This window comes from Arachis stenosperma, chromosome 5 (assembly GCF_014773155.1).
Source record: "Arachis stenosperma cultivar V10309 chromosome 5, arast.V10309.gnm1.PFL2, whole genome shotgun sequence".
Taxonomy (NCBI): Eukaryota; Viridiplantae; Streptophyta; class Magnoliopsida; order Fabales; family Fabaceae; genus Arachis; species Arachis stenosperma.
The window spans coordinates 11,932,100-12,004,188 of record NC_080381.1 but is presented as its reverse complement, the minus strand read 5'-3'; the positions used below and the strand labels follow the sequence as shown (position 1 = coordinate 12,004,188).

Below are 72,089 nucleotides of genomic sequence, written 5' to 3'. Positions count from 1 at the left end.
CAATGGATTCTTAGCATAATGCTTGTAGATGGAAGGAATAGAAGGGGTAGAGTGTTTTCTTTTCTTGGAGGCAGTGGCTATGGCTTTGCCCTTATCTGACATCCTGAGAAATATGATAAAGTATATAAAACATTTAGCATGTATAAAGAAGGCATGTTCAGGATACAAATGGCAATAACAATCATGATGTTGCAAAGAATACGCAAATGTGAACAAGTAAACCAAGAATGCAAGTTTCATTAAAGTCAACAACTCATCTTCAAAAGGAAATAATATCATCATATTTTGGAAAGAATTGTTACAGGGGGTTAAAGGTGAGTGGAAGTTAAATGGTTAAAGAAATTAGTGAGTTAGAAAAGTGGATTAGTGATATGATGATATATAGGCTCAATTAAACGAGATGTTGCGGTTCATGTTCACAAAGATTGTGCAAATCCGGGAAGTCAAAAGGAAATGGAAATTTGCCCAAATTCGAAACAAAGACTAAAATGGGACTAATTTTCTTGAAAATTGGGCAGTATTCCGGCTTAAAATTGGACGTTCCCGGATAGCAAAATAGCGCAATTAGCATAGAAAACAATACCAATTAAGCACAGCAGCAGTCAGATCGCATTTGGCAACACAAATTGCAAACAAAGCAGCTCAGAAGTGGCACGTAACAGACAAATCATCAAATAGAAAGTATTCACAAACGGAGCACTTATCAGGCCTAGAATCCTCTATCCAATCCTAGCTACCTAACCGCAATTATTTCTATCTAACCTAATCATGCGAAATTTGAACTCAAACTAACTAACATGCAATTACAGTAACTAACATAAACGAATAGTAAAAAGGAAAAAACAGAAAAAGATATAACAGAAATGGAGCAGGAACCTGGGAGCTGGGAAGAACTGAGAATAGTAAGGGGGACTAGGATAGATCGGAAGTGATGGGTGAGGCAGAAATTTGCACCGCCGTGGACGGTGGCCGGAAAGACGGGTGACTGCGGTGATGGAGGTTCGGCCAAGAGAAAGAGGAGAGAGGGAGTGGATGAGAGAAAATGAGGTGAATGAATGAGAGAGAGAGAGTGAGGCGGTGAACAGTGGCGGCCACGGTGGACGGCGGCGTTGGCGGTTGCTGCTGCCGAAGGGGACGGGATGATTGAGAGAGAGACTGAGGCGGGGTGAGATAGTGGATGAGAAGGAGAGAGAACGAAGTGAGTGTAGGAGAGAGAGAGAGGGTCAGCCGGTGGTGGTTGCCGCTGCTGTGCGGCGGTTATGGCCGAGGAGGAGGAAGAAGAAGGTGAAATGGGGGTTGGGAGGGGGAATGTGCGCGACTGCGCAGCGTGTGTCGCGCATTAGGGTTATCCCTCTTTTCGAATCGACGCGCGTGCGCACCTTGCACGTCCGCGTCCATTGAGAAAACTTGGGACCTGCGCGTGCGCGTACAACGTGCTTAAGCGTGGATGAGCAAAATAGGAAAGGACGCGTGCGCGTACAGTGCGCGCACGCGTGCATGGAGTTGGGCTAGGGGCTTAGAGTTGGCCCAACTCAGGCCTAACTCTCTGGAGAATGGCCTGGGAGTCGCGCCACCAGACCTGCGCGCACGCGGCATGTACGCGTCCGCGCGCATTGGGGAAAATGGAGAATCATGCGCGAGCGTGCAGTGCGCTCTAGCGTGGGATGGCAGATTAGGCATGGGCGTGTGCGCGTACAGTGCGCGCACGCGTACATTAGATTGGGCCTGAGGCTTAGAATGGGCTTGAGGCACGCCCAACTCTCGGGTCAGAAGCCTAGAGTGGTGGCAGCACGCAGGGACGCGCGCGCGGCAAGTGCGCGTCCGCGTACATTAACGAATTGTGATATAGCGCGCTAGCGCGATGCGTGCGCCGCGTCTTGTCCATTATTGACATACGGGCGCGCACGCGGCAGGTGCGCGTCCGCGCAGATCGAGTTGGGCTAGGGGCCTAAAGTTGGCCCAGAGCCGGCTCAACTCTCTGGGGTTTGGCTCAAAAATTTTGCAGCAGCACATCGGCGCGGACGCGGCAAGTGCGCGTCAGCGCAAACATCCATGTCCTCGTAATCGGCGCGCACGCACGTAGTGCGCGTCCGCGTGGGTCAAGTTGGGCTCAGGGCATAATATTTGCCCAAGAGAGGCCCAACTCTCGGGTATGGGGGCGATGTTGCATCCGCACAGGGACGCGTGCGCGTACTTTGTGCGCGCGCGTCCACCCCCTTTTTTTTCAGAAAAATTATGCTGGGTGTTCCCCATAGTGTTCACAACTCTTTATTCAATCAAGCATCATACAATTCACAAAAAATGCAATTTGATATTATTCATCTACTACTAAACACAACATACATGTGACTAAGCTAACAATTAAGTTGTTCAAACGAATTTGTATGAAACATCTACCTATAGTGGCAACTCAATTCACTTATTAAGCAACTTTAAAAGAGAGTGGAAAGAGTTTACCATGGTGGGGTGTCTCCCACCTAGCACTTTTAGTTTAAGTCCTTAAGTTGGACATTTTGAGATGCTTGTTGTCATGGTGGCTTATGTTTGTACTCATCCTTGAATCTCCAAGGATCTTTGCTTCTCAATTGGTTGACAGAATTTTCAACCGTCTTCATCAAGCTTGGGCAAGGTTCTACCCAAGATATGAGTCCCCATAGTTGGTCTTCACATAGCGAACCGGGATCCCATACCTTATCTTCACATCCGTCCGTTGGTTGACATAAATGTGGTGGACACACAGAATTCTCTTTACTCCACCAATGCTTCCTTCTAGACCCATACAAAGTGATTCTTGTCCCAACATCATCCCTATACCTTGGGGCCTTGACCTTGATAAGCTCAACACCTACTTTCCAACCACTACACAACTCCTTTTTACTTGTAATTCCACAAAGAGTTCTAAGTTGACCATCATTTTCAATCAAACCATATTCAAGTGAGAAATTAAAGCTTAGAGATAGAGATTTTACCCACTTAAATGCTGTGTTGGATGGTAACTTGGGAAGGGAGGCTTCCCCACACTTAGACAATGCAAGGTCCACTTCCTTGTGCTCCTCTTTGATTGCTTCTACCTCTTCGCAAGCTGCTTCAATTTCAACCTTTTCCTTTTTTTCACTTGGCTTGGTGTTGTCTTCAAGAACTTCATCTTGCCCAATAGAAGGTGATTCAATTTTGGATAGGAATTCATTGACGAATGAATCCATCTCTTGATCAACCTCTTCATATTCTTCAATTTCAATATACACCATGCCATTTCCGTCTTCCTTGGGAGGTTGTACACACTCTTTCAAAATTTGAGCTTCATGTCCAATGGGAGGGGATTCCATTGTAGAGAGAAACTCATCTATGATGAAATCCATCCCTTGATAAGCTTCTTCCAAATCTCCAACGATGGTATGCCTTGGAGGTTGCGCACCCTCCTCAACATCGATATCAAGCTTCGTGGAAGAGTCCTCCATGATGCTACATTCCCATGGACTTTCAACATCTCCCAAATCTTCAACCACTTCTTCCTTTTCTTCAATGATCATAGGCTCCTCCAATTGTTCCAACACTAAATTCAATTCCTCCCTTTCCACCGAATTTTCCAATTTCTCCTTCATACTTTGTTCTTCTTTTGACCTTTCACATGTGGTCACGGAAGTACCTTGAGTATTCAAGCATTGGTAGGCTAAGGTAGACACTACCTTGGTCAAGTTGGTTACAAACTCAAGTGTATCCCGCTTCATGGCCTCTTGTCCTTGAAGTAACAAAGCGAGAGAATCGTCTATTGGGGCTTGTGGTGGGTAGGAAGGTTCATCATTTTGGAGAGAGGGTTCGTAATAGGAAGGTGGTTCTTCTTGGTAAGGTTGTGGAAATTGTGTGTATTGAGGTGGTTCTTGGGAGTAATCTTGATAGGGTTGGGTGGTTGACAAACCCCAATTTGACGGTTTATCTTGTATTGAATTTAGGGGATTTTATCACCTTTTACCCACATTTATTCAATGAAATAGCATGGTTTTATATATTCTCCTTTAATTGTGCTTAAGAGTGAAAACATGCTTTTTAGGTATTAAAATAGATAAATATAATTTACCTTGATTCCATTAGATGCCTTGATATGTTTGTTAAGTGATTTCAGATTTAGGAGGCAAAGATTGGATTAAAGGAATGAAGAAAAAGCATGTAAAGTTGGAAAACTCATGAAGAAATGAAAGAACCGGAAAGCTGTCAAGCCGACCTCTTTGCACTTAAACGACCATAACTTGAGCTACAGAGGTCCAAATGATGCGGTTCCAGTTGGGTTGGAAAGCTAACATCCGGGGCTTCGAAACGATATAAGATTTGCCATGGTTGCTACACGTATGGTGGCGCGCACGCGCAAAGTACGCGCACGCGCCGTTGCTGCCACCTAGTTCACTTAAAGCAACATGTGGCCAGCGATTTTAGAAGTCTTGTGGGCCCAATCCAACTCATTTCTGATGCTATTTAAGCCAAGGATTGAAGGGGAATCAATATACTTTCATACTTTTAGATACTTGAGATACTTTTGACCATTAGTTTAGTTTAGTAGTTAGAGTTAGTTTCTAGAGAGAGAAGCTCTCACTTCTCTCTAGAATTAGGATTAGGATTAGGTTTAGTTCTTAGATTTAGATTTAGATTCATCTTCTTCTACTTCTATATTCTCAATTCCTTGTTGTTACATTCATTCTTCTTCCATTCTTTTATTGTAATCTCTTTTATGTTGTTCTTATATATTGTTGTAGATCTAGTATTGTTCCTTCTACTTTCTTTCAATTCAATTCAAGGTAATTCATAATAAATGTGTTTCTTTTGATTGTTATTGTTAATTCCTTTCAATAAATGTTGTTAGATTCTATTCTTGTTGTCAATTTGCTTTGCTTTTCTTTTGTGCCTTCCAAGTGTTTGATGAAATGCTTGGTTGGATTTTAATGTAGGTTTTGTTTCTCTTGGCCTAGGTGGAGTAATTAGTGACTCTTGAGTTATCTAATTCCTTTGTTGGTTGATAATTAGAAGTTGCTAATTGATTTGAATGCCTCTAAAGCTAGTCTTTCCTTTAGGAGTTGATTAGGACTTGAGGAATCAAATTGATTCATCCACTTGACTTTCCTCCATGGTTAGAGGTTAACTAAGTGGGAGCAATACACAATTCTCATCACAATTGAGAAGGATGACTAGGATAGGACTTCTAGTTCTCATATCTTGCCAAGAGCTTTGTTAGTTGTTAGTTTATTTCCTTTGCCATTTATAATTCTTGTCTATAATCTCAAAAACCCCAAAATAACTCACAACCAATAACAAGACACTTTATTGTAAATCCTAGGGAGAACGACCCGAGGTTTAAATACTTCGGTTTATAGATTTTAGGGGTTTGTACTTGTGACAAACAAATTTTTGTATGAAAGGATTAGCGATTGGTTTAGAGACTATACTTTACAACGAGATTTTATTTGTGAAATTCTAAACCGTCAAGAATCCAATCGTCAGTGGTTCTAAGGGTTCTTGCTCATAATGGTCATAAAAATATGGCATGGATGATTGGTTATATGATGGATATGGATCATAGGAAGGTGCTTGGTATGGAGAGGCTAGTGAGAATGGTTGAGGTTCATGTTGAGGATGAGATTCATAGGCATATGGTGGTGGTGCTTGGAAGTCACAAGGTGATTCACCATAGCCATTAGATTGATATGCATCATAGAATGGCTCTTCTTCATAGTGCATTGGTGGAGGTTGTTGCCATGAGGATTGATCATATGCATATGGCTCCTTCCATCTTTGGTTGTCCCATCCTTGATACACATCCTCATTGAAGTTCTCATTTCCTACAACATAGTTGAAACCAAACTCATAGCCAAAGTGAGAATTCATGGTGGAAAAGCAAAAATAAAACTAACAAAAACTAGAAAACAAGCAAAAGACAAGCTATTTACAATATTCATATATGTACAATAACCAATAACATAACACCATTGCAAATCCCCGGCAACGGCGCCATTTTGATGAATGAATTTTTGACGGTTTAGAATTTCCCAAATGAAATCTCGTTGTAAAGTATAGTTTCTAAACCAAACAATAATCCTTTCATACAAAAAGTTGTTTGTCACTAGTACAAACCCCTAAAATTTATAAACCGAAGTATTCAAACCTCGGGTCGTTCTCCCTAGGATTTACAATAAAGTGTCTTGTTATTGGTTGTGAGTTATTTTGGGGTTTTGGATAAGAAGCATGAAAAGTAAATGGTAATGAAAGTAAACTAACAACTAACAAAGCTCTTGGCAAGATGTGAGAACTAGAAATCCTATCCTAGTTACCTTTCTCAATTGTGATGAGAGTTGTTCATTGCTCCCACTTAGTTAACCTCTAACCATGGAGGAAAGTCAAGTGGATGAATCAATTTGATTTTTCAAGTCCTAATCAACTCCTAAGGAATGACTAGCTTTAGAGGCATTCAAATCAATTAGCAACTTATAATTATCAATCAACAAAGGAATTAGATAACTCAAGAGTCACTAATTACTCTACCTAGGCCAAGAGGAACAAAATCTACACTAAAATCCAACCAAGCATTTCATCAAACACTTGGAAGGCATAAAAGGAAAACATAGTAAATCAACAACAAGAATGAAATCTAACAACAATTATTGAAAGGAATTAACAACAACAATCAAAAGAAACACATTTATCATGAATTACCTTTATTGAATTGAAAGAGAGTAAAAGGAACAATACTAGATCTATAACAAAATACAAGAACAACATAAAGGAAATTGCAACAAAAGAATGGAAGAAGGGTGAATGTAACAACAAAAAATTGAGATGTAGAAGTAGAAGGACATGAATCTAAATCTAGATCTAAGAACTAAACCTAATCCTAATTTTTAGAGAGAAGTGAGAGCTTCTCTCTCTAAAACTCTAAAACTAATCCTCTAACTAAAACTATGCTTCCCTAATTGATTATTGGTCAAAAGTAATGCCTTCCCTTTAATCCTTCATCCTTCTTTTCCTTTCCCTTAGCATTTGGCGCCAAAATGGGTTCAGAAACCCCCTCAAATCGCTAGGCACGTGTTGCATTAGTAAGGTCATGTGCCATCATCGACGCGTGCGCGCACGGTACGCGTGCGCGTCCTTGGCCTGTATCGCAATGTGCGCGCGAGCGCCTTGTGCGCGTATGCGTGCATGGCCTAGATCAATTCTTTGGCTTTTTTGTACTTTTCTCCACTAGCATGCTTCCCTCCTTGCTCCCTTGATCCATGCCTAGCCTATTTCAATCCTGGAATTACTAGCAAACACATCAAGGCATCTTATGGAATCAAAGAGAGACTAGAATTCATCAAAATAAGGCTTAAAAAGCATGTTTTTATACTTAAGCACAAATATGGGAGAGATAACAAAACCATGCTAATTCCTAGGTTAAATGCGAGAAAAAGTCATCAAAATACCCCAAATTCAATACAAAATAACCCGTCAAGTTGGGGTTTGTCATTGGCCCAACTCAGGGGCAGCATCAACGAATTGGCCTAAATCAATGGCGGCGTCCGCGAAATGAGGTTATCATGACTGGCCCTAAGGGTGTGTTTGGTAAACACGTTGTAAGCACAAGAAGCACTTTTAATCTTCTTGAACGCTATAATTTTTGTTTGGTTAATTTTTTTACGTCGAAACGCCAACTTTTTGTTTGGTTAACTTTTTTACGTTTAAACACCAACTTGATTCTGAGTTTTAACTCCCGTTCACGAGAAGCAACAAATTGTAACTTTTGCGTTCACTTGATAAATTAAAAAGTTAATTGTCATTCTACTAATTTTGCCATTCAATCTCATTTACAATAAATAAAAGATACAAAAAATAATCATAAGAGTTTTTGGATTTTTTCATGGCTATGCTTTACAAACAAATATTTTTTTAATATTATTATTATTACTCTTTGTTATTTTTTTATTTTTATCAATTTTTTATTTATTTTTCTTGTTAATAGTATGAATATCTTTTTTAGAGTTTTTTATGTTTACTTATGTATATTATTGTATTTTTTAATAGAATTTTTAGTATTTATTGTTCATATAAATTTTTTTAATCATTTTTATTAATACATATTTTTTTATAAAATTTTATTTTTTATTTGACTTTGTATATTTTTTATTATATGTTCTTAAATTAGTATATATTTTATTTATTATTGTTAATTTTATAATATAAATTTCATTAGAAAGATATAATTAAATATAAAAAGAGTATTAAAGAAGAGTACTAACAAATCTATCTATCTATCTATTTATTTAATATACTAAAACTGAGTTTTCTCTCGACTAATAAAGGTAAGGTGTCGATCTCTCATGATTTCGTTTTTCCTCCAAAATAAATGCAGTTTTCTCTATTCTAAATTATTTTATAAAAAATATTTTTATTATAATTATATTATAATTAATATTTAATGAATAATACATAATTATACTAATTTAGGTACATATCTTCATTATAATTATATCAAATCAATATTTAATGTATTATTAAACTACTTATCAATTATCAATTAAAAATACTTTTAATCATTTTAATAATAATAATAATAATAATAATAATAATAATAATAATAATAATAATAATAATAATAATAATAATGATAATGATATGATAATGGCACTGGTCTAATCATGATAAGCTAAGAATATTTGATTCTAATCATAAAATGATCAAATCTTATGATATTAATAGCGCACATTGATTTTAAATATTTTTTGTTATGTTAATTATGTTAATTTTAAAATATTGATATAATTCTAATTCTTATTTATTATCCAATAATAATAATAATAATAATAACAATAACTTGAAAAATTCATATATAAACTATTTCAATTATCCATGTATTATTATTAAAATTCTATATATTCTTAAATATAAGTCTTGAAAAACACGATATGACATGGGCTATTAGTGTAGAGGTTTTTAGGTTTGTTTAGGAAGATATAATAGAATTTATATTTCTAAATTTCAATACATATATTTCTATTTCAATCTGTGTATATCAGGTATAATATTCTTATTCATTATTCGGAATTTCTCTGATCATGAGAGAAGATAATAATTCTAATCATGATATGAAAAAATTATATAATTTTAACAAAATTAATATATGATGTGTAATTACTGTATATAATAAAAAAATTACTTTAATAATAAGTAATTTACATATTTATTTTTGTTTTACTAAAGTCTATATAATAAAAAAAATTACCTTAATAATAAGTAATTACCTTAATAACAAAATTATATAGTAATCACCTCAGTATTTACTTTTTAAATCGCTCAATTTTTATTAAGCGTAATAGAAACCATAAAAACCAATAAATCCTTACTTGAGTTTTTCGTTATTCTTATATATAGGCTTTATTTTTTTAATAATACAGTCTATATATATTAATATTTATTTTTTATATAGCAATAATATTATATATTTTTATATATCTTTTTTTTAATTCTTTCTTAAAAATATTGACATATAATTAATGTAGATATCATATATACTGAACAAATATCGCTATTGAATTAACTATAACTATTAATACAAGATAATAAGATAAGAATAACCTAATTATAGTAAGAATTCGCATTAAAATTATTGACTAATAATTTGAATATGATTGATATAGTTAAATTGATATAATCGATAACATTGAGAGTATATATAGCAATTATATCAATTATAATAATAATTCACGTGACTTAATATGCAATAATTTGAATTATAATTGTCACTTAATTATACTTGAATATTATTTAATTTTAGATGTTTTATAAGTAAAAGTTATTATCACGTGAATTATCATCATTATTCAATAATAATAATAATAATAATAATAATAATTTTGAATTAATATAATTGATATAGTTCTAATTCTCATTCATATGTAATAATTTTATCAGTACATATTCACAATTTTAATCAGTATATAATAATAATAATAATAATAATAATAATAATAAGATTAATTAGTTAACAAATTGATTTTTTATTATGGAGTTTTGTTTTCCACTCAAATTTTTAATCATTAGTGATTTTATTTTTTATATTTACAGTAAATTTTGAATATAAAAAAATAGTATTGATCGTTATCTATTTTATTTATTTACAGTCATAATTAAATTTGATATAATTATAGTAAGTTTCTATAATTATAGCAATTTAAACCTACTTCATATATAACAATAATATTATACATATTTATATATCTCCTTTTTTATCTCTTTCATACAAATTTTGGCATATAATTAATGTGAGTAACATACATACATACATACATACATATATATATATATATATATAATTTTTTTTTCTAATTGTAGTAAGTATCTCCATTATATGGGACACAGTCCAGTCCAATCACAAACAAAGCAAATACTCTCTAACCTAACTATTCAGTGATTCAACTTCCTCACCTACCCTCATAATTCTACCTTCCCCTCCTCCCTTGAAAAGTCATGTTATTGGCTAGCAAACTAGCAATTTCCCTCACTTACTATAAGAAACCTGGCGGCTATTCAATTACTTGAAGAAGAGCCCGTCGCGTGTGCTTGTTATCGCCGCCCCGTTCTAAAACCGCTGTCATTGCGTCTTACTGCTCTGTCTCCACGTGCGCCCTTTCGACATTCCGAAATAGCTATTCGTTCGGTTTTTCTTTTTTCGTCTTACACTTCTGTCCTCCTCTTCGTTATGTTTTTGTCTCTGTTGATGTACTGTTAGTTTTAGCTCATTTGAAAATAATTTGGTAAAATGGTCTTCATTTTGAAGGTCTAATGTTATTATTTTTTGTGTAATACATGCAAAAATGGGAGTCTCAAATACAACATATAATTCTGTGTTGATGATCAATGCTAATTTGAAAAAAGTTAAAAAATTCAGACAAAAGTTAGAATTTTTGTTGGTTTATTAAAATTACAGTTATATTGTAAGTATAACTGTGTATGGTTGCATCTTCAACATTCTAACGCAAATTTTATTTTGTGTGAATAAAGGATAATGGCTATTAAGACAGGGACACCAATACCAGTTGCACGCATTGAGAAAAGAGCTCCATATTTAGAGGAAGATTATTTTTTGAATAAGACTTCGTACAAACCAATTTTTGAGATTAGGGATCTTATAGAGGCTTTTATATAACTTGATTAGATTCTAAAATTTTCTTATGCCATATTTTTTTATGGAGTGTAATCATTTAGTGACATTGTTTTAATTGATTAAACTACTAAATTTCTGAAAACAGTTTGTGTGACCATTGGAGTAGTGAAGGATTTTTTTCTGGAAAAGTCTTGATGGTACAAGAGTTGCAATATTTATTCTTTGGCTAGGAGAGAAGAAGGAGATGGTTACAAGTGTTCTAGGTGCAAAGCTGAATCACAGAATTTTACTCCAATGTGTATATTATTTGTGAAATAAACCTTATTTTTTTTATTAAATGAGATTCACGATAATATATTTTTTTATTTATAGATATTCACTAAATTTGAAGGTTGCTGATGAAGAATTCTATGCATCATTTATCCTGTATGAAACTGTTGGTAGTGAGTATTTAAATATTTCTGCTGCAAAGTTGAGGACAAAACATATAATGAGGGTACTAAAAAATTTCGTATTTATATACTATTGTGAACATTATAACCGGTAACAAAGCATGAAGTATTGTTCTTATCCCAAGACTAAATCTATTCCAAATAATGAAATCTGGTCAAGTTTTAAAGAAGACAATTTCCAATTATCATGTCATTTGTAATGACAATAAATAAGTCGTAGGGACAAACTCTATCGAAAGTTGGAATTTACCTTCCAAACCCAGTTTTCACCCATAGTCAATTGTATGTTGCGTTATCAAGGGTGCGAGTGCTATTGCAAGATCATGGGCACTTTGAAGATAACTGCACGATTAATGTGGTATATAGAGAAGTTTTTGAGAGCTTATAATAAAATGGTAATAACAAAATGTCTTACTTAAATTTATTTATTTATTAAAATTTATTACTATCAATTAAAAAATTTTAGCAATTCTAGGAGCTAATGGATAATGCATTCTTATTGTACATTAATAGTCTGAGAATATTAAAATTATCATAAAAATTCATATTATTTTATTCTCCTGATAAATAATTTTATAATTATGTTAATCATATAATTTTATATACTAACATTGATACAGTGTTGTTTCAGGTATATTTTGCAGGCATCAAAGAATAACGTTGGATTGTTGTTTAGTATGTTTAAATTATTTATTGTTTATTGTAGAACTTTCTTAAGATTCTCTATTAATTTGTTCTTCATTTTGAGCTGATTTTGATATATTCTTACTTCACAGTAAATCAATATTTAAAACTTTGTTAGTGAATTTAAGTATTATTAAATTATTTATGGTCATATTGAGTATATATGTCTGATTTATTAAAAAAATAGATTAAATAACTATTTTATAGTCAATACAATTAACACTATATTAAGAAAAGAAAATAAATGCATACAAGTTATTTTTTATTAATTGAATTATTATAATTGAAATTAATTTTAACACAACAGCTTAAAATTATAATTTCAATCTTATCACGTGCATAGCACGGGTTATTATACTTGTTATAACAAAAAATACTAAATTTCAACACATAAATTTAAATTCTTTTTAAAGGAAATTATAGTCAAAAAATGTTAAAATAATATAGTTTTGAATGATATAAATTTATGTCTATTTTAGTAATTTTTGTTTAAACCTAATTTTGAATCATGTAATTCAAACAACATTCATTTTATTATAATCCATTTTGATACAAAATTATCAAACATAAATCACGTTAACACCAACTCACTTTTTATCAAAATCAAGTTTGTAAAATCAATTTCGTACAAATTCTCATTTGTAAACTCTAATCCAAACACACACTTGGTAATGAAAGCAGCTAAAGTTCAGATGGCACCAATACCACTGGGTTGGCAACAATTTCGTGGATGCTGCCCTGACGAGCTCAATTCGCCGGCGCTAGCCACTAGATAGACCCAATTTCGTGGACGTCACACTTGAAATGATTCCTGCTGTTGTCTGCTCTATATTGTAGTAGCTGAAGTTGAAATGAAGTACAAACTCACCTCGCAGACGTCATCCTTAAAATGCCCATGCGTATTCTTAGAATTATTTTATTTGGTACGTATTTTAATAAATAAAGATTTTTTTATATTTATTTATATAAAAAAGCCTTTTGACCTACAATAGAAAAAGACAAACATCTATTATTTATGAATTTTTAAAGGAAACAGAAAAACATCAAATTCAAATGACAAATGTGAAGAAAAAGAGTGTTAATGCCACTATAAAATGCTCACACGAAAGAGATTGTTGTTATCCTTAACAGTGGTATGTAATTTTTACATCTTCTAAATTTCAATTTTTACTTGAAAGATAAAGTATGATATTTTATTTTTAAATAATTTTTTCATATTTTTTATCTTATTTATAAAATAAATACTAAAGATCACATTTTATCTTTTAAAATAAAATTTAAAATTTAAAAAATTCAAATTTTAATTTTATATAAGACATTTATCTAACAGCAAATTTATCTTTTCATCATAAAATGTTAATGTTGACCATAACAAATCACAACAGTCTACATATTTATCTACTTTTATTATATAAAATTGATATAACTTTTAATATATTGAATTTAAGTCATATTTTTTATCTCATAATATTATATCATCAATTTTGATTATTTAGCAAAACTTAAAAATTAATCAATCAATTTTTAATAAAATATTTTTAAAAAAATAAAAATTAAAACCATAATTTTCATAATTAATTAATTTATAACATATTATTATTCAATGAAAATATAAAATATCAATTAAATGTCATAAATATCTATATTAATAGTATTATAATAATAATATTATTATAACAAATTTTAAGTTACAAAATATTTAAATTTCATAATATTTGACCTATTTATATATTACACATAAAACCCTTATTACTATTATTTTATTTCATAAATTTATGATTCATCTATAAAAAATATTTACACCAATAAATAAAAAAGATTATTTACTTAAAAATAATTCTATTAGATGATTAAATACAAAATAAAAATATTTATTTTATTTTTAAAATAAATTAAAAAATACTCTTATTACTTTTATTATTTATATTTTTTTGATTATTTATAATACTTTATATATAATTATATTTTAAAATTTTTATAATATATATTTATTTTAATATGTTATTGGTTGTTATTTTTGCAATAATTAAATAAATTAAATGTTAATAATTTTTGTTCATTAATTTTTAACTATGCTTTATTAATAGCATAGAGAACACCACTTCATATCATTATAAAAAAATATAATAAAAAAATTTTAATTATTCTGTTGATCTTTATAATTTTATTAAATTTATAATTTAGTCTCTATATTTTTTAATTAAATTTTTATAATATTTTAATTTTGTAATTAAATTTTTTTAATGTAAATTAACTGAATATTTTTTTACAATTTGAAGATATTTATAATTAAAAAATTAATAAAATATTTAATCACATGTATTTTAATAAAAATATTATATTAATTTTAATATTTTTAACATAAAAAAAACGTAATTATAAAATTAAAAATAATATAAAAACATAACTAAAAAATAAAAAATATAAAAATTTAATTAAAAATTTAATAAAATTATAAATCAGAATAATTAAACCTAACAAAAATTAAATGTTATTAGTCAATTGACCAACTTAAATGCATAAGCCAATTAGTCATGGACCAACAAAAGAAAAAAAAGTGCAAAACACCGCCATTGACAACGTCTATAAGAATGCAAATCTCTCTTCTCAACTTCACTTCCTAAGTTGGTTGTGATTTCTCAATAACCGGTTTTTGTTCTCCGTAACTTCAGTTTTCTGTGGCACTATTCTTTATTTTCCCTTCTTTCTCAATTGCTGGGTTCTTTCTTTTTCTGCTATTTCTTTGAATAATAGAAACGGAGTAATGGGATCAAGGCACCACTGTGGGTGAATTTCGGAGGCTCATTTCAACAAAATTTCAAGGATGAATACGAGGGAATTGGTTTTTGCAAAATCTGCTTGATTAGGGTTCTAAAGAATGTATGGATCAACAATGGTGGGAGAAGAAATTTTATTATCTGAACGTTTCGGTAATGGAGATGGATCCCCCTCTTTTCTTTTGTTGGTTCTCTTTATGAAGAAGTTTTTTATTTTCTTTCAAATCTTTGCATTTTGATGCTTAACGTCGGAGTTCATTATAAAGATGGCTTTTTTCCTGCAAATTATTGCTGTTATGGAATATATTCAAGTCCAAGAAAAGAAAAAGGGTTTGCTTGCATTTTTATTATGATGTTACTTCTTTTATTATCTTGGGGATGAATTGGTTTTGGAATAATTGGTTTTTTCTTTATTTTTTCAACTATTTTTCTGTTATTGAATTATGGACAATTGAGTTTTGTCATTTGATCTGGGATGCTCTGTTTTCTCCTATGTTTATGATTTGGATGTGACTCTGGAGTTTGAATTATTTCAATTTTACCCTGCACAATGTATGTTTGAGCCGTTTGGGAAAAGAAAATTGTTGCAGTATGATATATGATTGACTTTACACCATGACAAATTAGTTACAGAATTGTTTCAATTCTTTTGCAATGATTTTTTTACTAAGTGGATCAAATAAGATGTTGTCCCTTGGAAAAGTTGTGTAATGATGGTAAAATTGTGCCATAATTTTTATGATTCTTGTGACCCTAGAAAACTGAAATGTGTGGAAGGGTAATGTACTTGGCTTTTCCTGTCCAATGTTATTGATATGTAACAATATTTGTGAAACTATGAATTTTGATGAGGGGTTTTAGTCCCTATGATCCGACCCTATGAATTGTGGGAAAGTATCTTAGTCCCTATGACCCGATAATATCGGATAAGATGATATATATGTGGCCTTACAAAATTGAATTGTGGCAAAGTATCTTAGTCCCTATGACTCTAGAAAATCGGATACAATGATGTGTGGTCCTATGAAATTGAATTGTGATGAAGGATCATAGTCCCTATGACCCGAAAATCGGATATGACTCTAGAAAATCGGATACAATGATGTGTGGTCCTATGAAATTGAATGAAAAAATCGGATACAATGATGTGTGGCCTTATGAAATTGAATTGTGGTGAAGGATCTCAGTCCCTATGACCCGAAAATCGGATATGATATGCTTGACCCATATGTTGCAAAATGATGTTATTTGGCTTTTTTTGTCCCATGAATTTTGAAGCTTGATGGTATAGTTGACCCCTATGACAGGGTTTGTTGGCTCCAATGTGGTTGAAATGTGGTGAAGGATTTCTTTCTTGGCTCCAAAATAGTGTTTATCATGGTTGAAATGTGTTCTTGTTCATGCTTTGAAATTTATCAGAATAGTTAACAGTTAAATCTGGTTTTTCGTTTCATATATAAGCTGCTCAAGAGTTGAAAGATGTTAGATAATTATTTTGTTGAAAAATATTATAGATAAGCAGAAAATAATTGAGCTACTGAATTTATTGTCAATTTGTGTTTTACAAAATTTTTCGTTGCTCTTATGGAATATTTTCATGTCCACAAAATGAAAAAGGTTTGCTTTTAATTATTGGTGCTATTTTTTTATTATCTCGGGGATGAATTGGTTTTGGAAAGGTTGGTTTTTCTTTATTTCCCCATCTATTTTCGTTACTGAAGTACAGGCAATTGAGTTTTGCCATTTGAAATTTCTACGATGCACTGTTATCTCTTCCATCTTTATGATTTGGACGTGACTCTAGTTTGAATTTATTTCAATTCTACCTTGCACCTTGTATGCTTGAGCCATTTGGGAAAAGAATTTGTTGCAGAATGATATATGATTGGCTTTTATAGCATGACAAACTCAGTTGCAGAATTGTTTCAATTCTTTTGTGATGAATTTTTTTTGCTATGTGGATCAAATAAGATTTTGTCCCATGAAAAAGTTGTGTAATGATTTGTTGATGGTAAAATTGTTCGATAATGTTCATGATGCTTATGAGGAAACTGAAAAGTGTGGAAGGGTTATTTAGTTGGCTTTTTCTGTCCAATCATATTGAAATGTAATGACATATGTGGCCTTATGGATTGTGATGAAGGATCTTAGTCCCTGTGACCCAATAAAATCGGATAAAATGATGTGTGGCCCTGCGAAATTGAATTGTGCTATGACCCAAAAAAACCGGATATGATGATATGCTTGACCCTTATGTTGCAAAATGATGTTATTTGGCTTTTTTGACCCATGAATATTAAAGTTTGATGGTATAATTGACCTTGTGATGCTGAAATATGGTGAAGGATCTTTTGGCTCCAATGTGGTTGAAATGTGGTGAGTGATCTCTTCACTACAAAATAGAGTTTTCATTCTCTGATGTGTTATTGTTCATGTTTTGAGATTTATTAGAACATTAAACAGTGAAATCTGGCTTTTCTCACTACAAGTAACTTTGCATATATAAGCTGCTGCTCAAGAATTGAAAGATGTTATATATAAACAGAAAATAATTAAGTGATTGAGTTCATTATCAATTTGTGATGGACTTTTATAGCTTGACAACTTAGTTGCAGATTCATTTCAATTCTTTTGTAATGAAATTTTTTTTTTGTTCACTTACTATTGGATCGAATTAAAATTTTGTCCTTTGAAAAAAGCTGTGTAATGATTGGTTGATAGTAGAATTGTGGGATAATGTTCATTATTCTTGTGAGCCTAGAAGAATAAAATGTGTGGAAGAGTAATATGTTTGACTTATATTACTTTGCAAAATCAAATTGTGGTGATGTATGATATAGCTGAATTTTTCTATCCAACAAATTTGAAATGTAATGATATATGTGGCCTTATGAAATTGAATTGTGATGAAAGATCTTAGTCCCTATGACTCGATAAAATCCGGTATGTTTATTGGATAAGATGGTATGCTTGACGCTTATGTTGTGAATGGTGTCATCTGCTATTTTTTTTCTCTAAAATATTAAAGTTTGATGGTATATTTGGCTATATGAAGTTGAAATGGTGAAGGATCACTTGTTTCCGAAATAGAGTTTTCTTTTCTTTGATGTGTTCTGCTCATGCTTGAAATTTATTAGAACAGCCAAATCTGATTTTTCTCATGCAAGTAAATGTGCATATATAGGCTGCTAATTGTTTCGAGAATTGAAAGACGTGATAGATAAACAAAAAACAATTGAGTGATTGAATTCATTGTCAATTTGTTTATACAAAAAAAAAAAATAAAAAAAATAGTACACACATTGAATTTGTCATTCCTATTCTCTATACTAATCTATTATAACATGATGTATGCTAATCTATGTTAATTAGTATCAGAGAATGAGATTTTCATCAATCTCAACTCAAGGGAGATGTGAGTTGGTGGAATACATGTTCACTGCAAGGAATTATGAGACCTCCTATGGGATGATCATGTCCAAACTCTTCCTCAACTTCACTCAACAACTCTCGGAATAAATGTTGGTTCAAATATGAAATGGGGATCACAAAACATTTTTTATTCTCTCCGACATACACTACAAGATGGTTGGGACTTCTGTGGATTTTGAAATTGCTTGCTTAGCTGAAAAATGGAAACCCATTTTTCTTGAATGTATATCAGAGCTTAATTTAGGGAGCTCTGTGGATGGTATCTACAACATCTGTCCTTAAAGCCAAGAAAACCGGAATGGATGCGATAGAGAGACAGATTGCAGAACTCAGAGCAGAATTCAAGGCAAAACTAATTGAATCCAATCAGAAAATGATGAGGCAAATGCAAAAGATGTTCCACCAGCACATGCTGCCGATACACATAATAAGAATTGCCTTTCAACGTTAAACCAAGGGCCAATTGAGCATCAAAATCAGGAACAAAACACAACAATGAATGAACCTAGAGTGTACGACAAGTGAGCATAAAAGAGAACATGATTTCAACACCTCGTGGATATGAGGCAAACCGAAAAATTGATGTTCCAAAATTTTCAGCTAATGATGTGAGTGGGGTAGTTGATAAAAGATCGAGCGGTGTTTTCGTGTCATTCAAGTTGCCATTACGGAGAAGCTTAATATCGTCCTAATAGCACTAGAAGGAGAAGCCTTAACTTGGTTTGACAAAATGGAACTGTGTCTGAATACCGTCGGGAGTTCAAGTTAGCAGCAGGGAACCCAATGAAATTTGGGAATAGATACACTGATGTGTATCTTCATGAATGGGCTAAAGAAAGAGGCAAAAATGCTAGTTTCTAATTTTGAATGCTTGCAAGAAATGATGACTCGATCACTCTCAATCGAGAATAGGAACATGGCTTGGCGTGATAGTGGGGGGAGGAAGAAGGATAGATTTAAATTTTCGAAGGTCATCGTCATTCAATCGAGACTCAAACTAGGTTAGGCAAAGTTCGAGAGGATTTCAAGGAGGTGGATCAAGACTAAATTTTGAATTCTAAGTCAATAATGTTCAAACAACAAGTAATGGAGCCATAACAACCCACTAAACTGCAGAAACCAGCCATCACAGGTCAATGGGTAATGAGCCTATCGGAGTAAGAAAGCTTTCAAATGAATAATGAGCTGAGAGACAAAGGAAGGGGTTGTGTTTTCATTGCGTGTCAATTTCGAAACTTCTAAATCAATTTTATGGGAGACGAAGAGAAAGAGGAGGAGATCAAAGGTGACCTTGCGCCCGTATTAAAGGAAATAGAAGCCAAAGAAATGGAGCTACAGTTATCTTACAACTAACAAGGCTTAACTACTCAAGATAATAGAAAAATTGAAGCTACCAATTCAAAAGGTTCAGAAGTTCCATGTGGAAGTGAGAAATGGTGCCATTGAGGAAGGTGACAAAAATCTATGAGAAATAGGAGCTGGAAGTCCAAGAAATACACATTGTCCAGTACTTTGTTGTAATGGAATTGGGGAATTTGTAGTAGTGTCAGGTGTAGGATGGACTGCTAGTAATGAGTTAGGAAGCGGTTCAGGTGTTCCGCTGTACTTTAGCGGAACATTGATGTTCCATCCATTTTAACTATGAAGATATAATTTAAATTATTTAAACGGTCTGGATACATGGAATGCTTCTTTCAGTGGACTTGAAACACAGAAAGTTCATGAAGGATGTGCAACCGGTTAAGTAGTTGCTCAGTACATGTGCAACCGGTTAAGTAGTGGCTAAAGCTTGCCCTCTCCACCAATTCATCCCTTTTAACATTGGCTGCCTCGGTTCATCGGTTCATCTGCATATATTCCTTCTCCCATTGCCAATTTTATTTTCCTTGGAAAATGTTAATAAGACAATTAAAAAAAACATGCAAAAAATAATTAAAGGGGGAAAGAATCTGGTTTGTTCTAACTCCTAATAATTATAATTAATGGGCATTAAGTTTGGAAAAAAAAACTCTAATAAACAGTGACTCTAGAAATTAAATTTGTATTATCATAAAATTGCAAAGAAACCAAAAGAGTTGTAAAATAAATAGGTGGTTCTCGACAATTTTAAATAAGCTTAATGCTATTTTTAACTCCAACAAACTTTATCAAACCCTCCTTTTCAAACCAAAACCAATGCCTAAATCAAAGAAAAAGTGGAAAATTATGAAAAATGACCATAGCTTGATTAATTGTTGGATAAAATCAAGTTAGATATATATTAAAAAATAATAATTTACACTCAACTTTATTTACTATTCAAATTGTGCAAGTCAAATTATATATTTTTTACTATATTGAAATTGAAGGTTGAACGTGATTGATATAGAGAGTACAGAAAAAAAAATAGTAAGGTAAGATCATGCTCAATATTGCACGGTTATTAGCACAACATAGCTAAGACACTGTTCCCCTGTTAAAAATTTCATTGATTCACCAAAAACATGGCCACTATCAATGAAGAAGATGATAAAAACAACAGCACCAAGTCAATGAAATGATTAGCTTTTCCAAAGGAACTAATGTCTGTCATATCGAAACACCTCACTACCACCGCAACCTCTTCCACTTCCACAACACCTGCTGTAGCACTCCTCCATCCCTTTCTCTCCTACCACCACACCACCACCACCACCACCTTTCCTCTCTTTCCAAACACAGAGTGTTTGCTTCAGGCTCAATATTCTCCAATTTGGCACCACTGGACCACCAAAGATGTACCAAAAAATAAGCATCTCCTTAGTGGGATTGCAAGTACAGTTGAGCTCTGGCACCAACTTAAATACTAGCACTGAAAATTTTTCACCTCAAGCCAATATCTTTCTTTTTAAGCTTGTCATTTTTGGAAAAACACTTCTTTATCAAGGGTTAATATCGTCATTCACTTATTAACTAGAAGACAAAAAAATATGGGTTATCTATTCGTACAAAGAACATCAGTGTTCCGATAAAGGACAACGGAACATCTGATAATTTTCCAATGAGTTATTCTTAAGAGAAAGTACAGAGAGCCAATAGAATATTTGTACAATGTGTACAATGGAGGTTTAAGGAGTATTAGAGATATAATTATTAGTGTTATTTTTTTCCATCAGCTGAAACTTTTGGGATGAGTAGTATCATGACATAATATTAGAATTTTAGATTCAAAATATCAAGAGTTTGATTCTTGGTGAACCCAGAATCAATTTAAATTTTTGAGATGAATGATTTCATGATCTGAGATGTTTATTATCCCTACTACGGTTATTCTTGATAGTATTTATGATGTTCATTTTGTAACTCAATAGTCAATTGTACACTTAGACCATTGACTTCAAAATTTATAAGTGAATGAAATTTTAAAAATGACGGTCAGATTAAAATATTATGACAGAAAATATAAAGGTTTTGTTAGAAATAAAAATGAAAAATAAAAACTCACATGCTAAGAAAGAAAATTAAAAAGGAGATTTTATGGTACTTAAAGGTAAAATTTTTAACATCTACTGAATAATTGTGTCTTCATCTTATAGTGGATGTGTGTCTTGATTTCATTATTTTCTTTAAAATTTCATTACATGTGGTGACAGTATATACAAAAGCGAGATCCAAAATTTCAGAGTACTTATTTTGCAGTGAGTGACAATAATAAACTCTATTTATGTAGATCATTCAAATTTAGTCATTCTAATGCTAATGCTAATGCTAATGCTAATGCAAATGCAGTGAAAAAATTAATTTAATAATAGTCTTTTGTGTGTTTTTTTATTTTTTTTTGAATGGTGGTGGACTTTGATTTTGGTGTTACAGGCTCTTGATAAGATGTTTGAGCTTTCTTTTTAAATAATTCTAACTACATACTCATGTAATGGGAGAAGCATAACTTTTGAAAAAAGTAGTAGTAGAAAATTCAATAGTTTTAAGAAAAGAAAAATAAAATAAATCCTACATCCTTAATCACTAACCATACTCACATCAATTTATAAACAAAACATTTAATCATTAACCTAACTAATCGATCGTAATCTGTCGCTAATACTTAGACCATCTCCAGTAGGGAACTCATCTCAATTCTTATTTATGACTCACCTGTCATAAAAAGTAACTGCACATCAGCTTTTGCATCATAAACAGTAAATAGAAACTCAAAGCATCTCTCTCTTCTCCATTAGAAGGAACTAACTTTAGTCCCTGTTGTGGTCCCACTTAATTAATTAATTAAAATACTTAAAATTAATGTAATTAATTTTTTTAATAATATTATTTAAATTTATAAATTTAAAAATAATTTACTATTAAAATATATTAATATTAAATAAAAATTCATATATAACAATAATACACGATATATAATTCGAGATTACATTAATTTGTAAAATTACTTAATACAAAGAAAAATATAATTAAACTTTATAATTGATGACAAGCATTATGAAATTGTCATATGTATTTAATTAAATCTTCTTTCAATTGTCTATGTTATTGTCTATTTTGAAGTTGGGCATTTCTTTATTTATTTTTTAATGTAAGTAAATTTAATTAATTATAATTTAATATAATAATATAAATAATATTTAATATTAATTATGATATAAATAATTAATATAAATTATTAATTAAATAAAAATTTAATTATTTAATTTAAATAATTATTAAAATCATTAATAAATTAATTATAATTTAATTATTATTTAAATAATTAATTTAAATTATTAATTAAATAAAAATATAATTATTTAATATAATTAATTATTATAATTATTACTAAATTAAATATTATTTAATTATTTAATATAATTATTTATTATAATATAATTATTTAATATAATTAATTAAAATTTTATATAATTATTTATTTAAATAATAACTTGCCATTTGGCAAGTTATTATTGGCCACCCAAAGTTCCTTTTTATTGGGCCTCATCCCTCTTGAGAATCGTGTGGGACCTTCTTCACCTTTCCTCCAATGGTTAGAAACTCTCCCTGTCGAAAAAAGTAGTATTGGCACTCCACTGTTGGAGTTGCTCTTAATACCATTGTCTTAAATCATTACTCAAACACTCATTAATACATGAATCGTTGTTTCTTTAGCTCTCCTAACCAATAAACATGAACATACCATCAAATCCTAATGCGAAAAAAAATTTACTATTATTGTACACACTATATACTCTAACAACTACAACCAATTTTAAAGGGTTAATAGTCAAATTCATTTCTGAAAGATCACTCATTCTTTAAATTAGTTTTCAAATGATTTTTTTAGTCATATTAGTCCCTGAAAGATAAAACATAAGTCAAATTGGTCCTTCTGTCAGTTGAATGATGATGTGTCACATTAAGTACTACGTGACAAGTTAATGCCACATGTCACAAGATGATTGGATGACGTGTCAGGTCAGTGACACGTAGCACGCCACATGTCACTTGATATGTAAAAAAATTATTTATAATCAAAATAGTCCCTGAAAGTCTAGACGTAAGTCATTTTCATCTTAGAATTTTAAAAATTAATCAAATTAGTTCTTATATAATTTTTTTATTTTTTTCATAATATTAAATTTAAAATATTTTTTTGATACTACTAATTTTAATATTATTTTTTAAATCTTAATAAATAAAATTCTCTTTACATAAAATAATTAAATTTTTATAAAGTTATTTTCTCATTATTTTAAAATTTTACATTTTTAAATTGTAATCTTTTTACAGTGATTTTTTATTTAAATAAATTTATCAATTATTGTTGATTATATATTTAAAAATTTAATATTTTAAATTTCACTAAATAATATAGTAATTATTTTAAAATTTAAATCTTTTAAATATTTTAAAATTATAATTTTTATTATTGTTTAATTTATATGATAAAACTCAATAATTGAAAAACTGATTTGTTCAATCACTTTTGGAATCTTAATATTCTAATATAATTTTTTTTTAAAATAATTACTATATTTATTTAATAAAATCTAAAATATTTAAAATAATTACTATATTTATTTTAATATTCTAATATATTTTTTTAAATATTTCATTTAAAACAAAAGAAATTTTATTTTAATACGAAACATATCTATTTATATAATGTACTAGTGTAGAGTAGCCTGTGCTATGCATAGGTATAATATTTTCTATTTCATTTTATCTCATTGATTTGTGAAATTAAAAAATTTATATAATCTATCTCAAACATATAAAACACACAAAATTTTATTATGATCTTTATGCGTATTACATTTAAGAAGCAATTTGTTTACCATAATAATAATAATAATAATAATAATAATAATAATAATAATAATAATAATAATAATAATAATAATAATTAAGCAACAAATTTGTAATATTTTGTATTTGAAATTAAAGTAAAATCTGTGGATCTTCTTGAATTTTGACTCATCACTACATTGGCTCTTATATATAAGTAATACTGCAATGAAAAAAAAGAGATGTAGCAAAAAAAAATAGTAGTATAACTTTGTTTAGGTTAACATACATAAATTTTGATTTTGAGCATATACTTTTGTTTAGGTTAACAAAATATATATATTCTAGCAAAATATAATAATGTAAGAAAAATGTTTTAGAATAGAAAAAAATAAGAGGAATTTTGAGAAGAATTAAAGGAGAGAGATAGTTCTATTGAAAAAAAATTTAAGAAGAAAAGATACAATTACTAATTTTTGTTTGTCAATTACATTTCTATTAACATTAGTAGTATCAAAAAAATATTTTAAATTTAATATTATGAAAAAAATAAAAAAAATTATATAAGAACTAATTTGATTAATTTTTAAAATTTTAAGGATTAAAATGACTTACGTCTAGACTTTTAAAGACTATTTTGATTATAAATAACTTTTTTACATATCAAGTGAACATGGTGTGCTAGGTGTTACTAATCTGACATGTCATCCAATCATCTTTTGACACATGGCATTAACCTGCCATGTCATCATGCCACGTGGTACTTAATGTGACACGTCATCATCCAACTAACAGAAGGACCAATTTAACTTACGTTTTATCTTTCAAGGACTAATATGACTAAAATTATTTGAAGACTAATTTAAAGAATGAATGATCTTTTAGGGACGAATTTGACTATTAACCCTAATTTTAAATGATAATATTACATAGCCTACATTTTCCAGGGTATAATACCACCCAGACTAACACTATGATTGCCAAGTCTTTTGTGACTGCCTAATTAGTTTATATAGTTGCTATTTGAGCAAAATAGATAAAACATATTTTCACAACAAAATTCTAACTCATTAGCCATTTGAATAACAAAAATCTCACTATCATAAACATCTATCTCATTATTAATAAATACTACACATGAAAACTAATACACTGAACCTAAATTTCTCAATTACATGACAATGCTATATCTATTTATTTTCAAATAAATAGATTTTGACCAGTCCTAACAAAAATCACAACACAACTTCACGCAAAACAACACGACTTCGAAGAGCTAGAATTATGAGCATGTAAATCGGAAAGAGGAGGGCAGCAGACGCTGCAAGGAGCGTGAAATCAGGGCCATAATTTGTGCCTCAACTCTACGCCGGCGACAAAATTGCAGCATCTGCACTCTGATTAAGTTAGTAGTATGAAACTCACATGGTGTCTTGGCAGAGGAGATCATTCTCAACAGAGGCACATGGGATATGTAGGAAAGATGGGAGTAGAAATTAGGAGTTGTGTTTTTTTTGTCAGGAGGAGTTATATACTTTGAATATCTCTCTTTCTCTAAATTCCGTTTGTATTTGGTCTTAGTTCTACTTCTGCTTTGCCTGAACTTCAAGGCGAAAGCTAGTGCACTCCAGGTAAAGTAGGGAGTGCAATACTCTTTAAAAATTAACCTACTATCAAAAGTTATCAGGTAAATTAAATTTATTTATTATTGTTATTATTTTTTTTTGTCATGGGCTGAACAAACAAACCCACACTAACAAAAATATTAATTCTCTCATTTAACATACGAACAACCTTTACACCACAAAAGTACTCAGGAAAATTTGATTGAATTTTTCCATTACTCTGTTATTGTCGATGTGATGTCTTTAAGCATTTTCACTGTTTTATTTATTGGCAGGTGCTTCCATTATTGTTCTGACTAGTCACAGATTTTAACGCTCTTGAACCCACCACATTCCACCTCTACCATAAATGACCTTCAAAGTCCGAAAAATTGCTGCCATAAAAAAGGAAGACGCATGTTTGTCACTGCTGCTGGTTGGCTAACTCCAAAGGCAAAATCGATTCTGTAGAAGAATCCCGGTCTCCATGAAGGCGCCATGATTCTCAGATGACGACATAGTCAAAGCACAAAATAGATGGCAGTTACAACAAATTCATTATTTTTTATTTCAAATTATCCTCAAATTGTACGTAATAAAATAAAAAATTAAAATATAATTATATTTAAACAATTATTTGTATTATTTTTTTATTAATTTATTCAAAAAATAATTAAATTTTAAAGTTAATTGGTATAAAATATTACAGATATAAAATTAAAAAAAATTATTTGTATAAGAATGAGCCTAATAAATAATTATTCTATTTAATATATAATTAAGAATATTTCTTTCTTTATCAACGAGTTATAGTTCAAATGACATAGTTTTCGTCTAAGAGTTGGTAAAAAAAGAATACTTCTTTCTTTTATTAACTTTTTTTAAACATTAATTATTTATTTTACATGCAATATAGAAATAAATGAATATAATATTTATTGAGTAGACGTAAAAAATTTTTATTGTCATAGTGTTTGAACCAAATAAAAGAAAATATTATTTTAAGAAAAACTAATAATATATTTTTAATAATATTCTTAATACAAAATAATAAATTTTAAATATTTTTTAAATAATATATATTAAATAATATAATATAATTATCCAAAATAATATATTATAAATATAATAAAATAACATATTTCAATAAAAAAATTGTTAATAAAAAATTATATAAATATTTTTATATAAATTTTTGTTTCGCACAAAATAAAATTATTATATGTTTGTTTGCTTTTTATGTTGTATATATGTTCTTTTTAATTAAATTTATATAATACAAATTTTTTTATCATTTTATTCATATTTAATGTTTTAATTTTGTTTCACACAAAATAAAATTATATATATATATAACACAAAATTTTTTATTATTGTCTTTATATTTAATATTATAATTTTATTTCACATAAAACAAAATTTATTTAAATTTTAATATTATATATATAACACAAAATTTTTTTATCATTTTGTTTATATTTAATATTATAGTTTTATTTCACACAAAACAAAATTTATTTAAATTTTAATATTATATACATAATATATATTTAATATTATTTTTTTAAGATTCTAATATATCCTTTTTTTCTGAATTTAGTACATAAATTTTCAATTTATTTTTTATGTATTATTTATTTTAATTTTAAAGTCCAATAATTTTTCTTTTTTGTACAGATATGTTGTTTTTAATATTTATATACTATTTTTTTATTTTGAACTTCAGCTCAATATCTGAGATTTACAAAAAAAATCTAAAATTTGTAAAAAAATGATTAACCTGATTAACAGGTTGCCTTTTTAAATCTAGACCATTCAAATAAAATATAATAAATAAAGAGTTCAGATTTAATGAATTCACAAGGTGTGCAGCACTCCATACTTAGCAAGGAGCGTTTAAGGATGAGCCGAACTTCGACCACAAAAAAAAAACAGAGATACTATTATTAAATTTATTTTCACTTATCTCATTAACAAACTATAAGTCTAATGACCAGTATAACTTGGATTAATTTTCTTCACTTTCTAACAAGAAATTCTCATTGTGGGGGCACCGAAGACTCTAATTTCTATGTTGAGTGAAATTTGAGAATGTGAGTCTTGCGTACCCAACCCAATAGCTCATCTCAAAGAATGATGATGGTGATTTTGAGTTGGTCCTTATGAAAGGTTAGGAACAGGTTCATTTTTGATAATGTATCAACTAGTGTGAAAGAAATATGGCGTCGACTTTGAAACTGCAAAAAGAGCTTCAACAAATTCATAATTCCTAATTGATGAGTACTTTATTTTATTTTATTTCTCTTATTAGATTATTATATGATGTTACTTCTATAGTAAAGTGTTAAAAGTCTTCTATTTCTTTTACTTGTCCCATATATAAATATCTATTGTGGGCCCGCTTTTATTCATGCTGTCAGATCCTATAACTAGGTATATCAGTTAATTTGTATCTTAGACACACATCCAACTCAACATCGTGACGTATTAACAATTTTGTCTTTTAGCACCATAAAATCTTCCAAATTAAAAAAAGAAAAAATCATATGCTTTAAGCGAAAAGCACATAATAAATACCGAACATCTTTCTAGCATCTTTTTTTACTCAATGTGCAACACATAAAGCAAGAAAAAAAAAACAATTCATTAAAGAGAAAGAGAAATAACTTGAATTGTTAAGAGAGTAGTTAATAGAAGGTGAGAAGCTTAAAAACACTAACTTCTTACTGTTTCTAAGGTAGCGTTTGTTTCCAGGTACTGAGATAGAGACTGAGAGATTGAGACTCAGTATTGTGTTTGTTAGTTCAGAGACTGGTACTAAAATTTTTGTCTCTATCTCTAAAATTTCAGTATTTCAATACCTCCAAAAAGTAGGGACGCAGGGGACTGAAATTTTTAGAGATAGAGACTGAAACTTTAATAACATTTTATACCTAAAATACTTTCATTTCAATTAATTAATTCTAATTTTACCCTTTGTACAAATTAAATTAGAGTTTCATTCTTGTTTCAATTCCTATCTCTCATTTTGCACCAAACAGAATATTAAGATTTGTTTCAATCCCTGTCTCTTAGTCTCTGTCTCTCAGTCTCAGTCTTTCTGTCTCTGTCTCTCTACCAAACGCTACCTAACGGTTTATGTAATCCCCTAAAAAGCTTTAGTTTGCATTTTCACAAATATATAGCTAAATCAATTAAAAACAATGTAAATAATGTGAGCAAAAATATAAAGATTTTTCTCGAGGCTAATAGCGATTCAACATAGTGTGTATATCTCTCTATTCTATTGACCAAAATACATTTCTATATATATGAAACTCCTAAAATTTAGTGCAGAAATTAAATAATATACATAAAGGAAGGAGGACATTGAGATATATTATCATAGGATAATTTCTATTAAGAAATACATAGTATTGGAACATTGGAACGTGTTGGCTAGCCAATTAACTCATCTATATTAGTAGGTAGATAAATAAGAAAAAAATTAAGGAACACCAAATGATTATCATACCGGAACACCAAGTTATAGAATAAAGACATGATTAAGAAAAGAGAGAATAACATCCCTCTTAACTTTTGGAGAAGAGATTGGTTTATTAGAGATTGAATCTCTTGATCAAGCTTTTGTAGTGCTTTTCTGTCTTATCTGGTTCTACCTCGTATTGCTATGAATCCTCCTTCACTTGAATTAAGCCATGTCAATATTTACTAACCCAAAAATAAAGTAATTCTTCACGGCCGACATATAATGATGAATGTAATAACAGGAAAAGGGTGGTGAAATTATTGGAATAATAGAATGGTATTTGTTATTAATGGATACAATAGTTTAGAGAAGAAAGTTGAATTTAAGTTTTTTTTTTTTAATTTAGTTTGGTTATTCTTTAAAGCGAGTGTATTTTATAAATTTTGTTAAGTCATTTCGTGCAGAAAAAATAAGAGATACTTTTATTTTGTCTTGTATTAAAAGAAGAGACAAAATAAAATTGAATTCAAGGTATATAGCTATGAGGTTAATCTGAATAGAGCAAATAAGAGATAATTTTATTTTGTCTTCTAAAGTATAAAACTAAAAACAGAGAAGAGAAAGAGAAGTAACACAGCTATATCTTTTGGTTCAGCTACGTAGTGCAATGTAGTCTATATACAATCCATCACAACAATGATAAAATTTCACTATCTTTAACTAATATTATATTCACCAATTTTACTAGGATTCAATCTAATTATATTTGGGACAAACTTAGTTTCTACCCAAATCAAATTTGACTAGAAACTCACCCTAGCCTTCAATTGCGAAGTACTCACCCAACTTGTAAAGAAATCCCCTCAAGATTATGAAAACAAAACAGAAATGCATACAAAGAATTTTTGAAATAAACATGGACTTTTCTCCAAATCTAACTCTGTCTTTTTACTCTCAATAGCTTTTTTCTTACATTCTTTATCATAATGCCTTTTTTCATTAAAACAAAGAAAAATTAGACTGAGACAGAATATTCAATGAGAACCATGAAAGAGAAGAAGGTAATAGTTTTGTATGAGAACTCAAATTTTATGCTCTCACTCTTTGCTCCAACCTTTGACCATTTATCCCTTTAATAGAGGAGTAAAGTTTTTAAAACTTAAAATTCTTCTTCAGCACATTTGACTTCTTCTTCCCCAATATCAGCAGCAGCAACGACGTTCCAGAAGAGATATAGAGTAGAAACAGTGATTTAACCATACATGCATTCATACCTTCTATCTTCTCTTTCATTATTTTTTAAATTTCTTCCTGAATCTGAGTCCTTTTATTTGTACTTTGCTTTCTAGTAACTTTTTTTACTATTGATTTTTTGAAAAGATCCATAACCTCCAAATATTTGAGCTTTTCGATTCGGTGTATGCAAAGAGAAAATTTTCTTCCATAAGTTTCAATGTTGCACAAAAATAAAAAGATTTTTCTTATGAGCCTTCGGATGTGATCTTTACTTTTTACCCTAACTTTTTTAACTTTCTTCTTTTTTGATTGAAATTAGTAACCCACTTTTTGTACTTTTTAGCTTTAATAAAAACTTTTCTTTTTTCTTGCTTTACTTCCGTGATTTCAAGTGGGTAATAAAAAAGAGAGAAGAGAGAATTCGGTTCGGTGTGATTTGGTTATGATGAAATTTGAGTTCCATTGCTTAGTTAGCCACCAATTCAAGTAAATGGGCTTCGATCATCAATTGGGCTTATGAAAGTAGTGTGAATTATATTCAACCACTTATTCCTTGAATTTATAGGTATATATGGCCTGAGAGTGTGATTTGTATTCAGTCATTCATTTTCTTGGAGCTTATAAATTTGAACTATTGTTGGGCTTTGTTTGCTCGTTATTGGGCCAGTTTAGTTAGTTTAATTTTCAGAACATTTAACAAACTAATCATATAAATAATTAGACTTTTAACTTAATAATAATGTTTAGTCATCATCAATAATATATTGTTAGTTCTTCAAACTCAACAACTATGATGTTTAAAAATTATTGTTTAATTACTAAAAAAATTAAATAATTAATTTTAAATTAAAAAATATAAAGTTAAAAATTTTAAATATTTAAAAATTATTATAAAAAATAAGTTAGACAAAAATTAAGTACTAAATGAAAAACTATAAAATTAGCCATAATAGAAAATTGCCAATCATATATTTTTAGATATTAATAAAACTTTAGTGTAATACTTATTTATTGGATTTTATGGTGTTTTTCAAAATCTTGAGGACGAGACAACCTGCCCCTAAAATTTTAAAAAATACCATAAAATTCAATAAATGAATGTTACACTAAAATTTTATCCATATCAAAAAATTATTGCAAGTTGGTTAAAAACCTTTTTTCCAATTTTCGTTGTCTTTGTTTGCAACCACTTGTCAATTGTTGAAATTTAGCACTTGTCAGGAATGGATTTAAATTCTCTAAATTTTGAATTTTATTTTAGAAGGTAAAATATGATCTTTTACCTTTAAATAGTTTTTCTTTCATATTTATTTTTTGTCTCACCTATCAAACTAATGGTAAGAAATTACACTCTATCTTTTAAAGTGAAAATTCAAAATTTAAAGGATTCAAGTTCGTCAGAAATTTAGCCGCTCCACTTATCAAGAAGCTAATCATCTACGGCTCTTCTATTATATATAAAATAGAGATTCTTCCACCATAATACGCCAATGCTTGATTTTCTTTTATACCAAGAAATCAACTAACTGATAATTCATTTAAGTTTAAGCTAGACTACAGCTTTGGCAAAGCTTTAATTGGGCAATATTAGGACTTCTGTATTGAATCTAAATAACGGTTGCGCTAATATTCAGATATAGCATTACATTTTCCAGCCTTCTTTTCAAAGGACCGTGAAAAGAATATAAATAAATAAAATTTCCCAAAAAGCATACATTAATATGCCAATCAGATTACACTAATGGAAAACATAAGCTCTTCATACTTGTTGAGCTGCCGAGCTGTGGAGGACTTGTGGTTATAGTGACAAATATAAATATTATACACACCAATCTGCAACAACTCTTCTACCTACCAAAATTGTATTCTTGTGCTGCACACAACCGGTACTATATTCAACCACTTCCTCCACAATAATCAGTGATAATTTTATAATTGATCATATTAATGACCTCGAAAATTATCTCGTAATCATATTGACAACTGGAGGGAAAACAAAAATGGAATAAGGATTAGTTTGTGAGCTTTGGAGGCTTTAGAAAGCATATGCTCCTCACAAACCCTTTCCCAACTTGACCCACTGCTTTTAAAACCTTGGGTGGGTTGTGTGCTTCATTCACATCTGTCTCTTGCTTCCGCTTCTTTAAAAGAGAATGGAAAAAAGGAAAGAAAACGGTTACAAAAGAGAGAGAGATTTGTTTTTAATGTACTTTGCACTAAGTCCACAAATATAAAATTCTGAATGCAATTTTCATACCTTTGAAGAGTAAGATTCTACCCACGTTAGGCCAATTACATCACCTCCCAGAGAATCATGCCATACCTTGAATGTGTTGGAGAACTCTTTCTGCAAGTGATAGATGGAAGTATCAAAATTAGGCATAAGAAACACACCATGTTATGTTCACCGTCAAATTATTTTCACTGTACTTGCCTCTAAATCTCTGACAAAGAACCTTGATGGATCAAAGTCTATAAGCAACTTATTTTTAAGTGCTGCTGGTTTACCCTTCAAATCTTTAGGCAACAAGAAGGGTTGAAAAGACTTGCTAGCATGCCCTCTAGCAATGAGTTTTCCTGCCAACATTGCAAATATGAATATCATTTTATTAGTCAAGCACAAAATCTGAAATTGAAGCAGAGAAGCTAAAAACATAAAATATCCATCCTGTCAACTACTTATAGTCCTCGTTATCATATGAATCATATATCTTGAACATTTCTATATAACCATCAATGTTGATCAGATAAACCCGTTATAGCTAGCAAAATCACATAATTGCATTGTATCAGTAATAATCACACTTCCCATCACACTTAAACCATTCATGGACTGTACAATTGTATAAACTACCAGTTATTAGGAATTGTACCATTATCAGCTTCAGATGGAAAGAGAAGTCTTTGGGGATATGGGAGTTTGGCCTTGTGGAGAAGAATTATGGCATCATAATTGTTTAAAGGAGTTCGAAAAAGGCACTGCAGCAATAATTTAATAACTCATCAAGTTTGTGAAAAAGATATCTCATTTTTTATTAAAATTTGAAACAATTAAGGAACTGAAAAAGGTGCTCCACTTACCTCCCATCTATATGGACCAACCTCCTCCTGAAAAGTGAGTTTTGTCAACAAATTTGCACTGCTTCTGGCATATGCAACTAACCTTTTAAGTTCCTGTTAGAAACAAATAATGCAGAAATTAAATAAGCAGAAAGAATTACTTACATTTATTCTTACTTAAAACACAATCTGAATCCATGTATGACCATATATCATAGAGAATTACTCCAATATTTAAATGCATTACCAAAACGACAAGTCCAAAGACAATGAAATTATCAAACATATAAAGGTAATGCATTGTTATAGCTAGCAAAATCACATAATTGCATTGTATCAGTAATAATCACACTTCCCATCACACTCAAAATCAGGCCTTAATAACTGGGAAAAATGCTGTAAAATATCCAATCACAGGATGACAGGAAGAACTAACCAGAACACTTGGTGATACTCCAGTCCAAGACTCAGATGCCTTATCATAAACTGTAGCTAAGAACATTCCTGCTTCCGTACTTTTCCCATTCTCTCCTTGACCTTTCCTTCTTAGCAAAAAGTTATCCTGAAAATCCACAGTTGTCAAGAAGATATTACGTTTGACTGAAGACCAACATAATCAATCAGTCTTTACTGATGTGCTCAATCACACGACTTACATTTATTTCTTTCTCATCACTTGGGCTTAAGTCATTATTTATGTCAACAATCAATGGTGAATAAGTCCAATCATACTGTGAGAGTAATCTCAGGAACCTGTCAACAAATCGGACAAGTATATGAAAACTAGAAAAAGTGCTAGAAAACACCTAAGTGCTTAACAGCAATCTGATATATACTGAATCCTAAATCTAAGGAGAATTATCCGCGCAACTTCACACCCAATTTTGTGATATTTCAACATAGAACATAAGTTTCCAGTAATATAAGTTAAGAGAGTACGTGATGCAATGTTTAAGCAATCTCAAAATAAATAATTAAACATTCATCTCTAGTCAAAATTATGATTGCTGATTTGATTACCAGCAATGATTTAGAAATGCACCTTAAAAACCCATTGATTCTTGCGCAAGGAACACCAAGCGGAAAGGGATTCAGAAAGACATATGCAACCAATAGCTCAACAGCCTCCTCTAACAAGCAAGCTGAAAATAAATGTGAAGAAACCCATCGTTTTGCAAGTCTATCAACATGAAAATCCATGTATTAGTTCCACATTACAAATGCAATATAGCTTAACAAAGAAATTTTCAAACATTCACCTCACTACTGTCCCATATATTGGGTGACGACGTTGTAAACCATTGATCATGCTTGCATGCTGACTATGAATAAAAAGTTTCTTGTCAGTAGAATGAACACGCTTTGCTTGATCATTTCCTGCTGCATGTTAAATGGTTTGATAAGTAGGATTGAAGTAAGATTTCCATTAAGTCATCAAATTCATATAAGTAGTGGAAGCCCGTACCTTCCTTGTTTAACAGATTAAGTCCCCTTTCGTGCAAAATTTTAAGACGAAATGCATATCCAGCCATCAAAACATCTACATCATTCTCAGTGGCAGTACATGTCACCCCCCATGTCTTCTGAAGACTGCCAATAATAACCAAAAAAATAAATAATGAATGAAATACTGGTAAAGAATCCATCCTAAGGTAAAACAAAGATTCAAGGCCCCACCTCTCTCCGATTTGAATAAGAAAACTAGATTTTGTCTTTTCAATAGCAATTTCATCCATGGGCCAGTTTCCAGAACCCTCCAGCTGTGAAAAGCCCCAAAAATAGGAAGAAAGTTGTCATAAATTGCCTATATCAAGCTTACTTCATTTAACACTGCCGATGAATAAATCCATACCTGAATCATGACTTCCAGAGGTTGAATGCACGATGGAACATACTTATTAAGTCTCAGAGATTCAAATTTTTCATTAGCTAGAAGATGAGGTTCAGGAGGGAAGACTGATGTAAGCCTGAAAGCTGTAAATAAAAAATAAACATGCAACATTGATCTGGCTCAGGTTTCAATAATTACTTTTTCTTTTTTGGAAAAAAAATAATAATACTAGTTGTTAATTGTGAACTACAATGCAAACGCAAATAGAAGCACTGAAAATGACAAGTTTAAGGTAAAATACCAGAGTCTAAAGGTTGTACACTTGACACCTTCAAAGGGAGGTCTTCAATAAGACGCAAGCGCTTTGATAAAAGATCAAATGCCCCAAGCAAATTTCCAGAGTATGATACAGGATCTGCCAAGAGTTAATCATTTCAAAAACATGGCAGTTATTAATAAGAGGTAAGAGAAATCCAGTTGATCAACAGCACCTATAATATTTTCCATGGATAGAGAAAGATGTCGACCAATCACATGCTCAACTATTCTTTTCAAAACAAGATGCCTTGACCATTGGTCACTTTCCCATACTATGATTTTTCATACAATAAAAAATGCCATTATCATGTTAGTCATCAGGATATTTGACTTCAGCCACAAGGATAGAAAGGTATGATAGTCAAACAACTAAACGTTAAGTCAGAACACAAGAAGCCAAACCTGTGCTTTCAGCAATTCTACCATCTTTAAACCTTCTAAGCTCTGCTTTCTCTCCCCAAAACTTCCGGAACTCCAGAGCCTGCTTCAAATCATGAGTAATGGCTGTTTGCATGCAAGGAAACAAATTTGAAAACAAAATGAAAAAGAGATTATATTTGGACAAAAAAATATACCTCATCTTTACTTTCAGCATTTGGGCCAATATCAACTATCCTAAATGCTTTCTCCAAAGTACTCACTGAAATTCCTATGAACAATGGTTCTTTATCAAGTACAGACAATCCCTGGAGTTGTGAATTCAACTAGAGTTAAGAGAAAGAACAAAGTATCCAAAACATGATATTTAAATGAAATAGTGAAAAATCATGTTTAAAACCATACATCATTCACACTCCATTGGCATTGTGTGTTTCTCCATGTAACTTGGATCGACTTTGCTCTGTCATTCAACGCTTTGGCTAAAATACCATGTACTTTCTCCTCATACAATCTCCAGCACTCATCATCCAAACAAAATCCTGATACATATACCTCCTTCTTTCCCTTCAAATTTAATCTATAAGAGCAATCATGTAATAAAATAGATTTTTAGCTTACAAGTCAGTCTGTCAGTCATCAAGAAATTGATCCAAGGAGGGGAGCTCGGAACTTTTCTGTTCAAACTTCCTTTGATATAATCCGCTAAAATTTTAATGACACATAAACAAGAGCTGCTAAAAATCCAAATATGATAATTGAAATTCTTCATTTTCCTTTGTATCTATATTATATTTCCAACATATTACATTGATCAGATTCCAATTGTAGAATGTAATTAATCTACAAAGAACATTGAAAAGTATACAACAAAGTAAAACATGCAAAAAGTTTTGCACTAGAACATGGAGATCGCAAAGTAACACTCCTATGACTTATATTACCATCCAACAGGAAAAGCATTCAATCAGACTAACGGACACAAAAAAAATTAAACGGAATAAGTTACCTTATGCAATAGTCGTATTTAACCGCATAGTCTATCTTGGTCATAAAAACTTCCTCAAATCCGCCATCTCTACACTTTTCCATGCACTTAAGTGTCAAAGCAGCCTCATCTTGAAGCTGAATATAAAATATGTGGAACAAAAGCAAAGAAAATAAGGAGAACAGCAGCTATAGAAAAAGGAAAAGGAAACATTAAAATTGGTATTATGGCCTACATACCTGATTTAAACCATTTCTAGACATTCGGAAAGCCAAATTGAATCCTCCAGATGGATGGCATATGATAACAGGAAATGACTCTTTAAGCTGAATCTTTTCCTGAAAATGAAAATCATGGACACAATGATTGTATTAAGACAATGTAATGCACATAACATGTTGTAAATTGCAAATATATTATATATTATGCAAAATCATAGGTATGAGATAGTCAACAACTAAGCCTTGTTTCACTAGGTCGGGCTGGCTCCCTCTCTCAAGTATAAAAAAACAGACAATAGGGAAAAAAGAGAACCAAATCACTCAAGATGTTGATATCAGAACAGATAACAAATGGAAGGTGAATGCAACTAAATACCACATAATATGATAGCACAGTTAAAAGAAAAACAAAACCAAATAATGGAAAAATTAAAAAACAAGTAGAGATGTGGACCTCTTTTGTAATACTACTCAGGCCTGTCTTTGGAAAGTATAGCCCTCGGCTCCACGACTCCGAAGCTGCTACAAAAAAAAAAAACATTTGCAACAATGAATATATACTTATTACACAACATATGTGCATTGAATGTCAAAACCTAATCCCCACTCCCAAGTCCCAATCTGTGATGGTTCTTTGTCAATAGCAAATTGGCTACAAAATTAATTAAGAAACTACATGTGACACTGGATTGAAAGGATATGGCATAGGCTTCCATAACAAAACTATCAAATTGGATATACCAGTAAAGAGGAACAATGTTAAACAATTGCAAAATGCAAATACATAAAATACAGTAGACACCAAAACATTAGCCAAGTATAGCACAAAAGTTACAATAATTTTGTCCATAGCATTTACATGAAAGAAATGGATGTCTATCTTAAGCGCAAACAATCTGAACAGATACACTTTTGTAACTGACCAATCATGATGATGATACAAAGGAGAGTCTATGCACATACCAATGAAGTTCAAAGTAACCCGAACTATTTCGATTGCCTTCATTGAATTGCTGATTTGTTGCCTAGAAGCAAGATATGCCAGTATGACAGAAATCAAAAACCCATTCAGGCAATCATGAACATATATTGAACTTCTCTGTCGAGCCCAAACCTAGATCAATGGAAACAAGAACTCAATTCCGTGTTCCCTATTATATATATATCTTTAACATTATTAGATGTTATCATGTTATGCATGATGCAAAAGTAATATTCAAATATCAAACCTTAAGCAGGATCAAAGCCTCTCTTATTTCCTTCCAACCAAGAAATGTTTTGTTGACAAATTCTGTATCCTCTAGAAACATGTCTTCCAGAATGCTACAATTGTACTTTGGCGTAGCCTGAAGTGTGGTCCCTTGAGAATATTAACAATCAATGATTAATAGGTTGTAGAAAAGGGAAGAAGCCGTTATCTCAATGAAACAAAATATAGATAACTAGATATCGGGGGAAGTCGAGGAACAAACCATGATTCAAATTATGAATGTTATTACGCTTCATGTTCAGCTTTGATAAGGTAAATAGAGACGTAGCTGACGGAATGATTCTTACAAAAAGACCAGGAACTTCAGCAACCTTTGCAGCTGCAATTTTTCCCTTTTAATGTTAGCCATGCCACTATTGTTTTAAGGTAAAATGTGTGCAAGAACAAAAAGAAATTACCTGGATAAACAAGCAGCAGAGGCTTTCGGGCTTCATTCTGAAAGGTAGACCATTCAACCTTACCAATAGATGGAGAAGCCTCCAAGTACTTCTTGATCAAGCAGAGATAAAGGCACCTTTTGGCATGGTACCTATAATTTAAGTAATCTTTCTCGTGGAAACACCCCTAACATAATAATAGGAAAATAGCGTGACATTAATACCATGAACATTAACATGTATATAAGTTTGGTTATCCCTTCTTTTAGTTTAAATTTATATGAATATTAAAATAATATACCTTGGGTAACCTGATAATAAGATCAACATTGAGCTCAGGTCTAACGAGATTCTGAATAGAATAACTGCCTCCGATTTCGATGAGTGATGGCTTCTTAAACATGAAGTCAACCTTATCTGCACCAATGTCCCTCACGAATTTCGGTGCTACATCCGCAGTTACCTGAAAACTCATCAGCACTCAAAGAATCAGCGTTGAATCCTCCAAAAAGAACAAATTATAATAATATGAGCTTGAAAGAGCAGACCTTGAAGTCAACGGGGATTTCGTCGATGCATGACTTTATGGCGGAGACGGTTTTATCAACGATGCTGGAGAAGTGAGAGGAATGATAAAGGTGGACCTCTTTCAATAACTCACTAACCTTCAACTCCGTTGAGTCCATCATAGCATGGCTGCCTAAACCCTCCATGTTGGCACCAGCGGAGAAAGACGAAGGCAGACGGCGGCGTGTGCGAAGGTTGTGGTGTCGGCGAGCTCGCAGGACGGTTGTCTGGAATAGAGCGTGACTTGCTAGTGGCTTCAGGGAACAAGGAGCGTGGTTCCAGCGGTAGAGAAGAAAAGGGCGGTGGTCAGAGGCGGCGACGGAGGAGGATGAGGAGCTGGTGCGATTCTGAGCTGCTGGAAGCAGAGGAGGGAAAGAGTGTGTTATTGGCAGTGTTTGATATTAGGGTAGGGTCATTTCAGGAATTTTGTTCCTATGGGTTCGTTTCTTATGACTTCCTAACAGGGTAGTAGGGTTTATGGCGGATTCACTGCTTTTGGGTCAATTGGGTGTAGGGTTTATGGGAGAACCTCTACTGTCTAGACCATTATAGGAAAGAAGACACTAATAAATGTTAATTCATGTGTAATTATCAAGGTTCCGAATCGATCATGCAACGGCTCTAATTACTAGTTTAATAGTTTATAGACTCAACCGATTTGACCATAATTAAACCAAAAAACTATTTTATAATAAAATAATAAATAAAATATAAATAAATAACTTGTATAAAATGCAAGTAGAATATGAATACACATTAAAAATATATAAAATAAATAATATATGTATATACATAAATATATAACAACTTTATTAACTAACTTTTATTGTGCCCATTATTTTTAATTCCAAACAAGGCTCTCAAAGCCGGTAAATAAACTCTGTAACTAAGTATCGAACATGGGAAACTACTGGACAATTTGATTTAATAACCCAGAAAAGGAATCTTATATTGATTTTATTTTATGGCTTTGGTTTCTAAATTATTAACCAGTTTATTCAATTAAGTAAAATAATTGAACCCCTTCCATTCATTTTTGTGTTATAAATTTATTAATTTTTAATTATTAGCTGTGGCTGTATTTACAAGCTGAAAAATCGAAGTAGCAGAAAGAATAGAAGAGAGCGGTGATGTGAGGTTAGGGGGTGTGGCATTCCTAAAAGTTTGTTTTGAACAAGAAAGCTCAAAATTCATCAACCATTTTTTGCGGTCCTCATTCTTTAGTGTATTCCTAATTTTGTACTCCTAATTTTGTACTCATGAAAACATCTTCTTAATAACCAGCAATTATTCAATTACAATATCACAACATCTCACTACCCAATAATCTCAACAAACAACATCCAAAATTATCCAAAATTATTCAACAATTATTCAATTATTAATCATGCTTCAAGCATTCAGCTTCAACAATTAAACATTTAATCATGCTTTAAGCAATTAGCTTCAACAATTAATCATACTTCAAGCAATTAAAAACAAGGTTTAGAACAAACAATTAGTCAATTTTGATGTGAAGAACATTCCATACAGTGTGTGAAAAATATTCTAATAACCAGCAATCAGCTTCAACAATTATTCATGCTTCAAGGCTTCAAACAATCAACAGCACAGTTTAGAACCAACAATTAATCACTTTTGATGTGAAGAACATTCTGTCTGAAAAATATTCTAATAACCAGCAATAAGCTTCAAGCCTTCAACAATTAAATGAATTAATCATGCTTCAACAATTATTATTACAATCAACAGACTGGAAACCTGGAAAAATGCAGAGCTGGCGGGGACAGTGGCGCGACGGAAAGTGTCGAACAGAGCTGGCGGCGGTGGGGGGAAGACACTGCGCGACGGAAGCTGGCGATGCCAGTGGCTGCGATTTTCAAAGGCTGACTTCGCGACGGTCCGTGGCTGCGCGAACAGAGCTGGGTGATGTTGGCTCAACGGATGTTGCGACAGCGGCGGTGGCTGAACGGAAGTGGCGGTGGCTCAACGAAGAGTGAGAGTGGAGACTGGAGACGTGAGAGGTGAAAGTGGAGGCTCGAGAGAGTCAGAGAGGAGAGGGGTGAGGTGAGTCCGTGAGTGGGTCTGTGTGCCTCTGTGGGAGTGTGGGTGACTAGGGTTCCCTTTGGCCCTTCACCCCTTCCAGCATGCAAAACGCGGCATTTTGGGGAAATTTAAAAAACCGGACGGGTCACGGTTTGGTTCGACCGACCGATTCCCAGCCAATTCGGCAGATCAATTTTGGTTTTCAAATTTTGCAGTTTATCTTCTGTTCAAATCGTATTATTAACGGTTCACGGTTCGACCGATTAATTTGAAACGATTTTCAAAACATTAATAATTATATTATTATTATTAAAATTAATTTTGAAAATATGTAATATATAATTAAACAGAAAATATAGACTATTTCTTTTAGTTATGTTTAGTGTAATTTTTTCTTAATATTCACCATAATTATTCGATTGAGTGGAGATATCAAAGGGAGGAAGAAATTACTGAATTCTCCTAAATCACATTTTAAAACGTGAATATCCTGTTTCCACTATTATATAAATCGTCTAGGGAGTTGGAGGTTATATAATATGTTAGTCTTGACACCTTAGGATGATTTATGCATGCATAGACATTTCAAAAGAAGCATAAAATTGTGCCAGGGCTCAGGGGGTTAGGAGTGGACATAAATTGTCTTAGACCAGACTGAGTCATGTGTTGACAGGCTTAACCTCACCAGGGAGGCATGATTTACGTGCAAAAGAGGACACCATTCACCTTGGCGCGATTTACGATCATTTATGAGACCCCTCAACAACCTGCAACGATTAATGTATCAGGGAGCTAACCCTAAGGAGGTTGCAATGATTTAAGCTCGTTTGGTCGTAAACAAATTTCTCTCTGTCATTAAAAAATTTAACATCTAACATCCCGTGCACCAACCAAGAACCTACGAGATCACTAAACAACGCATCCTACAACATGCTGAGACCCAATGTTCTAACATCCATATTCAAACCATATTTAACTCATCAACATACCAATGTAACAAACAGAAGAACTATAACATCAACTAACTCAACTAAATATGGATTCCGATAACTAACCTCTTGGTCGATAAATTTGGCGACATGTGCAATGTCATTCAAGCGGTACATATCTCCTTGATTGGCGACCATCCTTACACACCTCGCCGCTCTGTGCCCTACTATGTCAGGCAGTGGCTGCTCTGCCTACCCACCGCCGCACCGTCACCAGAGAATGCCGCCCACCTCAACTCACTGCCACCCAAAAAAATGCTGGCTGTCTTCCTCACCCACCTTCTCTCCCAAAGCTTTCGGCAAGGAATCAATAGAGGCTGATGGTCCACTTCGTGAATCGCCACAAAGTCTACAGGGATCCAAACAAGCTTAAATCATTGCAACCTCCTTGGGGTTAGCTCCCTGATACATTAATCGTTGCAGGTTGTTGAGGGTCTCATAAATGATCGTAAATCGCGCCAAGGTGAATGGTGTCCTCTTTTGCACGTAAATCGTGCCTCCCTGGTGAGGTTAAGTCTGCCAACACGTGACTTACTCTAGCCTGGAACAATTTATGTCCACTCCTAAACCCCTAGGTCCTGGCACGATTTATGCTTCTTTCGAAATTCACATTCATGCATAAATTGTTATATGGTGGCAAGACTAACATATTATATAAACCTCAACCTCCTAGAACGATTTATATAATAGTAAAAACAGGATATTCATATTTCAAAATGTGATTTAGGAGAATTTAATAATTTCTTTCTCTTTTTATTTTATTTAAGTAAAAAACCCACATCAAAAGGTAATTTTTTTTAGTGACTGATCAAAAGGTAATTTGATAATCTTATTATTACCATAAGGTATTTATTGGACATTTGAAGTTGTATTTTCATTAATCAAATTAAAGCTATAAATTTAGGTGTTTGTTTTCCATAATAAATTTAGATATAGTGATATGATAAAAATATAAATAAATAAAAATACTAATGTGAATTATATTATTTAAGCCAATATTTAAGTTTTTTTTAAATATATCATATCATTGTATTTATTAAAATATCTTTATAATTTATTAAAAAAATAAAAATATGACATGTGAATTATACTTAAGGATTTTTTTGTCTTTTTTCTAATAAATTGTAAGAATGTTTTAATTAAGATAATAATATGATATATTTTTTTAAAAAAATATATATACTGACATGAATAATATAATCTATATATCATATTTTATTTGTTAAAATTTTTATTTTATTAATACATATAAATTTATTATCGTATAGAAATAAATATTATAATATTGTATAAAATGAGAATTATAAAAGATAATTTTTAATATATATAGGATAATTTTTTTTACAATATCTTTTAAGCTGGCAATGTAGATTTGAATTCCAAAACTAATTTAAACCAGCCAGTGAATAACAAAGTTACTTGATATATATTGTTTTATCAAAATTATTTATATTAGTCCTCTAGATTTAAGTTTGGGCACCAATATAGTCCTACGATTCTTTTTGGCGATGATTAGGCAAATGGAGTGTTGAGATGGTATATTTCCTACTACGTCGGATGATAAATAAATACCATCATTTCTTTTTGGCGCCCAACAAGTCAGAAATGAAGAATAGTGGAGGTAGAAAAGAAGAAAAATAATTTATTTTGGGTCTCCATCATTTTTTCTTCCTTCATATACAAAGCGACGACATTTTTTATTTGTTTGGGTGCCAAAGATAAACGATGTTGTTTATTCATCATCTTTACTCAGCATTTCATTTGTCTGGTCATCATCGGAAAGAGTCGAAAAACCACATTGGTGCTCAAACTTAAATCTAAAAGATTAGTATGGGTAATTTTAAATTTCAACGACCAAAATAAATAGGCATATGAATCTTAGCGACTAAAATGGAGATTTAGTACACATATCTCTCTAATCAACTTCTTTTATATTTATATTCATGTTATTATAAAGTTAATTAGTATATAACAATAATCAATGTGGATTTAGTGTAACCGTGTTAGTTTGGTAACCAATGTACTTTGAGTTCAATCATAGCTAGAAATCAACACTCGCACAAATAACAAGAAAACAGTAATGAATCACATTTGAAAATTCAACAAAATAAATCCCAAAAAGCTTCCTTACATTGCTCTGTTCTTATTAATTCACAATTAAAAGCCTTCTGCAAAATTTACCAGCGGAAGGCTAAGCAGACAAATAAAAGAACACAACAAAAACATTAGAAAAAACGTTCAATACAATCCAATCCTTGTTTTCCTATAATTTAGTGTAGACGGCTAGCATGTGGGAAGGTCCTTTGGTGGTGGCAAAACAGATTGATCTTTTTCTGGTCCATCTTCAACAAGAAAAGCCATTTTCAATCCCCAACCAGTGTGCAGCTCCAGATGACAATGCATGAACCAAACACCTATATATATATATATATATATATATATCACCATACACAGGGGAAAAATGTCACTACAGAAGAAGAATATGACTATTTAAGAGAAATATTTGTATGACTTGTATTTTTATATGCAAAAATGTTTAATAACAAAAAAAATTAGCCAAAAACAATTAGATATTATCTTATTTAGTATTTATTATTATTGCTAAATAAGTTAGGTTCTGATTTTTTTTTGTCTCCCTAATATTACTGTTTTATTTGTGTGTGGTGTTTAAACAGTGTTTTTACCTGGATTATCGGCCCTGAAACGAATAGCTACCCAACCACCGGTGGGAACTCCAACGGTGTTCCTTTCAATGGGGTCAACCAAGTTGTAGTTAGCAGGGTCTTTAGATGGATCAAAGTTACCAACACCAGTTCCAACAACAAAGAAATTATATCCATGAAGGTGGAATGGATGTGACTCAACTGAGAGGAGATTGGTATCTTGCAAAACCAGCTCCACCGAAGAATTGAAGGCAATCTTGCTAAGCCGTGTCCCCGTTAAGGTGGCAAGATTTGCCGTTAGCGGCGCACCGGTATAGTTGAAAGGTTTTGAAGGTCTATCAGGAAAATCAGTTCTGAAAACGCCCTTGAGGTTTAAATAGTGAGCTTGAAGAAGTGCAGTTTGTGGCATCACAAATGAGACATTGTTCAATGAAGCAACTAGTCTTGTTCCATTGACACACGTAGGGCAAGGATTCATGCCTAAACCAATAGTGTAGAAGAGGTTTCTATCAACTTTGAGAGGAACAAGAGCAGGGTATTGATCAGAGTTTAGGCTTCTGAGTTTCTTGTTGAGACTCAGAGCAAATGCTGAGTCATTTTTAGCAGGAAGTTGAGGCAGAGAAGGGATCACAGTGTTTGAGATGCCTTTGTATTGGAATATAGCTGTGGCGGTTTTGTTGTCAACTGAGATTGGAGCATCCATGAAGACCCTTGCGGCCATGAAGTACCTGCTTGGAACATTGTTGGCATGGACTAAAACGTTTGTGGTTTGTCCTGGTCCAATTAGTATGGAACTTGTGGTGAATGGTTTTGTGTAAACTGCATCAACCTCCACAACTGTCATGTTGTGACCCGCAATGGCGAAAAAGAGTTCATCATTGAGTGCAGCATTGATGATTCTCAGCAGGTAACACCTCCCTTGTTCCACCTCCATTACATAAGTGTCTGAATAAATTGAAACAAATACGCAGTTAAAACAAATATCTTGCATAGTATAAAAACATATGTTTAATTTCATGCACTAATGTTTATCAAAAATGCTATTTGTACCCTAAAATCAACAATTAAAATCAGCTATTAATATATTTGTATATAAATATATATGTGGTTTAATTTATTTTCAATGTATATTTATATTTTAACATGTATTTTATACCAATGACTGATTTTAGTATACACTACGTAGCATGACTGAATATTTAATTAATTTTCTTACGCTTGTCAGAACAAGGAAATAGAGGTCCTGGTTTGCCATTGATTGTATGTGCATCTGAGATATTTGGTGGCACTCCCATTTGGGTCCCTTGTTTCTCAATTTCTTCCACATCATTGTTCCACCATTCACCTAGGAGAATTTCGAACTCTCTAGCTGGCTGTGGGAAAGGAAATGGTGTTCCAAGTTTAGGCATAATGACAATTGCACCATACACAGTGGCCCTGAGCCAGAGAATGTGTGCATGCCACCACAGTGTTCCTCTTTGCCCAGTAACATTAAAGTCATAAGTGTAGCTGTTTCCGGTTTGAATAGGACACTGTGTGATATAAGCGGGTCCATCAGCCCACCCATTGCGATGTTGTTTGAGCCCATGCCTATGTATTAATTAACATTAACTAATAATTAAGCATAATTAAGTCATGAATAACATACATTTTAAAATGTTAATTTGGCTTACCAATGAATGGACAAGTTGTATTGTACATGGTTGGTGACAGTGACTTGTACTCTATCTCCTTCTCTAGCATAAACAGTTGGCCCTGGGTACCTTCCATTTACTGTTACAATGGGTTTTGCATGGCACAGCCTACTCACACTCTTCAATTGAATCTGTGTACGTAGAAAGCAGAAAAATGATATATAAATCAAGAGTTGTTTTGCATTTTTGCATGGATATCTAATATAAGCAGTAGATTATGATAATTGATATGGTCAAACAAATATAACTCACATCAAATTTGTATTTCTTTATGGCAGCTTCAGATGGTGAAGGCATTATTAAGCCAACAATCATCATACAGCAGAAGAGAAAGGTTAAGACACTGTTATGCATGAAACCACACAAGCTTGCCATTATTGCGTATATTGTTTGAAAATTTGATTCTTGTGAATGATTAATGCATCATGTAGTAGCACACATGAAGTATTTATATGAATAATAATGGGAAGGTAGGAAGAACTTTTCAGTTTGTTGCATGAAGAATTAAATAAATAAAAATACACCTTAGAGTAATTAGTTGGTAATTCAATGAGTTGTACACGTAAACTTGTAAGCGAAATTCTGATAAAGATATGCATGTATATATATGTATGTTACAGGTAATAACAGGCCATATAGTTTTATTTGATCCGTAGAGGCTGAGCTAGGTTTTTGACCTGAATGTGAGAGTTACATGAAACCAAACAAACCTTAATATACATTGGCTAAGCTTTGTCTTTAAGGAGAAGTAATGGTTGAAGGGTTAGTGTGCTAATGCCTAATACCAGAAACTCTTTTTGCCGTTCTAGCTAGTGAATATTTCTCAAAAAATTTAATGCAAGAAAAAACATGTGCTTATCATGCATGCCATGATAATGGTAAAACATCGGTGTTACTACCGACAGGATTTGATCTCCTCATGTGTTGTTTGTAAAATAGTATTGGCTTTATATATATGATCTTATTATTTATGTGTTTCGTCATTATTTGAAATCATATTTTAATCATGATTTGCTTAAATCGTACTTTTATGACAAGAGCTACCAAATCTTTTGCTTGTTTTAGACCATTCTTTGTCGTTGGTTCCATACTAAGAAGTTTCTTCAGTGATGGACTGTTCTGTTGCTTATTATACTGCTGAAACAAAAAATAATAATAACTCGATCATGTTCTTTTTATAATATAATTTTTTGGGCAAATTAATTGTGAAACCAAAATGTTTTCTGTTGTATGATCCATATCCATAATAAGTTGTGTGATCATCTTGTATATAAGCGCAATTGTCAAATATTAGAGGCTCTTCCTTCTTATTTTATTGGTGTGATAAAGAGCCACTCAAATAAATATGCTTAAAAGATTTTTTTAAAAATATTTTTTAATAATTAAAATTTAATACACATAATAATTAAATTATATTATTTTTGTCAAAATTAAATCAGACAAATTAATTTTATTAAAAAATCAATAAATTACACTTTAAACCAGTTTAAATTAATATTTTTTATAAAAAATTACTATAATATTTTTTTATAAAAAATGACTAAAATATTATTATTATTGTTATTATTATTATTATTATTATTATTATATAATTTTGAAAACTCTAATTTTAAACTGTTCTCTTCTTTTTGTACTGTCATAGGGTTAGGATCTAGGGTTCTCAATATTTAAAATATATATATATATATATATATATATATAAGTATTTTAGTCATTTTCTATAATAAGGTTATTGTAGTCATTTTTTATAAAAAAATATATTAATTTAGACCGATTTAATATTTGGTTTACCGATTTTTTGGCTAAATCAATTTATCTAATCTAATTTTAACAAAAAAAAAATATAGTTCAATTGATTATATATATTGAATTTTAATTACTAGAAAATATTTAAAAAATGATATTTTAAGCGTCTTTATCTGAGTAACTCCCTTAGTAGAAAGGTTTGAGTTTCAAAAGCTTTAATTATTTATTAGAGATTTAGAGATGTCTTTATGGGGTATTTGGTTTTGAGAATTGGATAAGACAAAACACTTAGAACACGTAAAGACATAAAATTTAGTGTTCTTGTATTTTATTTGGTAATAAACTAAAATAAATTATAAAAATTTAATTTATTCTTTTTTTATTCAAAAAATTTGAAAAAAAATATAATAATAAAAAATTAACAAAAATAATAAAAAAATAAAAAAATAAGTTGTATTTTTTGTTAGTGTTTCAGTGTTTTTTTTGTCAGGATGAAGATAAAATATACTAATCCAGTGTCTTTGAATACAATATCTCTATCTATATGCGTTTGGTTATGAGAATAAGACAAGATAAGACAAGACACCGAGAACAATATACAAAAGACAGAGACACAAAAATTAATATTCTTGTATTTTGTTTGATGATAAACTAGAACAAATTATAAAAATTAAATTTATTTTATTTTTTTCATTAAAAAAATTTTAGAAGAAAAATATAATAATAAAAAATATAATTATAAAAAATTAATAAAAATAATAAAAGAAAAAATAAAAAATAAGTTATATCTCTTATTAATGTTTCGATATCCTTCTCATTAAAATGGATACAAAATACACTAAATTAAATCAGTATTTTTTATAATACAATCCTTTTATCTATATTTTATTTATCAAATATAATTTTATATTTTGTATTTTGTATTTTTGTTTTAATATTCTGTCTTTGTAAACCAACATATAATCTATATTATCTATCAAATAAATTTTAATATTTTATCTTTTTGTAATTTTGTCTACCAGAAAATAAACGCAGTCTACAAGATCTCGTCAGAATACCAATATGATTGGAAATTTGAATAATTATTGAATGCAAGGAATTTTTTTATATATCTATAGTGATAATTAACTTAGATTAGCTACGACTTTTTAATATTATTCAAAGAATTATATGTATGCATATCTTAAAATTCTAAATTAATTACTCAAATTAAGAAAGTTATTCTTCCTCTCTGAAATCATTTACATTACATCTATTTGGTTTTACCAAAAAATTGAAGGGCAGCAATAATAAACAAACAAACAACAGCCACAAACAAACAAACCTTTGCATTTTTTTTAAAGATGAAAATTATCACTAATACTAATTTTTCAATTAAATATTTATAAGATACTAAGATAAAAGGTAAAATGTGTCATTCATACTGAATAGAGCCCACACCTTATTATTATTATATATAAATTATTTTTTTATATATCTCTTTTATATTTTATAGTTATGTATATATTAAAAGTTGATGGTTTTTCAGTGGCTAAGAGAAGGAGGTTGAATTTTAGCCCCCTTTTTACTTGATTATACTTGCTGGTTTTTAAGGAGACTTTTTTATTTTTGTCTCGTCTCTAGCCACGAGACTTTTATTTTTGTCTCGTCACTTGGCACGAGATATTTTTCAATTTTAACTCCTGTGTAGTAGAAACAGAAATGGAGTAGAAGAGAGAGAAAATTACACCCAGATATATCCTGGTTCAGCTGCTAAGTGCAGTGCAGCCTACATTCAGTCTCCATTACAACAATGATGGAATTTCACTATAATCTTCTTGATTACAGACTGTAAAATGTTAACCCAACTTACAAGGAGATTCCCACAGAATCATGAAACACAACACAGATGTACAAAGGAATTCTAAGGACATCTATGACTTTTTCTTTTAATTTTGCACTCTCTGCCTTTTTTCGCTCTATGACTTTTTCTTACAAACCTCACTGTTTGTCTTTTTCCATGAGACTCAAGACAAGACAAAATTAAACAAAAAAAATACTAAACAGAATACATTGAAGGAGAAGAAAATCTGTTAGCTCAGGTAGCTCTAAGAACCATGTGCCTTGCATTCTCACACTTTCTCCTTACTTCAACCCGTGGCTGTTCTCTCTTTTTATAGAAGAGGGAAGCCTCCACCTTTGAAGCCAAAAAACCAAGCCAACTTTTTCTTCTCCAAGAACAAAATCGGTTCGACCAGAGAGAGAGAGAAGAGATAACCCATACAAAACCCAACATGCAATTACCTCTAGTCCTTCCTTGGTCATTACTCTTCATCAATCCGAGCGCTCCATCCTTGGCTTGCTCTCCAAGATGAATTTCTGGCCCTTGATGCTTCATGATGATGATGGCTTCATCTACTCCAATCTCTGCCTCTTCCATCACGTAGCCACCCTAGCTACTTCCTGTGGTGGTTGAGCAGAATCAGAGACAAGCTATCCCTCCAAGAATCTTCACCTTGCTGGCCGAGATCTTCTTCAACCATTTTTGGTATGAAGAATCCAAGATCTCATCACAAAATCTTACCATAAGTAATGAGAATCTTAGCCACATCATACTTTTCTTTTTCTTTTACGTGCCATCATTTTGATGGTCTTGTAGCGTGCTTCTTTTTCTCTTCGGTGGCTATGCTTAGCTTCCATGGTTTCTCTGTGTTATGACCGAAGGTTAGAAGCAGAGAGAGAAGAAGAGAAAGTATGAACATTAACTAAAGGATTTAGACACAATAAATTAAATGTCCACTTTCCTTTTATTTCTTGGTAGCATGCCTTTCATTAAGGTCATCAATCAAATCAATGAAATTTTCTCTCTCATAGTTCCAATGCATTTATTAACTTCACTCTAATAAAATTTGAATTCCATCACATGGTGAAGTGTGAGATCCGTTGAAGGCATAAAGCAATAACAACATTTGCTTTCCTGATTAATTATTTTCGGATCATGCATTGGGTGTATAACAAAACATGATTAACTTGGGCTTGTAGCAATAATGGATTAATTTGGCCCAACAAAGCAAAATAATTCAACCACTCATTTATAAGATAATTTTGCACAAAGCTTGATTTTATTTGAGCTTGGAATTTTTTCTTGGCCCAATTGGCATAAACATAATTTCAGCCATAAGGAGCAAAATAATTTATAACAATGCTGAATGTTAACTTTAATTTGGACTTGCACCAGAATTCTTTTATTTTTGGTCCAAACATACTGCATAGCAAAAATTAATTTATTAACATATGTGAATTAATATTTTTGCTATTGATCAAAGTAATAATGTTTAGTCATCACAAATATTAGTTTAGAGTTTTCCAAACTCATCAGTCTCCCCCTTGATGACAAACATTATTAAAATTGAAATGGAAAGAAATTTAAGATTGAGTAAAAAATACTCCCTTTGAAGATTTGTATTTCTCCCCCTTTCTAATTGTCACATGGCTCCCCCTTAATATATGCTGTTTTACCAGGGGAAGTTCCAACCTGTAACAATTTTATCAAGTCTAAGACAATAATGTTATTCAACATATAAAATTTTGTGATGTTGAATGGCTTGATTATGAGCAGAGTTGAATGATAATCAAAACTCATTTATTATCAATAATTTGATTTTCTGCTCAATCACACAACACAATTAACCAAAAAAATATTTTTTAAAATAAATTGCTGTTTTAAAATATTTTCCAATCAAATCAGAGCAACATACTTATGGTAAGAAAATATTTTTAATCACGACTTGATCACAACAATTTTCAACGTTTATTTTCATACCCAATGCTTAAAGAAACTGCCAAAAATAAAGTATTCAGCAAACATGTTTACCAAGATGAATCAGAATATTCCTATTCCACTAGTAGCAAGCATATTCATCAAGATAAATCCATCACAAGAATACATGTTAACAACCAATAACAACTAGGCAGCCATATACTCAAAACAAATGCATCACAATTATAATCAATCAAGCATTATTAGTATGCATTATCAAGCATCAGGTGTATCCTTTTAACAAGGGTGATCATGAACTCTCAAAAGAGAATTTCATCCTCTGTTTTTCAGTTTCAATTCTCCTGTTTTCCAGTTTTAATTTTCAGCACTTTCTCCCCCTTTTTCCATCAAAGGGGCACCTGCAAAAAGATTTTGACATAGGAAACAGAGTATACAAAATATAACCTAAAAGTATCCACAAAGTATCACAGAGTTATAGTACTAACAGTATCCAACCCAACAAAATAAAGTATCAAATTGAGTCTAAGTATGCCAATATCAAAATAAAGAAAATAGTAATTAATCATCAGAGAGATTAAAATCAGATTCTTCAGCGCCTTCTTCACTACCAACTCCTAGCTCTTCCTCTAAGTTTTCCAGCATCAGACTCACTCTATCTTTGCATCTCATCCAAGCCCTTTCATTTTCATAAGCTAGCATGCGAGCCGTCCTATGAGATTGCACCATTAGCTCAGACATATTTGAGAATTCAGTGAGAATTTCCTTTATTGATTCGGTTGTTTTGGAGGATTCAGGCTGACTCTCAAAGTCGCTATCCAAAGGCATGGATTTCTTATCCTTGGTTCCTTTAATAGCTCCATCTCCTTTGATCATAGAGACTTTGTTTTCTACATCCTTATTTGTTAAATCTACCTTAAAGTACTCAAAAATACACGTGAGAAACATTTCATAAGGTAAATTAGTCTTTTTGGTACTTTTTATAGACTTCCACATATGTCTAATCATGAGGTAACCAAAGGAAATAGGAGATGAAGTAACAAGAGCAAATATTATGAGAGAATTAGATACTGTTACCCTATTATGAGAACCACTCTATGGGGTCAAAATGTGAGTTATGATACGGTGCATCAGTGAGTTGGTTGGTCCAAGAGCTTTGTGAGTAGGAACAGTGCCGTCTGATCCAGACAGATTTTCATAGATATGTGGAAGAACTTGCTTGTATGTAACCCCAACGTGTGCATCCCATTTGTCAATCATGTATACCCTTGGTCCTTCATCTGTGTAGCCAATGGCAGAGCCGATGGTCTTAGTGTTCAGAGTGATATGCACACGCTTCACATAAGAGTGAAGACTACCATCAATCAATCTCAGATTAGCATAAAATTGCCTTACCAACCCTGGATAAACCATTTTGTGAATGAGAAGCAATGGGGACCATTTGAGATTGTCAAATAGAGAATGTAAGTTGATCCCTTTGGCAGCTAGAGAATCAAGATTCACCAAGTATGAGAGACACATATGCCTCTTTTCCAATACCTCCTGATGGAATTCATAGAATGCACATGTAGAGAACCTTGAAGGATCATAGTGAGAATGTGGCTTGTGAAATCTGTTCTTAAATTCCAATGATCCAAGGTTTGCGGGTTTTCTGGTCTCGTGCAACACGAAACCTTTGGTCTTCTGAGAACTCCTTCCGGAAGTGGCTTTCTTCGGTGGAGTAGGTGGTGGTGATGGAATCGGTGAGGTGTGTGATTTTTTCTCTTCTTCAATGCTGGGTTCCTTGTTCTTTTCACTTTTCCTCCTTCCAGAGGATTTATGAGCTATTACTTTGCGCCTCATAGATTCGGGTTGCTTGGTGGGAGGTGAGGGAGAAGATGAAGAAGTGGAATGAATATGTATGTGGGTGTGAGTTTGGGGAGTGGAAGGTTTTTGAGAGAGACGAATTCTTTCACTCTTTCTAGGTGCAATTTTCTTTTTCATTATGTGAAGAAGATGAATGGAGATGGAAGTTGAAGAGAAGGCTGAAGGGTGAGGTGAGTGAAGGGAGGTTAGAGAGGCATTAAATGCTGATTGGAAAGAGATAGTGGAGGAAGTTAATAACCATCAAGGAGCGCGGTTATCAACCAGGGTGGTTTCCAAGAATTTGAAAAAGTGATTTCCTTGAATCAAGGGATTAGTTGAAAGGAAAGATTTGATTTGACACTATGATTCTTCCAATCAAGATTTGATGAGACAACAAGGAGATTGTGATTTTCAAAAAATGAGGAACTAACAAAACGGTCATGGTGGGGTCAAAGATATTTGGTAGGGCCCATGAAAATTAAATTCTGCGCAGCCTCCCTCTTGATCACATCCCTTCCAACGCTTCTATTTTTATCTCGTCCATTCCTACGAGACAAAGCTGAACAGAATCAAAATTTCACAAATTATCAACAGAAACAAGATCAATCATTCCCAAACATTTTCTTAGTGAACAGAATCTGTCTTCACATAGGGGTTTTGTAAAAATTTCAGCAAGTTGGTCTTCAGATTTTACAAATTGAATATCAATAGTACCCTTTTGCACATGTTCTCTAATAAAATGATATTTGATCTCAATGTGTTTTGTTCTTGAATGCAAAACAGGTTTTTTTAAAATATTTATAGCACTCATGTTATCACAAAATAATGGTATACTATTGATCTTTAATTTGTAATCTTCCAACTGCGTTTTTAACCAAATTAATTGTGAGTAACATGCAGATGCAGAAATATATTCAGCTTCAGCTGTGGATAGAGCCACGGTTGCTTGTTTTTTGCTTGACCACACGTTGAGTGATCTCCCAAGGAAGCAACACATGCCGGATGTGCTCCTTCTATCCACCCTATCTCCCGCATAATCTGCATCACAAAATCCTACTGCACAAAAATGATCAGATTTTGGATACCATAAGCCATAATCACTAGTTCCCTTAATGTATCTAATGATGCGTTTAACGGCTGTAAGATGAGATTCTTTTGGGTGAGATTGAAATCTTGAACATACACCCACACTTTGAATAATATCCGGTCTAGAGGAGGTAAGATACATTAGTGAACCAATCATTCCTCTATACCGTGTTTCATCCACATATTTGCCATCATCATCCTTTTCAAGTTTAGTGTTTGGATGCATTGGTGTTCCCATTGGTTTAGAGTTTTCTAGGCCAAACTTTTTTATTCTTTTGCATACTTTCCTTGGTGAATAAAGGTACCACTAGGAGTTTGTTTAATTTGGAGGCCAAAAAAGAAAGTAAGCTCTCCCATTAAACTCATCTCAAACTCATTAGTCATGTGTTTTCCAAACTCTTCACAGAAGGACTCATTGGCCGATCCAAACACAATGTCATTCACATAAACTTGAACTAGGAGAATATCATCATTAGATGCTTTAATGAATAAAGTTGTGTCCGTGGCACCCCTTTGAAAATTGATTTTCTAATAGGAAGGCACTAAGCCTTTCATACCAAGCCCTTGGAGCTTGCCTAAGGCCATAAAGAGCCTTTGAAAGTTTGAAAATATGATTTGGAAAATCCTTATGTTCAAAACTAGGGGGTTGAGCCACATACACTTCTCTATCAATAAAGTCATGAAAAGCACATTTAACATCCATTTGAAACATTTTAAAACCCTTATGGGCAGCATAGGCAAGAAGCAACCTAATTGCTTCCATTCTAGCTACCGGAGCAAAAGATTCATCAAAATCTATATCCTCTTCTTGGTCGTAACCTTGGGCCACTAATCTAGCCTTGTTACGAACAACTTGTCCATCCTCACCAAGTTTATTTTTAAACACCCACTTAGTACCCGTAACTTTCTTACCATCTGGATGAGGTACTAGTGTCCAAACCTCATTCTTGTCGAATTGAGCAAGCTCTTCTTGCATGGCTTTCACCCATGATGGATCTTTAAGAGCTTGTTTGACATTGTTGGGCTCCAATTGTGACAAGAGTGCAAAATTGTTTGGTTCGGATTGCCTTTTGGTTGAGGATCTTGTTGTCACACCTTGAGAGGGATCTCCAATGATAAAGTCATGAGGGTAACCCCTCATAGACTTCCATTCTCTAGGCTTTCTTTGTGGTGTTGAGCTTTGATGAACTTCTGTGGGTCTCACTGTTTCAGTTTCTCTTGCTGGCTCAGGAGACCAAATAGAAATGTCTCCTCCATTCTGACGAGACAAAACTGAACTCGCAGATTCTTCATTTTAGGCAGACTTGGGATTTTCTTTGCTTGTTCCAGCTTCTTCACAATCTGAATTATTATCTATCACAGCACTGGAAATTAAATTAGAATCACAAAAAGTGACATGTATGGATTCTTCTATAGTTCTATGATCTTTGAGGTAAATTCTATAGGCTTTGCTAGTAGTGGAGTATCCAACAAACATGCCCTCATATGATTTTGGATCAAATTTGCCAAGATTTTCTTTGTTATTAAGCACAAAACACTTGCATCCAAAAATATGGAAATACTTAAGATTTGGAGGGGTTCCTTTCCATAGCTCATAAGGAGTTTTCTTTAACCCTTTTTCTAATAATGGTCATATTCGAAATATAACATGCTGTATTTACAGCTTCAGCCCATAGAAACTTTGGAACCTCATTCTCACATAACACAGCCCTAATCATTTCTTGAAGGTTTCTATTCCTTCTTTCAACAACCCCATTTTGTTGAGGTGTTCTAGGGCATGAAAAATTATGAGTAATTCCAAAGTCATCACAGAATTTTTCAAAGTCTTGGTTTTCAAATTCTTTTCCGTGATCACTTCTCAAGTGGGCCACTTTTAAATCTTTTTCATTTTGAATTTTCTTGCAAAGGGTTGAGAAAGCATGAAAAGCATCATTTTTATGAGCAAGAAAAAGTACCCAACCAAATCTAGAGTAATCATCTACTACTATCAAACCAAAGTGTTTACCTCCTAGACTTTGAGTTCTTGTTGGACCAAAAAGATCAATGTGTAACATCTCTAATGGCCTTTTGGTTAAAATTCCATCTTTTGGTTTAAAAGAGGATTTAACTTGTTTGCCTAGTTAACAAGCATCACAAGTAAGATCCTTATCAAATTTGATTTTAGGAACTCCTCTAACCAGATTTTTTTTACTAGCTTAGATATTTGGAACATGCTAGCATGACCCAACTTTCTATGCCATAGCCATTTTTCAGATTCAAGTGAAGTAAAACATGTTACATTTTGTTCTTTCAAGTCCTCAAGAGTTAATCCATACACATTGTTGCCTCTTTTAGCTTCAAAAAGAATATCCCCAGTTTTTTCACAGACAACCAAACACACAAACTTTCTAAAAATAACTTCAAATCCTAAATCACACAATTGGCTTACACTAAGTAAATTATGTTTCAAACCATTTACAAGAAGAACATCATTTATACAAGATAAAAAGCTTTTACCAACTTTTCCAATGGCCACTATCTTTCCTTTACCATCATCACCGAAAGTGACAAGTCCTCAATTATATTCATCAAACTTTATGAAGAAGGTTGTCTTTCCGGTCATGTGCTTAAAGCATCCACTGTCCATGTACCACATATTTTTCTTCCGTTTGGATGCTAGGCATACCTGATCTATGTGATCTGCCATGAGACATGGTTGTGACTTGGTCTCGGATTCCTTATCATCATCATCTGAGTCATTTTCCAAATCTTCCCATGAAGCCATCAGTCCCTTCTTCTTTCCTCTTTTTAGTTTCTCCTCCTTCTTTACCTTGGGACAATCATATTTGAAGTGCCTCATTTTCTTGCAGTTGTAACAAGTTACTTTGCTAAGGTCTTTCTTCAATTTCTTTGAGCTACTGCCTTTGCCTTTGAACTTTACCATTTTTCTGAATTTTTTGGCAAACAACACAAATTCATTTTCAGAGGAGTTATCACTGGATTCATCATCCAGGGGGTTAGTTATAGAAGAAAAAGCAATTCCTTTCTTGTTTGAATCTTTTTTCAAATAAGTGTTTTCAAAAGCAAGAAGGTTTCCTCTCAAATCATCACATGTCATGGAATTAAGGCTACTGCTCTCAGAAATAATTAAGGCTTTTGTTTTCCACTCTTTAGTGAGACATCTCAACACTCTTTTCGCAAGCACAGAATCAAAATGTGTTATTCCCATAGCATCCAAGCCAACAATGATGGAGTTGAACCGTTCAAACAGTTCATCAATAGATTCTCCTTCCTTCATTGCAAACATTTCATACTCTCTGTTCAACATGTCTATCCGAGTCTTCTTCACAATGGTGGTTCCTTCATGAGTGATTTGCAGTTTGTCCCAGATTTCCTTTGCCGTGGTGCATCGTGATACCCATCGGTATTCCTCGAAGCTGATAGCACAGTTGAGTAAATTTACAGCCTTGGCATTTAACTCTACTTTCTTTCTATCTTCTTCGGTCCAGGTTGCTTCAGGTTTGAGAGAAACTACTCCTTTTGCACTTGTGGTGGTTGGAAATTGAGGACCCTTCAGGATAATCTTCCATAGTCTGTAGTCTACTGCTTGCACAAATATTTTCATTCTCTCCTTCTAATAGGTGTAGTTTTTCCCATTGAAAAGAGGCGGTCTGTTGCTTGACTGTCCTTCTGTAAGGTTGTAGGACACCAGATTTGAGCCACTACTTTCTGCCATCTGGATCTTTTCTCCAAGCCACAAAGCTTGATCTCTTTGAGACTAAGCTCTGATACCAATTGATGGTTTTTCAGTGGCTAAGAAAAGAGGGGGTTGAATCTTAGCCCCCTTTTTGCTTGGTTACACTTACTGGTCTTTAAGGAGACTTTTTGATTTTTGTCTCGTCCCTAGCCACGAGACTTTTATTTTTGTCTCGTCACTTGGCACGAGATATTTTTCAGTTTTAGCTCCTGTGCAGTAGAAACAAAAATGGAGTAGAAGAGAGAAAAAATTACACCCAGATATATCCTGGTTCAACTGCTAAGTGCAGTGCAGCCTACATCCAGTCTCCATCACAACAATGATGAAATTTCACTATAATCTTCTTAATTACAGACTGTAAAGTGCTAACCCAACTTATAAGGAGATTCCCACAGAATCATGAAACACAACACAAATGTACAAAGAAACTCTAAGGACATCTATGGCTTTTTCTTTTAATTTTGCATTCTCTGCCTTTTTCCACTCTATGGCTTTTTCTTACAAACCTCACTGTTTGCCTTTTTCCATAAGACTCAAGACATGACAAAATTAAACAGAAAAATACTAAACAGAATACATTGAAGGAGAAAAAAATCTGTTAGCTCAGGTAGCTCTGAGAACCATGTGCCTTGCACTCTCACACTTTCTCCTTATTTCAACCCGTGGCTGTTCTCTCTTTTTATAGAAGAGGGAAGCCTCCACCTTTGAAGCCAAAAAACCAAGCCAACTTTTTCTTCTCCAAGAACAAAACCGGTTCGGCCAGAGAGAGAGAGAAGAGATAACCCATGCAAAACCCAACATGCAATTACCTCTAGTCCTTCCTTGGTCATTACTCTTCATCAATTCGAGCGCTCCATCCTTGGCTTGCTCTCCAAGATGAATTTCTGGCCCTTGATGCTTCATGATGATGATGGCTTCATCTGCTCCAATCTCTGCCTCTTTCATCACGTAGCCACCCTAGCTACTTCCTGTGGTGGTTGAGCAGAATCAGAGACAAGCCATCCCTCCAAGAATCTTCACCTTGCTGGCCAAGATCTTCTTCAACCAACTTTGGTATGAAAAAGCCAAGATCTCATCACAAAATCTTACCATAAGTAATGAGAATCTTAGCCACATTATACTTTTCTTTTTCTTTTTCGTGCCATCATTTTGATGGTCTTGTAGCGTGCTTCTTTTTCTCTTCGGTGGCTATGCTTAGCTTCCATGGTTTCTCTGTGTTATGACCGAAGGTTAGAAGCAGAGAGAGAAGAATGGAAAGTATGAACATTAACTAAAGGATTTAGACACAATAAATTAAATATCCACTTCCCTTTTGTTTCTTGGTAGCGTGCCTTTCATTAAGGCCATCAATCAAATCAATGAAATTTTCTCTCTCATAGTTCCAATGCATTTATTAACTTCATTCTAATAAAATTTGAATTCTATCACATGGTGAATTGTGAGATCCGTTGAAGGCATAAAGCAATAACAACATTTGCTTTCCTGATTAATTGTTTTCCGATCATGCATTGAGTGTATAGCAAAACATGATTAACTTGAGCTTGTAGCAATAATGGATCAATTTGACCCAATAAAGCAAAATAATTCAGCCACTCATTCATAAGATAATTTTGCACAAGGCTGGAGCTTGATTTTATTTGGGTTTGGAATTTTTCCTTGGTCCAATTGGCATAAACATAATTTCAGCCATAAAGAGCAAAATAATTTGTAACAATGCTGAATGTTAACTTTAATTTGGACTTGTACCAGAATTCTTTTATTTTTGGTCCAAACATACCTGCATAGCAAAAATTAATTTATTAACATATGTGAATTAATATTTTTGTTATTGATCAAAGTAATAATATTTAGTCATCATAAATATTAGCTTAGAGTTTTCTAAACTCATCAAAAGTGATTAATAAAAATGGAAAAGAACAAATAAATTTTTTTTCTTTTACGTCATAAAATAAAGATGTATAAGAAAAATGTAAAAAATTAGTATAAACATTATTTCTCTTATAAGTCTTATTAAAGAATGTTATATCCATTATTCTTTTATATACATCTCTTTTATATAGTTTTCGTGTTCTGTATATTATTTTTTTATATACATCTCTTCTTCAAATCCTACTCCTCCTACTTCGTCATATCATCAGCCACAGGCTTACATGCTACACCTTCAGTCCTTTCCGATTCATCATGGTTGCCTGACACTGGTGCAACACACCACATTATATATGATGCTCACAATTTCATTCAGTCTTCAGATTATTATCTTGATAGGTAATGGTACAGGTAGTGATATTTCTTCCACGGTCAAACATATCTTGTTAATCTTAATTCACATAAACGCTTTATACTTGATCAATTGTTGCATGTGCCTGACATTACAAGAAACCTGGTCAGTGTGCAAAAATTTGCACAAGATAATTCTTGTTTCTTTGAATTTCATGCTCATTCTTGTTTTGTCAAATCTCAGGTTACCAAGGAGAAGGGACGTCTAAGAATGGAGTATGATAGTAATCAGTGGCTAAGAAAAGGAGGTGTTAAATCTTAGCCCATTTTTGCTGAATTTCAATTTATGATTTTTCAACCAAACTTTAAGAGATATTTATGCTTTTGTCTCGTTTCGAGTTGAGAAACACTTTGTTTTTGTCTCCTAATTAACAGAAACAGAGAAAGGAGTAGAGAAAAAGAATTAATACCATATATATCATGGTTCAGCTACTAGGTGCAATGTGGCATACATCTAGTCTCCATCACAACAATGATGAAATTTCGCTATGTTATTACAACATTACAAACACCAATATCTCCCTAGAAACTACTCATTCATATATGGGACAAATCCAGATTCTACACCCAATCTGAATTTGACTAAAACTCAAAATCTAGCTTTCAATCGTAAAGTGCTAACCCAACATGTAAGGAAATTCCCATAGGATCATGAAACACAACAGATAGATGTACAAAGAAAGTCTGAGATATTTATGACTTTTTCTCTAATATTGCTCACTGCCTTTTTTCTCTCACTGATTTTTTCTTACAAACCTCATAATGTTTGCCTTTTACCAGAGATTCAGACAGACAATACTAAGAAAAAGAAAACAAAATGAATAACATTGAAGGAGAAGAACTCAGAAAACTTGGGTAGCTATGAGAACTCTGTATTTTCACTTTCTCTCCTTGATTTCAACCATTGACCATTCACCCTTAATATAGAAGGAAAAATTTCCAAGATTGAAACCCTAACCCAGCAACTTCTTCTCCTACCAATGAGTAGCAGCGGTTTCAACAGAGAGAGAGATGAGAGAATTGAGGCTGATGCATGCAAGCTTACCTCATCTTTCTTAACCTTTTTCATCAAGCTCCTTCAATCAATCTGAACTCTTGATCTTGTTTTTGCCTCCAAGAAAGAATTTGGACCATTAATGAGCTCCTGACCCAGGACAGCTTCTTGCCTTACATTTTTGCTTCTTCCTAAGTATAGCACAGTGGCTATCTTTCTTCTTTGATAAACAAAAATGGAACTAAACTTTTTCAACTTATATTTATTTCTTCACCGAGGCAGATTGTTTCTTTTCTTGGCATCAAAATCTTGAAGCCATATTCCAAAATCTTTCTTTCTGTAGTAAAGATTTTCAATAGCCTTTTTCTTCTGATAACTTCTTCTATCTTCTTCTCTATTTATGGACGTGACCGATAGCAAAAGAGAGGGGAGAGAAAAGAGAGAAAACTTTCGAAGGAAGCATTCAAAACACATTAAATTCAATTGAAATCCCACTTCCATTTTCCAAGACCAAAAGTAATGTGTAAGGTTTTCAATGTAATTAAATCAAATTGAAATTTTACTTTCAGTTACCAAGACATGGAGTCACGTGTTAGGCTTTTGGTTACTTGAGGAATGAAGTCAATTGAGTTGAGATTTGGATTCCATGTAACCGAAATATGCTTTGAAGTCTTTGGGTTCTTTTCTTTGATTCATCAATTTTGATTTCATCATGGGCTTGTGATATGGGCCATTTTAGATATTTTTCTGTTTCAATCTTCAACCACTAATATTAAAATTAATTTTGTCCAAAGCTGAATTTTCTTTAATGATTTATTTGGGCTTGTGTAGCTTTGACCTAATAAAAAACTAATTTGCTTCATCCACACTTGAACAAAAATCATTAACCAACCAATTGGAAATTAATTAAGTAAGCTTTTAATAATATTTTTAATTTTTTAATATATATTTTAATAATGTTTGATCATCATTTCTCAGCCTCAAAGACCTACATTTAATGTTGTTTCATACATATCTCGTCATAGTAATCATGTTCCTTTAACTTTAAATACTCAATCCAGTTTATACAATCTCTGGCACCATAGACTTGGCCATTGTGCCTCTAAGACAGTCATCTCTGTAATGAAAATATGTAATCTCCCTATGAGTACTAATTCAATAAAATCAGATTTATGTGATTCATGTTGCAACACTAAGATGCATTACCTACCTTTCTCTCTTGATAATTATAATTTTTCTGCTCCTTTAGAGATGACTTATTTAGACTTATGATTTATTTTTCGATTATTATGTTTCATTTGTTGATGTATTTACTCGTTACACATCTGTTTTTCTTTTGCATTCAAAAAGCTAAACTTTTCAAGCATTTCTTCAATTTCAAGCTAACATTAAAAAACATACAGGTTTGAAGATAAAAGCTCTTCAAACTAAGCATGGAAGAGAATATCTTTCTCACTCTTTTACACAATACCTTGCAGCTCAGGGTATATCTCATGGCTTCTCATGCCCATACACACATCAACAAAATAGGAAGGCAGAGAGAAAACATAGACATACTATAGAAACAGTTTTGGCAATGTTAGCTGCAGTCTCTCTCCCTTTGATTCATTGGGATGATGTTGTGCTTTCAGCCACTTACATTATAAATCGATTACCATTTGTTAATACTAACTCTATTTCACCTTTTGAAATCCTCCACAATCATAGCCCTGACTATTCCTTTCTTAAAGTTTTTGGTTGTGCAACATATCCTTGTCTCAAGCCTTCCTACCAAATTTAATTTCAAATCAGACTTGTGTGTGTTTCTTGGGTAAAATCATTATAACTAGGCATGTTGTGTTTGATGAAATGAAATTCCCATACTACTCTTCCAAAACAACAATTCCCTTATATCACTATCACTTTTTCCTAATTTTACCTCTACTGATCAGAACCCCAACACCTCTTCTTCACCATCTTCAACTATGTCTTCTACTAATCATAATATTTTTCCCACAAATGCTAACATTCCTACTTCTGTCACTGGTTTTAATGAAAATCAAAACCATACACAATCATATAAATTTGAATCTGCATCTGCTTCAGATGCTGAATTCACATCCCAGTCACCATGTGTCACTCCTTTTACTCATCCTCATTATAAATCTTTGCATAAGGATAGTATCCTTACTTCAGATATTCAAATTCAGCTTGGTACTAATCCGAGTACTCCTCTAACAACTAATAAGCATCCTATGATAACTAGATTGAAAGTTGGTATCTCTAAGCCTAAGGCACTTGCTTCTATTGTTGATAAATGCACTGATCTTGTTCATAATACTCCTAACAGTGTTTCTACAGCTTTACAATCTCCACATTGGCATAAAGCAATGTTGGAAGAACTGATGCATTACAGAAAACTCAGACCTGGTCCATTGTTGACCCACCCATAGATGCAAAAATCATTGGTTACAGATGGATTTTTGCCATCAAAAAGCATCCAAATGGAACTATATTGAAGTATAAGGCTCGCCTTGTAGCTAAAGACAGTCATCAGATTGAGGGAGTAGACTTTGATCAAGTCTTTGCTCCTGTTATTAAACCTGTAACAATAAGAGTCGTTATTACTTTAGCTATGTCCTATAATTGGCAGATTCGTCAATTTGATTTTAACAATGCATTTCTAAATGGGGATCTAAATGAGTTTATCTTGATGACACAACCACCAGGTTTTCACTCTGGTCAATCCAATCAGGTTTGCAAATTATATAAATTCTTGTATGGATTTAAACAGGCTCCTCAAGCCTGGTTTCTGAAATCGACAGCTACTCTCAGTGATGGAGCTTAGTTCAGACAAGGGGGGCCATGGCCCCCCAAACTTTTTATAAAAAAATTAGTAAGACTTTTTTAAAAGATAAAAAATAGTTCAATTGGTTTACATACTTTACTATGACTTAAAGTACCCAATAAATTCAATAAACAACACTCTCTCTACCTTTAAGTTCAAATATAAAGAATTAGATATTTTTATTTATTTAATTTAATATTATTTTATATTTTACTATTTATTTAATTTAATTTTTTATATGATAAAAAATAATAGAATATTCAATAAGTATTAATATTATTGTATTTGTATAAATTGATAAAAAATTCAATAAATATTATAAATTTTAATATTTGTCCTTCTAACTTTTTCTTTACATATTCTATATGATATATATTCCAATTTTTATATAAAATAATAATAAAAAATCAAAGAATTAATACATTTTTTAAGAAGAAGGCTAATATTTAAAAAGGAGAACATATAAATTTTACAATATCAACACCTGTAGATAGTTCTTCTACTTTAATGAATCACGAAGAAAGTGAGATACAACCTTCAAAAGTTCAAAAGTTACATCTGATGAGTTTGACCTTAATTTTTTGGAACGAGACTTGAAAACGGCTTTAAATTTGGCAATATCATGCATCCAAATCAGAGAGATGAAATTAGACGAGTTTATCTTAAATGGAGTTCATATCAAAAGTTTTTTGATAATTATTTTCTATCATGGCCCCCCAAAAATTTGTTTCAAGTTCCGCTACTGGCTACTCTTGATAATTTTGGATTTGTTAAGGCAAAATCACATCATTGTCTATTCATGAAACATACTTCTCATTTGAAATTATATATATTAGTCTATATGGATGACATTTTGATAACAGGAAGTGATCCAACAGCAATTCAAGACACTATCAATAAACTTCACAGTGTATTTTCATTGAAAGATTTAGGCGAATTCACGTACTTCTTGGGTATTGAAGCTCAGCAATTATCCTCAGGGGTATATCGTCTGTCTCGAAAAAAGTATGTTAAAAGACTTATTAATCAAAGCTGGTTTGGCAGAGGCAGATGGAGTACTTACTCCTATGGTTACTACAGCTAAACTCTCTAAAGAGGGTACAGATATATTTGAAAATCCATCCTTATACAGATTCATAATTGGTTCTTTGCAATATGCAACATGGACGAGGCCTGAAATTGTTTATTCAGTAAATAAGGTCAGCCAATACATGCAGAATTCTGTAACATCTCATTGAAAATGTGTTAAAAGGATTCTCAGGTATTTGGCTGGAACAGCAACTTAAGGCCTTATATTTCATCCTAGCACTGATTTGCCGTTGTTTGGATTTTCAGACTCTGATTGGGGTTCCGATTTAGATGATAGAAGATCCACTTATGGTTTTTGCATTTATTTTGGAGCCAACCTCATTTCATGCTCCAGCAGGAAACAGTCATCAGTGAGTAGGTCTTCAACAGAGGCTGAATAGAGTAACTCCAAAGAAGTTTAGAAGCAAAGTTAAAGTAACTCCAAAGAAGTGACTTTAATTTTGAGGGAGGCTAATAGAGTATATTGAATTATGGTTAATCAAGATTATTTCTTTAAGCTCAAGATTGGTTCTTTCAGATTGGTTAAATAATAGAATGGTTCTGTTTTCTGTTAGCAGCTAATGCTATATATAGCATATCTTGTGTTGATGTAAACACAGTTTTTAGTTTACAGTTTCTTTACTCAATAATAGAGTTCACTCTGATTTCTATTCCTTCCAAAATCACCTTAGAACTGCTTTCCTTTCCGTTTAAAATTTAATTTTTTAACACAAATTTTATTAAAATATTTTTTATAAGTTTTATAATATTATTTTCTATTTTCACTTTTTATTATCATTTTGATGTTTTTTTTCTCATTTTACGAATTTAATAATTTTTTACTAGTTGAATTTTTATTTATAATTTTAATTTTTTAAAATTTTTGAAGATATATATTTTAATTTATTAATTTTTATTGTTAATCTATTTTTAATCTAGTAATTTTTATTTATTTTTGAATTCTTTATTTAAATAAAATTTATTGTAAAATTGAGATTTTGAAAAAACATTATTTTGTATAGATTTAAGAAATTCAGTGTCATTTAAATTAATATTAGTTAGAATTATTAATATAATTATTTTTTCTCTTAAATCTTTAATTTTATTCATAATTTATACTTTTATTATTAATTTATGTTTTTTATAGTATGTTTTTTTTTACTAAAGCCAAATAAACAACTTAAAAAACAAAGTTGTTTTTGCCATTTTTATATGAGTGGTATCCATAAATTTTATGTCTAAATTATCTAAATGTAAAATATTGAGAAATAAGACCTACTTTTTTTATTAAGTAGTTAAAATATGTGTAATTTATAGAAACTACCATAGATCACCCCAACAACAACAAATAAAAGTTGCAATCATTTTACTATGTTATCCACTCCCCATATAATCATGCATGTGGCCACGAGGGAGTGTTCCAACACTTAAAGTACGTAATTACCTCCTTTTCTTTAAAAGCATATGAATGCGTATAACCTGTGATCATATATAGCATAGCACTTAAACTTGTTATTATGTAATAAGCAAATATATTACTTATATCGTTTTAAATATCTTTGGTGAAATCGTGAAGAAAGTTTTTATAGCAATCTCGATCGTAAAGGGAAGTTAAAATTTTAAATGATGAATGAGAAACAAAAAATAATAATAATCAACAATAATATATATAATTACAGAAAGAATATGTAACATTTTTTTAATATATAATCCAAATCTTTGCTTGCAATATTTCTCAAATTTAATCCCTTTGCTTAAAAATCAAAACTGCAACTTTTGCAGCAAGTATTACACACAAACACAAACATTACAATTTGAGCCTGCTGACAACAACCTTTTATAGCTGTCAATTAAGCTCCCTTAATCACAATCTGGCTTATGATCATTATTATTATTAGCATGCTGGAATGTCCTTTGGTGGAGGAAGAACAGTCTGATCCTCTCCTGGTCCATCTTCTACAACAAATGCGGTTTTCAAGCCCCAACCAGTGTGCAACTCCAAATGACAATGAAAGAACCAAACACCTATATATCCATATATAATATCAAAATAATTTAAGTGTATCTTCTTAACAGTTTAAATCTTTTGGAATAAGTCTTTTCATAATATAGTAACAAAAAAGTTTAGAATTTTATTATTTTTCTTTCGTGAAGAGGTACATACCTGGATTATCAGCCCTGAAACGAATAGCTACCCAACCACCGGTGGGAACTCCAACGGTGTTCCTTTCAATGGGGTCAACCAAATTGTAGTTTGCAGGGTCTTTAGATGGATCAAAGTTACCAACACCAGTTCCAACAACAAAGAAGTTATAACCATGAAGGTGGAACGGGTGTGACTCTACTGTCAGGAGGTTGGTATCTTGAACCACTATCTCCACCGTGGAGTTGAAAGCAACCTTGCTGATTCTTGTCCCTGTTGAAGTTCCAAGATTGGCTGTTAACGGAGCACCCGTGTAGTTGAAAGGTCTCAAAGGCTGGTCAGGGAAATCAGTCTTGAAAACTCCCTTGATATCGAAGTAGTGTGCTTGAAGAAGTGCGGTTTGTGGCATCACAAATGAGATATTGTTCAATGAAGCAAGTAGCCTCGTTCCATTGACACATGTTGGGCAAGGATTCTTGTCTAAACCAATGGTGAAGAAGAGTTTTCTGTCAACTTTGAGAGGAACATTAGCAGGGTACTGTACAGTGTTAAGGCTCTTGAGTTTCTTGTTGTAACTCAGAGCAAAAGCTGAGTCATTGCTAGCAGGAAGTTGATGAGGAAGAGAAGGGATCACAGCGTTTGGAATTCCTTTGTATTGGAGTATAGCTGTGGCAGTTTTGTTGTCAACTGGGATTGGAGCATCCATGAAGGTCCTTGTGGCCATGAAATACCTGCTTGGAACATTGTTGGCATGGACCAAAACGTTTGTGGTTTGTCCTGGTCCAATTAGTATGGAATTTGTGGAGAATGGTTTTGTGTAAACTGCATCAACCTCAACTACTGTGAAGTTATGCCCGGCAATGGCGAAAAAGAGTTCGTCATTGAGGGCAGCATTGATGATTCTCAGCAGGTAAGTTTTGCCTTTCTCAACCTCAATTGCATACGTATCTAACAAACATAACAATGAAATAAATTTGTAATCAGAAGATTGAGTAATTTGCATGCTCTATTAGTAACTACAACTCTTTCTTTTACAAAAGTGATAGATTAAAACTTGGTAGATTTTCCTTACGTTTCTCAGAACAAGGAAATAGAGGTCCTGGTTTGCCATTGATTGTATGTGCATCTGACATGTTTGGTGGTAACCCCATTTGGTTCCCTTGCTTCTCAATCTCTTCCACATCCTTGTTCCACCATTCTCCTGTTTAATGATTGAATTGTTAACTTGCAAAGTCTACTATAATGAACTATTAACTATTAGTTATGATCCAGAAACTGGACCAATTACCTAGAATAACTTCAAATTCTCTTGCTGGCTGTGGAAAAGGAAATGGTGTTCCAACTTTGGGCATGATAACAATTGCACCATACACAGTAGCCCTCAACCACAGAATATGAGCATGCCACCACAGTGTTCCTCTTTGGCCTGTGATATTAAAGTCATATGTGTAGCTGCCACCTGTTTGAATTGGACATTGTGTAATATAAGCTGGTCCATCAGCCCAACCATTACGATATTGTTTAAGTCCATGCCTGTAATAATATATTATAATCAATCATCCACATATATACATATATCATTTTGAGAATTTAGTCATTTATTAAAACTTATAGCCTACCAGTGAATTGACAAATTATATTGTGCATGGTTGGTGACATTGACTAGTACTCTGTCTCCTTCTCTAGCATAAATAGTTGGCCCTGGGTACCTCCCATTTACTGTTACAATGGGTTTTGCATGGCACAGCCTACTCACATTCTTCACTTGAATCTGTGTATGTAGAATATATGATATATAATGTCACCAATGATAATTACATCAAATTAAATAACAATGCTTGCTGATAATGACCATTTATGTATATATGCACATATATTGTATATTCAGATAACTCACATCAAATTGGTATTTCTTTATGGCAGCTTCAACTGGAAAAGAGACTAATCCAAGAAAGACAAAGAATAGTAGTATTAACAAAGATGCTTGACAGCAGAAGCTCTTCCCTGCAGCCATTATATGTTTTTTTTTTCTCTTTGACAACTTCTGTATATATGTCTTTACTTCTGTTTGTGGAAGAGACCATGGAGGTGAAGAAAGGTGGTGAACTAGTATTTATACAAAATTGGTGTAAAGGTTAGGTTGGAGGGTACAAATCAGTTTGTTAAGGAGTGGATAAAATAACAAAGAAACAAGGGTTAATTAGGTAATGAAGTTTTTTTACATCAAGGCTTTTAAGCAATATACTGATAAGGACTTGGAGGACTTTGGAATGCCTTAGAGGCTGAGATTGCTATATGTGCCAAGAAAGTAAAAAAAAAAAAAGAACAAAAAAATGATTATCTAAGCTTTTATTATTGGTGGACTTGCTGTGCCATTTTGGTTCATATGGGAACTGAGAGTGAGAGGTATTGGAGACCAAACAGTTAACATTGGACCAAGCTTTTTCGTTAAGGAGAAGAAATAGGTATCAAACTCTCGATTAATGGTAAAATTGACTGTACGGAATCATACTATTGGAGGTGCTTAAATGTCATTCTCTTTGTATTAGAGAACTTATCACATTTATTAATTGATAATTACCTATTAGCATGCATGTGGTTAACTAATGGAGATTGTGATGCAAGCTTTTTGTTGAGGTATTAGAAGAACAGAGAAAGTTTAGAGGGCCACCGCTTTTGTTGAAATCTGACCAATACTTAATCATAAAAAAATATTAATCCTACACTATTAGATATCATCTCACATCATTAAAAATATTGATGATGACTAGTTGATGACTAAACATTACAAATCCTATTAGCTCCAAACACTCTTCATTAGAATATAAGGTTTTGCTTGTTTTAGGGCGTCACTCTTAGTGAGGATCCTTTGTTTGTGGACTAGGTTGTCGTTGGAGATAAATAACACAAAGTTATAAGTTAAGATACTGCTACGTCAAATTAAAGTTAAGAAAAAGTGCTCCCTGGCAAGTCTAGTCATCATCAGTGTAACGGCTTTAAACTCGTCAAAATAAACAGCTAATTCATGCCAATGAAACCATGTATGAGCATTTTTCCATTAATCCATTTGTGCTCATAACTCAAATTATATGGCAAGACAAACTGATAAACATTTGTTCTGTGTTCTTATTTTTTGTATTTTTTATGTTTAAAATTTTGTTAAAAAAAACACAAAAAAGGGTAATCCAGATAATAGAATTTTAT

The 72,089-nt window shown here is 32.2% G+C and overlaps 3 protein-coding genes across 3 annotated transcripts; all 3 read right to left on the bottom strand.

Moving 5' to 3' along the window:
• Nucleotides 1–32,576: 32,576 nt before the first annotated feature.
• LOC130982591 (uncharacterized) lies at nucleotides 32,577–42,047 on the bottom strand. Its single transcript, XM_057906628.1, is given in 27 exon segments — nucleotides 32,577–33,145; nucleotides 33,262–33,347; nucleotides 33,435–33,581; nucleotides 33,878–33,983; nucleotides 34,086–34,178; nucleotides 34,501–34,626; nucleotides 34,721–34,817; nucleotides 35,107–35,244; nucleotides 35,324–35,444; nucleotides 35,530–35,654; nucleotides 35,742–35,824; nucleotides 35,917–36,038; nucleotides 36,197–36,312; nucleotides 36,314–36,485; nucleotides 36,616–36,694; nucleotides 36,789–36,899; nucleotides 36,997–37,171; nucleotides 37,601–37,716; nucleotides 37,819–37,917; nucleotides 38,255–38,319; nucleotides 38,764–38,914; nucleotides 39,030–39,160; nucleotides 39,273–39,389; nucleotides 39,469–39,634; nucleotides 39,749–39,910; nucleotides 39,996–40,366; nucleotides 41,776–42,047. Coding segments are annotated over 26 exon segments (3,198 nt in total). The 5' UTR covers nucleotides 40,161–40,366; nucleotides 41,776–42,047; the 3' UTR covers nucleotides 32,577–33,016.
• Nucleotides 42,048–45,159: 3,112 nt separating this feature from the next.
• Nucleotides 45,160–47,804, bottom strand: LOC130982603 (laccase-11-like). The gene is made up of 5 exons (XM_057906642.1): nucleotides 47,659–47,804; nucleotides 47,386–47,537; nucleotides 46,929–47,302; nucleotides 45,734–46,657; nucleotides 45,160–45,463 (listed from the first exon to the last, which is right to left on the bottom strand). Exons 1-5 carry the CDS (start codon nucleotides 47,779–47,781, stop codon nucleotides 45,333–45,335), a joined length of 1,704 nt encoding a protein of 567 aa, XP_057762625.1. The 5' UTR covers nucleotides 47,782–47,804; the 3' UTR covers nucleotides 45,160–45,332.
• Nucleotides 47,805–68,470: 20,666 nt separating this feature from the next.
• On the bottom strand, nucleotides 68,471–70,906 carry LOC130982411 (laccase-11-like). The gene is made up of 6 exons (XM_057906409.1): nucleotides 70,783–70,906; nucleotides 70,505–70,656; nucleotides 70,174–70,418; nucleotides 69,958–70,086; nucleotides 68,907–69,833; nucleotides 68,471–68,767 (listed from the first exon to the last, which is right to left on the bottom strand). Exons 1-6 carry the CDS (start codon nucleotides 70,897–70,899, stop codon nucleotides 68,637–68,639), a joined length of 1,701 nt encoding a protein of 566 aa, XP_057762392.1. The 5' UTR covers nucleotides 70,900–70,906; the 3' UTR covers nucleotides 68,471–68,636.
• Nucleotides 70,907–72,089: the final 1,183 nt, after the last annotated feature.

Coding starts and splice junctions, on each gene's coding strand:
- LOC130982603 (XM_057906642.1), bottom strand. CDS start 47,781: ATGGCAAGCTTGTGTGGTTTCATGCATAACAGTGTCTTAACCTTTCTC. Junction 47,538..47,658: donor TAAAGAAATACAAATTTGAT/GTGAGTTATATT, acceptor CTACGTACACAG/ATTCAATTGAAGAGTGTGAG. Junction 45,464..45,733: donor TTTCAGGGCCGATAATCCAG/GTAAAAACACTG, acceptor ATATATATATAG/GTGTTTGGTTCATGCATTGT.
- LOC130982411 (XM_057906409.1), bottom strand. CDS start 70,899: ATGGCTGCAGGGAAGAGCTTCTGCTGTCAAGCATCTTTGTTAATACTA. Junction 70,657..70,782: donor TAAAGAAATACCAATTTGAT/GTGAGTTATCTG, acceptor CTACATACACAG/ATTCAAGTGAAGAATGTGAG. Junction 70,087..70,173: donor AGAATTTGAAGTTATTCTAG/GTAATTGGTCCA, acceptor ATCATTAAACAG/GAGAATGGTGGAACAAGGAT.